Here is a 72,089-nt window from a genome sequence, read left to right on the forward strand (position 1 = left end):
ACACGTGTTGATGTAGAAGAGACATGAAGAAGAGGGGACACATGTTGATGTAGAAGAGACATGAAGAAGAGGGGACACATGTTGATGTAGAAGAGACATGGAGAAGAGGGGACACATGTTGATGTAAAGAGACATGAAGAAGAGGGGACACATGTTGATGTAGAAGAGACATGAAGAAGAGGGGACACATGTTGATGTGGAAGAGACATGAGGAAGAGGGGACACATGTTGACGAAGAAGAGACGTGAAGAAGAGGGGACACATGTTGATGTAGAAGAGACATGAAGAAGAGGGGACACATGTTGATATAGAAGAGACATGAAGAAGAGGGGACACATGTTGATATAGAAGAGACATGAAGAAGAGAGGACACATGTTGATGTAGAAGAGACATGAAGAAGAGGGGACACGTGTTGGTGTAGAAGAGACATGAAGAAGTGCATGTTGCATAATAGGTGACCTTTAACGCTTGGGAATAGGTTTTTAATAAAAAAAGCTACCTGCTGATGGCCATGGCGATGATGACGGGCTCCCAGCCGGAGTACAGCAGCTCTCTGGTGGACGGGATCCTCCGAGCGATCAGCACCCAGAGAGGGCACAGAGCCACGAACACAGCACACACCAGAGGGTTGGCGTAGTTGTTATCTGAGGGGAGGAGGAGGAGGAGGAGGAGGAGGAGGAGGAGGAGGAGGAGGAGGAGGAGTAATACAAATATAGTAAAATATAGCAGTATTTACATAGAAATAGAATGGAATAAAATGGAATAAAATATGGAATACAATTCGGCAGTAATACAAAAATAAAACAGATATAATAATAGTAATAATCTATTTGATTTATAAGCACACTTTTCATTCGAGTAAACAAAACTCAAAGTTAAAAGGGGTAAACAAAACAACAACAACAATTAAAACAACAGAATAAAAGCAGTGACATTTATGCCGGCATGGCAAAATGTGGGGGTTTTAAAAATCTAGTAAAAGGCTATTCTAAAAAGATGCGTTTTCTGGTCTTTTTTAAAAGCATCCACAGTCTGTGGCTCGGTCTCCCATGGTTTTCAGTTTGGTCCTGGGGGGAAGGAGGAGGTTTGCCTTTTCTGATCGTAGGTTCCTCGTGGAGGTTTGTGGGGCGAGATATTGTTGTACATTGTGTGCATTAATGTAATGCACACTGTAGAGTCTATGATGTAAAGCAGGGGTGGGGAACCTTTTTCCTCTCAAGGGCCATTTCAATTTTTACAATATCCTCCGAGGGCCGTATACAAGTTATTGACCTCTGCTTAAAATCACTAAAATCACAGATTCATTTCGCCTTTCTTTCATGCTGTGCAAAGAAAAAACAACCTCTTAAACCAGATATTTTACTTTGACTCTAGCATGCATGCATGCACGTGCACGGTTGTGGCATGACCACCAAAACAGAAAGATATGGACACAATGTGTGCAAAAGTATTTACCTAGTTTCCTATCCATGTGGACTGGACATGATTTAAGTGGGGGGGGGGGGGGGAGCTAAACTCCTCTAGGGGGGGCATGCTCCCCCGGGAAGATTTTTTTTTAAATGTTGAAGCAGATTTATTTTTCTTTATGGATATTTTACAAATCACTCCCCTTTCAAACTGTGTTCTTGTTTATTAATAACAACTTTGTTTTACTGTCATATAGTATTTTATACCCGTTTACTTTATTCTCTTATTTTTTTATAACTATAATGATCATATAAAGATGTGCCTTTACCTCATGGTTGGAGAAAAAGCTTCTTATATTCGTTAGCATAGCGAGCTAACCAGATGCTAATAACAACAAAGTTATTGACTGTATGATCAGTATGACAGATGAACAGATCGCCACTGGGCTTTCAGCTAAAGACACAGCCACGCAAAAACTGCGGGACATATACCACGTGATGACACGTTAGGCTCATGTTGTGTTCAAGGACCCTGACCGTGGCTAGGAAAAACAGGCACTCGCTTGTTTAATTTTTTTGCGGTCTAGCTTTTTCTTTTTTGCTTGTGTTTATAAATTACCTCGAGGGCCGTACCAAATTGTCTCGCGGGCCGTATACGGCCCGGGGGCCGGAGGTTCCCCACCCCTGATGTAAAGTGTCACTGTCACGGCCTGTCTACACAGCAGCGTTAAAATAATCTTCCAACGCTTCCAACGCTTCTCTGCCCATTGACTTTGAATGGGGTGACGTCACTTTGCCTCGCTTTTCGCCGAACTGCATTGTGGGGAAGTGTTACGTGCCAGGCAGGCTGTACATGTGTGGTTTTCCTTCCCTCCTGTGTTTCTCTCTTCTCCCTGTCTTCTGCACAGCTAATCAGCAGCTGATCGGTATCTGCCTGTGCACCTGAGTCTGATGGCTGATTGGATCCTCTCACCCTCAGCTGGCCTATCAGCAACCAGGGCCGACCATAAAGGAGGCACCCAGGAAGTCTTCTCTCTCTCACTCTGGGCCTGTTGCTGAGGAAGGAACACGGCTGTGTTTAGCAACTAAAGCTCTTTGAATAATCTGAACTTTGCTAATGTGTGTGTGTTGAGAGGTGGAGGAGTTAGGTAAGTCTGGGGTACCCTGTACATTTCTCACCACCGAGCTAACTATTGTTTAGACACACTAGGTAAGCGGATTGTTGCCACCCCTGTATATTGTTTTGTCAAATTCTTTGTAGTTAGTTAGTGAGGGTTTTTGTTTGAGTTTGGATTCAAAGGATAGTTGTAGAGATAGGCCTGGTTTTGTTATGCTTGTTTCTTTTGTTTGGCACAATCCTTTGACTCCTCCTCCTCACAAACAGAGTTTCTGTTTAATTGTATTATCTGATAGGTTACAAGGAATAAACCTTTTGTCAACCTTTACTCTGACTCTCTCATAATTATTGGTTGTACGTTATTGTCTCCAGGTCCCCTAGACCTTAGTGGGGACGTAACAAATGGGGGCTCGTCCGGGATATCTATTTTCCTGAAATAAAAACAACCAATAATTGAGAAGTCATTGTAGGTGTTGTACATTGGCTGAAAAATGGGTTTTGACTTACAGGACTTTATTGAAAGTCCAAGTGTTGATACGTTGTATTCCTGTCGCAAAGATGACATGTTATGTATCGCAGCTCACTTTAACAGTACAGTAGACAAGTATAAAGTAAAAAAAGAGATGAGAGAGAAAATCCTGCAAAAACTAGAGGAGTTAAAGATTCTTGTAATCCCAAGCATGTCAACTCAGCCTAGGGCTGAGGTGTCTATTGAAGATGATAGGGAAAGAGTATTAGCTACACCTAGAGTTGACAAGTTTAGTCCTCAAGCTCCTCCTGCAACGCTTCCTAGGTTTGAGGCTTTCTCTCCGGGTAGCTTAGGTGCAAGTAGTGATGCCAAACTAAAAGTTCGTCTTGTCCGTCTTCAGATGGAGGGCCAGGAAAAGGAGCGTAGAGCGGACTATGAACACAGGCTGCAGATTCGCAAGTTAGAGATAGAAGCTGAGAAAGAAATCACGTTAAAGCGGCTTGAAGTTGATGCCCTGAGAATCTCTTCAGAGCAGACATTTGAGAGGTCAAGACCTTCACATACAGTCTCTCATACAAAGAGTTTTGATGTTAGTAAAAATATTGCTTTAGTGCCAACTTTTAGAGAGTCAGAGGTTGACTCATATTTTTGTGCTTTTGAGAGAATTGCTACCGCACTGGTCTGGCCTAAAGACATGTGGCCAATCCTACTTCAGTGCAAATTAGTAGGTAAGGCTCAGGAAGTGGTATCTTCACTTTCTTTGGAAGAAAGCTTGCAGTACGAAGTGCTTAAAGAGTCGATATTGCGTGCTTATGAGCTTGTGCCGGAGGCCTACAGACAAAAGTTCAGAAACCATAAAAAGTCTGCTACGCAGACATTTGTTGAGTTTGCGCGAGAGAAGGGCATTCTCTTTGATAAATGGTGTGCGGCTAATGAAGTGAAGGATCATTTTGAGAGTCTTCGTCAGTTACTTCTCTTGGAAGATTTTAAGAATTCTTTGCCTGAAAGGATGGTGATATTCTTAAATGAACAGAAGGTTACTTCACTGGCTAAGGCAGCTGTTTTAGCAGATGAATTTATGCTCACTCACAAGACTGTGTTTTCTTCACCCTTGCGCCCAGATAGAGTTTCAATATCACAAACCGGAAGACCTGATCTTGGCCCAACAACTTTTGAAAGGTCTAGAGGACCACCATCACCTCCACGGGGGACCCGTGAGTGTAACTACTGCCATAAAACAGGACACCTTATTTCAGGGTGTCATTTCTTAAAGCGTAAACAACAATTTTCGCAACGCTTTCAAACGCCAAAAGGCATGGGACTCATTAAAGGAGTTTCCCTATCAGACATAGAAATGTCCCAGGAAGATGATGTACCTGATCCCTGTTTCAAACCCTTTATTTCCAAGGGCTTTGTTTCTTTAACAGGGGATCCTAAAGACCAGCTGCCAGTACAGGTACTTAGGGACACAGGAGGTTCTCAGTCCATTATTAGGGAAGGCATCTTACCTTTAACCTCCAGATCATCATGTGGATCAAGTGCTGTTGTTCAAGGGGTAGGCATGACACTAGTTGCGGCTCCTTTGCACAATGTTTATATTCACTCATCTCTTGTCAAAGGATTCTTTAAAGTAGCTGTCCTCCCTGCCTTGCCCATCAAAGGTGTTGATTTCATCCTCAGTAATGACTTGGCTGGGGGCAAAGTTAAGCCAGTACCTGAGGTCATTGATTCTCCTGATCTAAGTTTAGACGCAGAGAAATCAGCTGAAGTACCTCCCGAAATCTTTCCTGCTTGTGTTGTTACAAGGGCACAGTCAAAGAAATACGGAGAGGACTTGTCTGATTCTTTTCTTGCTACAGGGCAGTTTCTTGAAGACATGACAGTGTCGGACCGACTGCCAGAGGAGGCCCGGTCTGCTGGTGCTGGATCACCCAGTAACAGCTCAGAGCTTGTACAACTGCCTGCCACTCGGGAAGAATTCATGGCAGCCCAGTTAAGTGATGAAACACTTTCTAAATGTCTCTCTTCTGTTATCAGTCAGGAAGAGGCCAGGTCAAAGAAGATGGCCTACATTATGGAAGATCACCTATTAATGCGTCGCTGGATTAGTGATGCCTGTGAGGAGTCAGACTCCTTAGCAAATTATCAAGTTGTCGTGCCAACAACCTATCGTTCTCAGGTGATGTCCTTGGCTCATGATCATCCATGGTCAGGTCACATGGGGGTAACAAAAACATATCAAAGAGTTTTAAAACACTTATTTTGGCCAGGACTTAAGTCTGATGTAGTTCTTTATTGTCGAACATGTCATGTGTGCCAAGTTGTTGGTAAACCCTGCTCCTCTCATTCCTATTCCGGTAATGGGAGAGCCATTTGAAAGGGTGATTGTGGATTGTGTGGGACCCTTACCTAAAACTAAAACTGGAAACCAGTTTCTCTTAACTGTCATGTGTGCTTCCACTAGGTTCCCAGAAGCCATCCCACTACGGAAAATTACTGCCCCGGTCATCACCAAGGCACTTCTGAAGTTTTTCTCCATGTTTGGTCTACCGAAGGTAGTTCAAACAGACCAAGGTACCAACTTCATGTCTAAAGTGTTTGCCCGGGTACTTGACACCTTAGGTATCAAGCATGTGACATCCAGCCCATATCATCCTGAAAGTCAGGGGGCATTAGAGAGGTTTCACCAGACTATGAAATGCATGTTAAGAAAACATTGCCATGAGTCTCATAAAGATTGGGATGACGGTGTTCCTTTAGTGTTATTTGCTGCCCGTGAAGCTGTTCAGGAGTCTCTAGGTTTTAGTCCTGCTGAGCTAGTGTTTGGACATGAGGTCAGAGGTCCTTTAAGGGTTCTTAAAGAGCATTTGATCATGCCCACGAAAACAGTTTGCAGTATCCCAGGGTACTATCGCCGTTTCTGCAGAAACTTCTCATCGGTGGCGGACCCACTCACTACGTTGACCAGTCCCTCAAAGTCTTTCGTTTGGTCCGGTGAGTGTCAGCAGTCATTTGAGAGCCTAAAAGGTATTCTGTGTTGTACTCCTGTTCTTTCTGCACCAGACTTTTCGAAGCCATTCAAGCTCGAGGTCGATGCCAGTGGAGTTGGGACAGGGGCTGTTCTTCTACAAGAAGATGCACAGGCTATCGATCACCCCGTGAGCTACTTCTCCCGAAAGTTCAACAAACATCAGTTGAAGTACTCTACTATTGAGAAAGAAGCTTTAGCTCTATTGTTTGCCTTGCAGCACTTTGAGGTGTATCTTGGCTCCAGTGTAAAACCTATTAAGGTATACACTGATCACAATCCGCTGGTTTTTCTTTCAAGGATGTACAACCACAATCAACGCCTTATGCGTTGGTCGTTGATTGTCCAGAACTACAACCTTGACATAAGCCATAAAAAGGGGTCCGATAATGTTCTTGCCGATGCACTATCTCGTGCTATGTAAATAGAAGGTTCATTGTAAGGGCCAAACATACTGTTTGGATTTATATGTGTGGGGGTGTTACGTGCCAGGCAGGCTGTACATGTGTGGTTTTCCTTCCCTCCTGTGTTTCTCTCTTCTCCCTGTCTTCTGCACAGCTAATCAGCAGCTGATCGGTATCTGCCTGTGCACCTGAGTCTGAGGGCTGATTGGATCCTCTCACCCTCAGCTGGCCTATCAGCAACCAGGGCCGACCATAAAGGAGGCACCCAGGAAGTCTTCTCTCTCTCACTCTGGGCCTGTTGCTGAGGAAGGAACACGGCTGTGTTTAGCAACTAAAGCTATTTGAATAATCTGAACTTTGCTAATGTGTGTGTGTTGAGAGGTGGAGGAGTTAGGTAAGTCTGGGGTACCCTGTACATTTCTCACCACCGAGCTAACTATTGTTTAGACACACTAGGTAAGCGGATTGTTGTCACCCCTGTATATTGTTTTGTCAAATTCTTTGTAGTTAGTTAGTGAGGGTTTTTGTTTGAGTTTGGTTTCAAAGGATAGTTGTAGAGATAGGCCTGGTTTTGTTATGCTTGTTTCTTTTGTTTGGCACAATCCTTTGACTCCTCCTCCTCCTCACAAACAGAGTTTCTGTTTAATTGTATTATCTGATAGGTTACAAGGAATAAACCTTTTGTCAACCTTTACTCTGACTCTCTCATACTTATTGGTTGTACGTTATTGTCTCCAGGTCCCCTAGACCTTAGTGGGGACGTAACAGGAAGCAAAGCGAAGATTTCCAAGATTTCCAGGATTTCCAGGATTCAAAAGTTGAGCAATGTTCAACTTTTGAAGCTGAGCTGGAAGCGCCAGCCAATCAAACACGTTTATGCAAATCTGACAGTAGAAGCGCTAGCCAATCAAACCGCGTGTAAGCAGGGAGAACCAGACCGCAGTTCATTTCCTCATATTCCAAACGAGAAATTATGGTAGCAAATCACCCGGTTCTTTACGACCAGAACTATTAACGGGATACAAACCGGAGGAACCAGGCATGGAGGGAAGTGGCAGAGGCAGTGGGGGAAACTGGTAGGTTTTCGCCTGTTTGGGGAGTTTATATATTTATATATATATATAATATATATATATATATATTGCTCGCATAAAATCCCCGGGGTTTTTTGCTTTGTATGCTTTGTATGTCGGGGGCGGGAGATTCAAAACTTTGTCACCATCAGTGACTGCAGCTCCCCTCCCGCCCCAGTCAACCAAGGTGTACCTCAAGGCTCTGTGCTTGGACCCCTCCTATTCAATATCTACATGCTCCCACTTGGTCAAATCATCCGCCAACATGGTCTCAGCTTTCACTCTTATGCTGATGACACACAGCTCTATCTCTCCACCAAACTGTCCACTCAGCTCCTCCCCTCAATCCCTTGTCAACTGCCTACAGGACATAAACAACTGGATGTCATCAAACCTGCTCAAAATCAACAGCAATAAAACAGAGCTCATGATTGTGGCTCCCAAGGCGCAGCTCCAGAAGGTTGGAGACCTGCTTCTCTCCATTGACGGCTGCTCCATCTCCCCGTCTACTGAAGTCCGCAACCTGGGAGTCATCCTGGACACCACCCTCTCTTTCCAGACGCACGTCAAATCTGTCACCAAATCTGCCTTCTACCACCTAAAAAACATTGCCAGAATCCGGCCTTCACTCTCTGACTCTGCGGCAGAAACCCTTGTACACGCCTTCATTACATCCCGTCTGGACTATTGCAATGGAGTCCTGTCCGGGTTTCCCAGCAAAACCCTGGATAGGCTCCAATACGTCCAGAACTCTGCCGCCAGGCTTCTCACCCACACCAAGCCATGGCACCATATCACCCCCACCCTCATCCACCTACATTGGCTGCCGGTCAAGTCCCGGGTTCAATACAAAACACTCATCCTCAAGTCCCTCCATTCCCTCGCCCCTCAGTACTTATCGGACCTCCTCCATCCCTACACCCCTTCTCGGAGTCTGCGGTCCTCGGACACGGGCCTGCTCTCCATCCCCCGCTCTCGCCTCCGAACTGTTGGTGACAGGGCGTTCAGTGCTGCGGCCCCCACCCTCTGGAATGCACTTCCTGCTGAGATCCGTAATGCTGCCTCCCTGGACATCTTCAAATCATCACTAAAAACACACCTGTTCACCCTGGTCTTCGGGCCCTAGCCCTTTTCTGGTCCCCCGGCTTCCTTTATTTATTTATTTGGTTTGCCCGTTGATTGTCTGTTTGTTTTGTTTGTCCACCATGTACAGCGACCTTGGGTCCCTTGAAAGGCGCTATATATAATTTATTATTATTATTCATGTGATTGGTTGTTGGTCGCGTTGCTCGCAAAAAATCCCCAAGCTTTCAGACACGCCCACCTCCAAGATTTTCAAGATTTTTCCAAAGCCGCTGTGTGGACGGGCCGTGACTGTTGGAGGAGCCTGTGACCTAAGATGTTCATAGACATATCTACACTGTAGCTGTGTACAAATGACAATAAAGGGTCTAAGGACAGAGGGTGTCGTATTGTCATACTGATATTCTGTACACACTGTGAAGACCACTGAGACAAATGTAACATTTGTGATATTGGGCTATATAAATAAACATTGATTGATTGATTGATTGATAGATAAAAGCCTTGAATCTAATCTGTGGGTCGTTTCTTTAGGCAAGATGATGTCCTTGAACACGGAGAACCTCTCTCCCGATAGGCTTCTTTTATCCTCACAACAATTGCTTTTATACATAGCTTTGGATATACCTTCCTCTTTTGATCCGATCTTTCCCCCTAACCGAGACATTTAGGACAACATTTAACAGGTTTTCTTTTCAACTGGTTTAGTGGATATTAGGAGTATTTTAAGTGTTTTAATTAATTACACATTTGACTTTGTGTCTGGTTTGTATTTTGTGCATATAATACGATATTGACATTCTTCTTCCCAATAAATTATTTTGATCCTTTTGTTTTTTTTCTTCACTTTTTCTGGACTTTCTCTGCTGTTACAAGCGAACGTCCACGTGTGCGAAGTTCTTTATTTTATTTTATAAGAAAGTTGTTTTTACAGTTTTTGAAAGAGTGCTTCAAATTGCATGCTATCCATTTTTTTTTATGGAATATTGAATCACCAAGTAATGCTTCAAACCTTTCGGAAATTCAATAAAAATGGACTTTTAACATTTAGGACTTAAGCAGGACTGTATGTGTGGGGACAGTAATTCCCTGTGTTGCCTCCAGGGGGCAGTGTTACACCTGAATAAACACGACCAGTACCATTTAAAGGGAGCACATTTGCAGAGCAATAAATAAAATGTGGATTTCCCGTTATAAAACACAGCGAGGTGATGTGTGGGCGGGTTCTGTTTTTATTTCCTGCGCGCCGCTTGACGCTCAGTCGACTTCTACACATGCTGCTCCCTTTCATCAAAACATCTTCAAAGGCAACAGAGGAGTTTGTGGTTGTCTCACATGTTCTTCTATCGTTATTATATTTCACTGGATACGATTCCTCTCTCTATTGTTGTGATACAACAACTGGTTTTTTTCTTTCTCCTGCCATGAGGAAACAAATTAATCTGACGTCCGAACAAAGCTGTAACGACAACAGTACTTCAGTACGCGTGTGCTTTGACTAAATGAAATACAAGTTTTTACATTCCATCTCCTCCATACAAGTGTTTCCGACACTGTTTTAAAATTAAACTATGTTTATTATGCAGAAGGTTTTAAGCTAATCACTTTTTTATATTTCCAAATTGCATGTTTGATGGTTAATGTGGCTAGTTATTAAATTAAAGAGGCCCTATTATGCTTTTTGTAAGTTTTCCCTTTCCTGTTATATAGGTTTTAGTGCATGTCAATGGTCTGCAAAGGCTAAAATCCCTGTGTGAGTTTCTCTCCCACTGCCTGAAACGCCTCCATTGGATTCCTTTGTTTGCTTCTTGAACGTAGTGACATCACGATGTAACACTAGCACTTCTATTGGCTAGCGCTCCAACACATTGTTCGTGATAGGCTAAGGGGCGGGACATCTCAACGCGGTTGACCAGCCGGCCAGCTGACCAATCAGAGCAGACAGGGCTCTGGTTTCAGACAGAGGGTGAAAAGAGGTGCTGCAGCACAGGCAGTGTGAGAGAAATAAAGAGCTTTTTGAACATTAAAGCCTGGAGACATGTAGAGACACTACATACTGATATACACCTGAACATCAGCAGGAGAGGACTCTTTAAAGTAGACACACTACATACTGATATACACCTGAACATCAGCAGGAGAGGACTCTTTAAAGTAGAGACACTACATACTGATATACACCTGAACATCAGCAGGAGAGGACTCTTTAAAGTAGAGACACTACATACTGATATACACCTGAACATCAGCAGGAGAGGACTCTTTAAAGTAGAGACACTACATACTGATATGAACCAGAACATTAGCAGGAGAGGACTCTTTAAAGTAGAGACACTACGTACTGATATACACCTGAACATCAGCAGGAGAGGACTCTTTAAAGTAGAGACACTACGTACTGATATACACCCGAACATCAGCAGGAGAGGACTCTTTAAAGTAGAGACACTACATACTGATATACACCTGAACATCAGCAGGAGAGGACTCTTTAAAGTAGAGAAACTACATACTGATATACACCTTAACATCAGCAGGAGAGGACTCTTTAAAGTAGAGACACTACATACTGATATACACCTGAACATCAGCAGGAGAGGACTCTTTAAAGTAGAGACACTACATACTGATATACACCTGAACATCAGCAGGAGAGGACTCTTTAAAGTAGAGACACTACATACTGATATACACCTGAACATCAGCAGGAGAGGACTCTTTAAAGTAGAGGCACTACATACTGATATACACCTGAGCATCAGCAGGACAGGACTCTTTAAAGTAGAGACATTACATACTGATATACACCTGAGCATCAGCAGGAGAGGACTCTTTAAAGTAGAGACACTACCTACTGATATACACCTGAACATCAGCAGGAGAGGACTCTTTAAAGTAGAGACACTACATACTGATATACACCTGAACATCAGCAGGAGAGGACTCTTTAAAGTAGAGACACTACATACTGATATACACCTGAACATCAGCAGGAGAGGACTCTTTAAAGTAGAGACACTACATACTGATATACACCTGAACATCAGCAGGAGAGCACTCTTTAAAGTAGAGACAAAACATACTGATATACACCTGAACATCAGCAGGAGAGGACTCTTTAAAGTAGAGACACTACATACTGATATACACCTGAACATCAGCAGGAGAGGACTCTTTAAAGTAGAGACACTACATACTGATATACACCTGAACATCAGCAGGAGAGGACTCTTTAAAGTAGAGACACTACGTACTGATATACACCTGAACATCAGCAGGAGAGGACTCTTTAAAGTAGAGACACTACATACTGATATACACCTGAACATCAGCAGGAGAGGACTCTTTAAAGTAGAGACACTACGTACTGATATACACCTGAACATCAGCAGGAGAGGACTCTTTAAAGTAGAGACACTACGTACTGATATACACCTGAACATCAGCAGGAGAGGACTCTTTAAAGTAGAGACACTACATACTGATATACACCTGAACATCAGCAGGAGAGGACTCTTTAAAGTAGAGACACTACGTACTGATATACACCTGAACATCAGCAGGAGAGGACTCTTTAAAGTAGAGACACTACGTACTGATATACACCTGAACATCAGCAGGAGAGGACTCTTTAAAGTAGAGACACTACATACTGATATACACCTGAACATCAGCAAGAGAGGACTCTTTAAAGTAGAGGCACTACATACTGATATACACCTGAACATCAGCAGGAGAGGACTCTTTAAAGTAGAGACACTACATACTGATATACACCTGAACATCAGCAGGAGAGGACTCTTTAAAGTAGAGACACTACATACTGATATTTAGCAGAATATGTCCCCTTTAATTAAAGGATCTGCGTTCTCTGCCTTCAGAACATCTTGCTCTTGTTGTTGTACTTCGCCGTCGTACGTGTTTTTGACAGAGGGTGAATAGGAAATGTTTCCCATTTATTATGAAACTTGTGAGTGTGAGTGTGTGTGTGTGTGTGTGTGTGTGTGTGTGTGTGTGTGTGTGTGTGTGTGTGTGTGTGTGTGTGTACCTAGCTCCTTGTACAGTCCCGTGGAGATGCCTGCCAGCAGCGACAGAGTGATCAGATCTCCCAGCGACGCAGCGATGGGCGTGGCCACGTTGTCGGGGTTTATGCCGACCTTCCTGGCCGCGATGATCACACCTATCATGATGAGCCCTGTGGGATTATGGGTCAGAGATTACAGAACACGGAAGACACCTGAGAGACTGTCACACATGTCAGTATTTCATAGTCTATGTAAGTAAGTAAGTATGTAAGTACAATGTATTTATAAAGCGCTTTTCCCAGGCATAGTCACAAAGTGCGTAACAAAGCATTAAAACAGTAATACATTGTGAAAAACACAATGCACAATAAAAAAGCACGTGATGTTCTGAGTAACCTTCCATCACCAGGGGGCGCATTGACTTCAAACAAGTGTGGTGAGCAAAAACACAGAGGAGAACATGTCGTCTTTAAGGGCGTAACACAAAAGGATTGGGATTCTCTTGTTTTCCACGAGGAAAGTTGGCAAGAACAAAACGGTGTGGAGGTTTTAGTGTTAAAGTGAGATGACCAGGACAACAACAGGGCAGGTGACCAGAGAGGAGGCTGAAGGCTTCAAGATATTTCAAAAGGAAAAGACCTGTTTAAAGTAATGTTTTGTACTTTCACTCCAGGAACAGGAACATTTCAGTTTCCAATACTAATCCACTCAATTATGGCTGTCTCCAAGAAGCTACTCAGCTAACGGACGCCGCTAATGTTTACATCTCGCGCTGTCAATGCTGCTTGTTAATAGGAAGATGGACTCCTGCGTATTGGTGGGTGTAGTTTGGTCGAAAGAAATAGTTCCTACATGAAACTGCTCTCAACAAGGTCTTATTTAACAGGATTTAACAGGATACGTTAAGGGATTTTTAATTTCTGAGTTAGCCAAGAAGCGTCTCTTTTTCATCATCATCCATAGTGGTTAGATGTTGATGTTCCAGAGCCTCCATAAAAGCATACTAAAGTATTTTAAAGAATGTTAACATAATCATTAATGAGGCCCTATTAAGCCTTTTGAGGTTTTCCCAGTCCTGTAGTATCTTATAGGACACGCCTCCAATTGTCTCCTCTGCTTACTTCCAGATCATAGTGACATCACTGTGGATCACTCGCGCTTCTATTGGCTAGGGCTCCAACACATTGTACGTGATAGGCCAACGTGACGGGACATCTATAAGCAGTTGACCAATCACAACAGAGAGAGAAAGATAAAGAGCTTTTTGAACTTTAAAGCAGGTACACATGTCCCAGTAGAGACACTAAATACACATACGAACCTTAACATGAGCAACACATGTCCTCTTTAAACTAGGGTTGCCAGAAAGTGACCATGATCAAAATCGATTATTCGACCGACCCCCCGAAATAATATTCGATTATGGAGACTGTAGCGAATATTCAAATAATCGAATAATCGCTGGCATCCCTACTTTAAACAGGCTGTTATCGAGAATGTTTGCAACTGATGGACTAAAGGATTGCTTGCACTTGTTCGATTGATAAATACGGCTAAGTACCTAGAATGAGCGAGGCGATGAAGGCGGTGGCCACGCTGGAGGCACACAGCAGCACGGCGTGGTCCAGCCTGAAGTGGCCCTCTGGGATCCAGCCGAAGATCACAGCCGCGATGGAGGCCAGGAAGCCCACCACTGTGGCCTGGACCTGAACACACACACACACACACACACACACACACACACACACACACACACACACACACACACACACACACACACACACACACACACACACACACACACACACACACACACACACACACACACACACACACACACACACACACACACACACACACACACACACACACACACACACACACACACACACACACACACACACACACACACACACACACACACACACCAAGGATTCAAGATTCAGGGCTGTCGTCATAGCTACCTGTACTGACTTCATTCTCTTATGGTGCAAATCAATTGATATTAAGCAACCAGTCATGCCAACATTAATCACACTGTAATCTGAATTGTAAAATTATATTTGAACTGTCCTCTGTATTACTTTAATGACCTGTACTCAAATCATGTGTTATAACAGTTTGTGTGATAGAGATGATGCAATGTGTGTAGTGTTGATTGCTACCTGGACTGCAGATGGAAATTAGCTATTAGCTCAGATCTGGCATAATCCATCTCTTCTCGTTGCTGAGATTAATGTGTGCGTGGTCCTTGTTGAAATAAATCATGTAACAGCTACAGTGTAGTTATGTCGATGAAAATCTTAGGTCCCAGGCTCCTCCAACAGTGCAACACAATAACACAGATCACATAGTGCAAGTACATACACATACAGTAGAATCGAATAGAAATAGTGCAATGAGAGTCTGTATACAAGCAATTGGAATATGATATATTAGAGCAGGGGTGTCAAACTCAAGGCCCGGGGGCCAAATCCGGCCCGCGACTTCATTTTATGTGGCCCGCAAGAGCTTGCAAAGAATATAATACGGTTACATGCTACTTTACAGAAGCTGGTTGCCCATAAACTACATGTCCCACAATGCATCTTGTTTTGTGACATCCGCACTGAAAAGAGACTTGCAATTATTTGCCCTGGACTTCTGCTTTCAAATGTAGTAATTGTAATCCAATTCAGAGGCAATAATGTAATATAATACATTATTTTTTATATATATATGTATATTTATATAGTTACAACCGGCCCTTTGAGTGCAACCATAATGCTAATGTGGCCCGCGATGAAATTGAGTTTGACACCCCTGTATTAGAGGGATCATTTGTAAGTTGCAAACAGGTGAATGTTCACCAGCACCAACGGGCTCTCCATTACGGCAACATGTAAACTCCAGATGCATGTTGGGCTATCTCGTTACCGTGGAGCAGCTTTTAGAAACGGACACACTGTACGAGCGCACCCAGCACGTATACACATGCTTTTATTAATAGACATTTGATAGCACCTTATTCCATCACATACAGACTATCCCTTACCCTTACACATACAGACTATCCCTTACCCTTATACCACTGTTAAAATAGACAGCATCTCCATGTGTGGAGCAGCAGCGACCCAGTGCACCCTGGCCCTCTTTGCAGGAGGTTGTGTCAGCACCGGATTCAAGTGTTCCAGGAATTCTGGGATCACCAAACATTACATAACCACCACTTCAAATGGCAGCCCCTATAGGAGAGGTCGGAGGAGAGGCCATGTTTTGGTAGAAGCCTGTTTATGGCAGGCTTGGGAAGGAGCAGGTTACATGTAACAGGATTACGTAATTAGGGTACAATAAAAACTGTGTTCCCGTACAGTTACATTAACACAGACTGCCGGTGGATCACGAGCAGGAGACAGTGTTAGTAAGACCGCTAAGAAGAGCAGATCGTGTGTGTGGTGAAGGATCAGCTGTTCTCTCTTCTCCGTGAGCTGGTCTGTTCTGTAGGATAATACCTTCAGTGTGAATACTTCCACCGCCTGAATCTGCTTCATGGTTTCCACTTTCTTTGCTTCATCTGTTCTGTTTTTGATTCAGCAGGTGAAACTGTTCATAAAATAGTGTGTGTGAGCTTAACTGTGTATTCAACAGTTTTATTTCTGCGTGTTTGTGCTCATGTGTTTCACTGTTGGTGCGTAGGGAATACAGACATTTCGTTTGTTGTATCCTGATTAGGTCATTTTGCCATATTAAGCAATAATTGTACATGTTCCTGGTCCACTTTGGCCCCTTAGGGTTGGTTAGTTGGTATTGTTGTAATGTCCTTTCCTCCGGATGCACTTTTGTCTCAGCAACATACTACTCCATGATCTTTATCATGCACACAAACATTTAAAAACGAATTTCTGTCCATTTGTGTCAAAAATAATCAGGATTCTCTTGATGCCCTGACCTGAACCCAGTTTATCCGGTAACACTTTACGGTAAGGGTATGAATCATCATGAGTTCGTGCATGACTTACAGTAATGCATGAAAAAGCATGAATTCATTCATGTAGTACTCATGAACTATCAGTAATGTACAGGTATTAATGGTATCTCATGCATGACTTAATGCAGGAACAATACCTTAATCAATGCATCTACTAAGGTACCTCAATCATCATGACTTCTGAGTTAGTAATGATGTCTTCTTCATAGATCTGCAGTTAAAGTGTCAGGCCAAACAACGGACCAGTCACAGCAAGGCAAGGCGAGGCAAGGCGAGGCGAGGCGAGGCAAGGCGAGGCGAGGCAAGGCGAGGCGAGGCAAGGCGAGGCGAGGCAAGGCGAGGCGAGGCAAGGCGAGGCAAGGCGAGGTGAGGCAAGGCGAGGCAAGGCGAGGCAAGGCGAGGCGAGGTGAGGCGAGGCGAGGCGAGGCAAGGCGAGGCAAGGCGAGGCGAGGCAAGGCGAGGCAAGGCGAGGCGAGGCAAGGCGAGGCAAGGCGAGGCGAGGTGAGGTGAGGCGAGGCGAGGCAAGGCGAGGCGAGGTGAGGTGAGGCGAGGCGAGGCGAGGCGAGGCGAGGCAAGTTTATTTATCTAGCACTTTTCAACACAAGGCAATTCAAAGTGCTTTACAAAAAATGAAAGACATTAAGAATAAAAAAGAAAAGCTAATAAAAGAAACATTAAAAGAAAAAATACATGGATAAAAGTTACAGTGCAGTCTAAGATGTGAATAGTTCAATTAAAAGCAGCGACAACAAGAAAAGTCTTCTTGCTGGATGTAAAGGTAGTCAGAGTCGCAGCGGACCTGCAGGTCTGTAATCATTCAAAGTGCTGACCCCACCCCCGTCCAGCGTGTTGACCATTACTCAGTTATCAGTGTAAACGACGGAACAGGTCACCACCAACATGATGAAGCAATGACCAAGTCATGCTTAGTTACTCGTGATTACAACACTTTGCTGTGACTGGTCCGTTGCTTGGCCTGACACTTTAACTGCAGATCTATGAAGAAGACATCATTACTAACTCAGAAGTCATGACGATTGAGGTACCTTCGTAGATGCATTAAGTCATGCATGAGATACCATTAATACCTGCACATGACGGCATGCAGGAAGTCATGATGATTCATAGCCGCCCCGTAAAGTGTACCCTATGACTGAACACACCAGTAACTCCAGTGCGACAGCTGCTGAACACACAACACGTGACGCACCATGAGGTTGAAAGCACCCAGATGGCGTCCATGTATCGTCTGGTCCGACCACGCCTTCAGGATCTGAGAGGTTACAGTTGTTCCTCCCTCACAGGTTCCACTTAATTGTGGGGAGAGGCTTATTATCAGTTACTGTTCGTCACAGAGGAAATACACAACAGCTGTGCCAGAATGAAAGATCTGATTTCTCTATTTTCTTTTGACCCTCGATGGTGAAGCACTTTGTGTGAAGACCACATCCACAGTGCACTATGAATGCTGCCACGGGCCATTACAGTGCTTTGAGATTACACGAGTGAGCGTTGATGCACTAAATAAACATGATGGGACTTATAATGAAAAATCGATGTCTTATGATTTGCTTTTAGCGAGTTCTGAAGAAAAGGTGGACTCAGATGACTTCTTCACTTTCCTTTCATGTATTTATTAATTGTACATGGATACCTTTTAAAGTAACGCTCCTAACCCTGACTCATACCACCCCACAACAAGGACAGACTAACTCTTCGGACTGAATGAAATGCTTGCATGGGAATCTCAGAGCAAGTTCACGGTCGAATTGAACGGCACGTAAACTCATTATCTGACTTCTCAGCTGAACCCGATTTCTCCCGGTAACTTGGTTGGTTTAGGGCAGGGGTGCCCGCGATCGACTGGTTGGGCACCCCTGGTTTAGGGGATGTACGAGATGCTCCATGACACATGACAAGTGTTAAAGTTACCTGGATGAGAGCCAAGTTCCCTATTATCATCTCCCACATGTTCTTGGCGTTGTCCATCAGACCAATATTAGCCTGAAAGAGAGCAGAGAAACACACAATGTCAACACATTAGTATCTGTGTGTGTGTGTGTGTGTGTGTGTGTGTGTGTGTGTGTGTGTGTGTGTGTGTGCGCGTGTACAGTACATGCTGTTGCCTCTTGGTCCCGACAACACAATCAGATGCCAGTTCTCTAGACAAAGACACTCTGATCTGATCCCCCACCCTGTGGCCGACTCCATTTATCTCATCTCCGCTTTATGGCTCTCTCACACACACACACACACACACACACACACACACACACACACACACACACACACACACACACACACACACACACACACACACACACACACACACACACACACGGTCTCAAGTAGGACAGTGTGTGAGCCTGATGCCCATCCACGGTGAGAGACGCTGACAGAGGATCTCCTCTTCCTTCCTCTCCTCTCACACTCACATATGCAGAGGGAAACATCTGGAGGCAGGAAAACACATACAGATGTGCAGGGAGAAGTCAAATCAATCTATCAATATTAGTATTGACCGGCTTTGAATGTTTTGAGGATATTTACATTTGGAAAGACGATAGCTCGCTGTGTCTTTAGATGAAGCTACTTTGAAGTCAATTTCTTATTTTATTAAGTCAATATATTCTATGTTTGTTAAAGTTGGCTCGGCTTACGGCTTTGCCAGAAGCTTGAACCGGATTTGTTTGATACAAACGGGCTAAACTGAGTCAATATGCTCTTGTGAACGTTGCCTCAGTCGTCATGGGAAACATTCTCCCTGAGAAGCTTGCTGTAGCGGGTTGTAGCCGTTTTATAACTTTGCCAGGTTTTTATATTTCTTTATATGTCTTTTGACAGATTTAAGGCATTATGTCACGTGTCCGTTTGTCTGCCTGTGTGTGTGCGTGTGTGTGTGTGTGTGTGTGTGTGTGAGTGTGTGTGTGTGTGTGTGTGTGTGTGTGTGTGTGTGTGTGTGTGTGTGTGTGTGTGTGTGTGTGTGTGTGTGTGTGTGTGTGTGTGTGTGTGTGTGTGTGTGTGTGTGTGTGTGTGTGTGTGTGTGTGTGTGTGAGTGTGTGTCCCTCTTCCCCCTCAGGTGATCCAATCCCTAATCAAGGCCTGAGGAAGTCTGTGTGTGCCCGAGTCTTCTTATCAAAATAATAATTAATACTGAAACTTGTTGTGGCTATTCATCAAGATGACTGAATGTTTAAAGCCTGACATTATGACTTCCAGGTAGCGTTACAGTCAAACATACTCCTCTCCCATGAATAGGTGTGCCTCGCCCCCCTACCAGATAGATGCTGAGAGACCAGAGGGGGGCGCACATGTTAGATAAGAGAGGGACAAACGTCATACGCTCACACTGAAGTGAGACGGTGTGTGATGGTGATGCTCAGTTCTCTGTGTGTGTGTGTGTGTGTGTGTGCGCGCGTGTGTGTGGGGGATCATCACAGAGATGTCGCAGGGTGTATGCTGTAAAAAAGTGATTCACAGATTTTATGAAAAAAAACGAGAGGCTAAAAAACACTTCCATTCGAAAGCATCACGATGTTTTTCAGTTGAATAATACAGAAAAACAATTCCACTGAAAGCTGCTGTTTACGAGGTCGGATCACGCGTGAACGGAGTGAAACTTCAAATGCACAGAACGAGGGTACATCAGGATTATGAAGTGGTGGTAATCCCTGATTATAGTGTGGAAGCATTTGCAATGGAGCCACTGCTAAACTCGAGTAATCTCCCAAATATTATTGCTATCCAAATAAGTACAACATCTAACATAATAGACACATTTTCTTTTAAAGGAACACACAAATAAACCATAATCGACTAGATTAGGTGAAACATAAAAGGTAAGTCATGCTATTATGCTAAAGGAACATGACAAAATTACAATTCACTAAAACCTATATCACACTGTACAGGAAGGGGAACACGCTGAATGGAGCCTCTGTAAGGCTTGAATGGGACATTTGAACTAACTTAACACTTTAATTACTACATTAGGAGACTTCATGTTGAAAGCCTGACTGAATACAAAATAGAATGTGGTTAAAAAGACCAAAGGAGAAAAGGAACCAGGGTCATGTGATGTGAAGACTCTTGCAGACAGCCAGTGCGGGGCATTACATAATTTCTTCACTAATAAGCGCATTAGGGAATTTACAGTGGTCTTAATCTGCCCATAATTAGCGACGGCATGGAAAGAGACGAGGTCCTGCTGGGGCCGGCCAGCCAGGGCTGACAGTGATGTCTCAGGACAGAGTCACGAAGCTCGGCAAACGGGGCTGAAAACAGTTTGTAAAAATGGCTAAAAATGAAGTTGAAATCCCATTTCTTTCAAAGACAAGTTACGGGAAAAATGTCATTCAAATCTTAATAGAACGGCGGCTACTTCTTAGTTTTACTGTTTAATACTCGAACAAACATGTATAAAACAATGTAACTTGTACTGTTATCTGAATGCTACCACACTACATCTTATTTTGTTATAATACTGCAACTTGAATGTGGACTTTTGTAATTTGAAACACACTCCGGATTTAATATCAAAGCCAGGAAACGACAAACATTTACAATTGATTTAATCGGCTCGGACACATTGGTGAAATCTGATTCACTTTTACTGCACTATGAATGAACATGGAAAGTCAAACAACCACCACAAACACACTTTGTTTACAGGAACTAGTAATTGTAACAGAATATACATTTTTGAAGTAACCCTCCAAACCCTGTACTTGAGTTACACGTCTATAAAACCAAACGTATAGCAACAGGCATGCTAATTGACATGATGACTTATCAATGGCATATTATTGGTTTTAAAGTGTAAATGTGGACAATGCCAACTTGCTAATAATCATGCAACAATACGACCGGGACAACAAATATAATGTCGGTTGTATTTCTGCTACTCAATATAGTTGATACCAAAATGATTTGGACATTCGGTAGCACATTGCTCGTAGCTTTCAGCTATGAGCACTCTATAGAGGGAACACATAAGGCTTTCAAAAACTGTCCCACTAACAGAGGTGATGGGAAGTTGCTTTTTACTACATTTACTCAAGAACTGTACTAAAGTACAATTTGGAGGTACTTGTACTTTACTTGAGTAGTTCCATGTTATTCTACTTTGTACTTTTACTCCACTACATGTATTTAATCCCTTTAGTTACTTCTCAGATCTGGATGAAGGATGTGAAATCTAACCAAGTGTTGAATCAGACTTTAGTTCCACCTGGAGTGAATCCACCAGCTACCCTGCAGTCTACAAAGTACTTCAGACTAGCTGCTCCTTCACCAGCTCTGAGAACACTTTCATGATCAATCATTATAAAACATATCATATATATTATTCTGAGATGGACCAATCTGCACAACGACTACTTTTACTGTCTTTCACTATATTTAGATGACAATACTTTTCTACTTTCACTTGAGGAACATTTTGAATGCAGGACTTTTACTGAAACAGAGTATTCCTACACTCTGGTACTTGTACTTTTACTCAAGTACAAGATCTGAGTACTTCTACTTTTACTCAAGTACAAGATCTGAGTACTTCTACTTTTACTCAAGTACAAGATCTGAGTACTTCTAATTTTACTCAAGTACAAGATCTGAGTACTTCTACTTGTACTCAAGTACAATATCTGAGTACTTCTACTTTTACTCAAGTTCAAGACCTCAGTACTTCTACTTTTACTCAAGTACAAGATCTGAGTACTTCTACTTTTACTCAAGTACAAGATCTGAGTACTTCTAATTTTACTCAAGTACAAGATCTGAGTACTTCTACTTGTACTCAAGTACAATATCTGAGTACTTCTACTTTTACTCAAGTTCAAGACCTCAGTACTTCTACTTTTACTCAAGTACAAGATCTGGGTACTTCTACTTTTACTCAAGTTCAAGATCTGAGTACTTCTACTTTTACTCTAGTACAAGATCTGAGTACTTCTACTTGTACTCAAGTTCAAGATCTGAGTACTTCTACTTTTACTCAAGTACAAGATCTGAGTACTTCTACTTGTACTCAAGTACAATATCTGAGTACTTCTACTTTTACTCAGGTACAAGATCTGAGTACTTCTTCTTTTACTCAAGTACAAGACCTCAGTACTTCTACTTTTACTTGAGTACAAGAGCTGAGTACTTCTACTTTTACTCAAGTACAATATCTGAGTACTTCTACTTTTACTCAAGTACAAGACCTGAGTACTTCTACTTGTACTCAAGTACAAGATCTGATCACTTCTACTTTTACTCAAGTTCAAGATCTGAGTACTTCTACTTTTACTCAAGTTCAAGATCTGAGTACTTCCACTTTTACTCAAGTACAAGATCTGAGTACTTCTACTTGTACTCAAGTACAATATCTGAGTACTTCTACTTTTACTCAAGTTCAAGACCTCAGTACTTCTACTTTTACTCAAGTACAAGATCTGGGTACTTCTACTTTTACTCAAGTTCAAGATCTGAGTACTTCTACTTTTACTCAAGTACAAGATCTGAGTACTTCTACTTGTACTCAAGTACAAGATCTGAGTACTTCTACTTTTACTCAGGTACAAGATCTGAGTACTTCTACTTTTACTCAAGTACAAGATCTGAGTACTTCTACTTTTAATCAAGTACAATATCTGAGTACTTCTACTTTTACTCAAGTACAATATCTGAGTACTTCTACTTTTAATCAAGTACAATATCTGAGTACTTCTACTTTTACTCAGGTACAAGATCTGAGTACTTCTTCTTTTACTCAAGTACAAGACCTCAGTACTTCTACTTTTACTTGAGTACAAGAGCTGAGTACTTCTACTTTTACTCAAGTACAATATCTGAGTACTTCTACTTTTACTCAAGTACAAGACCTGAGTACTTCTACTTGTACTCAAGTACAAGATCTGATCACTTCTACTTTTACTCAAGTTCAAGATCTGAGTACTTCTACTTTTACTCAAGTTCAAGATCTGAGTACTTCTACTTTTACTTGAGTACAAGAGCTGAGTACTTCTACTTTTACTCAAGTACAAGATCTGAGTACTTCCACTTTTACTCAAGTACAAGATCTGAGTACTTCTACTTTTACTCAGGTACAAGATCTGAGTACTTCTACTTTTACTCAAGTACAAGATCTGAGTACTTCTACTTTTAATCAAGTACAATATCTGAGTACTTCTACTTTTACTCAGGTACAAGATCTGAGTACTTCTTCTTTTACTCAAGTACAAGACCTCAGTACTTCTACTTTTACTTGAGTACAAGAGCTGAGTACTTCTACTTTTACTCAAGTACAATATCTGAGTACTTCTACTTTTACTCAAGTACAAGACCTGAGTACTTCTACTTGTACTCAAGTACAAGATCTGATCACTTCTACTTTTACTCAAGTACAAGATCTGAGTACTTCTACTTTTACTCAAGTACAAGATCTGAGTACTTCTACTTGTACTCAAGTACAATATCTGAGTACTTCTACTTTTACTCAAGTTCAAGACCTCAGTACTTCTACTTTTACTCAAGTACAAGATCTGGGTACTTCTACTTTTACTCAAGTTCAAGATCTGAGTACTTCTACTTGTACTCAAGTACAAGATCTGAGTACTTCTACTTTTACTCAGGTACAAGATCTGAGTACTTCTACTTTTACTCAAGTACAATATCTGAGTACTTCTACTTTTAATCAAGTACAATATCTGAGTACTTCTACTTTTACTCAGGTACAAGATCTGAGTACTTCTTCTTTTACTCAAGTACAAGACCTCAGTACTTCTACTTTTACTTGAGTACAAGAGCTGAGTACTTCTACTTTTACTCAAGTACAATATCTGAGTACTTCTACTTTTACTCAAGTACAAGACCTGAGTACTTCTACTTGTACTCAAGTACAAGATCTGATCACTTCTACTTTTACTCAAGTTCAAGATCTGAGTACTTCTACTTTTACTCAAGTTCAAGATCTGAGTACTTCTACTTTTACTTGAGTACAAGAGCTGAGTACTTCTACTTTTACTCAAGTTCAAGATCTGGGTACTTCTACTTTTACTCAAGTACAAGATCTGAGTACTTCTACTTTTACTCAAGTACAAGATCTGGGTACTTCTACTTTTACTCAAGTACAAGATCTGAGTACTTCTACTTTTACTCAAGTTCAAGATCTGGGTACTTCTACTTTTACTCAAGTACAAGATCTGAGTGCTTCTACTTTTACTCAAGTTCAAGATCCGAGTACTTCTACTTTTACTTGAGTACAAGATCTGAGCACTTCTACTTTTACTCAAGTACAAGATCTGATCACTTCTACTTTTACTCAAGTACAAGATCCGAGTACTTCTACTTTTACTCAAGTTCAAGATCTGAGTACTTCTACTTTTACTCAAGTTCAAGATCTGAGTACTTCTACTTTTACTTGAGTACAAGAGCTGAGTACTTCTACTTTTACTCAAGTTCAAGATCTGGGTACTTCTACTTTTACTCAAGTACAAGATCTGAGTACTTCTACTTTTACTCAAGTTCAAGATCTGGGTACTTCTACTTTTACTCAAGTACAAGATCTGAGTACTTCTACTTTTACTCAAGTTCAAGATCTGAGTACTTCTACTTTTACTCAAGTTCAAGATCTGAGTACTTCTACTTTACTTGAGTACAAGAGCTGAGTACTTCTACTTTTACTCAAGTTCAAGATCTGGGTACTTCTACTTTTACTCAAGTACAAGATCTGAGTACTTCTACTTTTACTCAAGTACAAGATCTGGGTACTTCTACTTTTACTCAAGTACAAGATCTGAGTACTTCTACTTTTACTCAAGTTCAAGATCTGGGTACTTCTACTTTTACTCAAGTACAAGATCTGAGTGCTTCTACTTTTACTCAAGTTCAAGATCCGAGTACTTCTACCTTTACTTGAGTACAAGATCTGAGCACTTCTACTTTTACTCAAGTACAAGATCTGATCACTTCTACTTTTACTCAAGTACAAGATCCGAGTACTTCTACTTTTACTCAAGTTCAAGATCTGAGTACTTCTACTTTTACTCAAGTTCAAGATCTGAGTACTTCTACTTTTACTTGAGTACAAGAGCTGAGTACTTCTACTTTTACTCAAGTTCAAGATCTGGGTACTTCTACTTTTACTCAAGTACAAGATCTGAGTACTTCTACTTTTACTCAAGTACAAGATCTGAGTGCTTCTACTTTTACTCAAGTTCAAGATCCGAGTACTTCTACTTTTACTTGAGTACAAGATCTGAGCACTTCTACTTTTACTCAAGTACAAGATCTGATCACTTCTACTTTTACTCAAGTACAAGATCCGAGTACTTCTACTTTTACTCAAGTTCAAGATCCGAGTACTTCTACCACCTCTGCACACTAATTTGAAATCTTGTTATTGTGTCTGACTCTCCGTGCTAGGTGGCCGCTGTTAGCAATGCTAATCATCCCCGTCACCAGTGGAAAGAATGTGAGGATTGGTGAGGCTAATTCCTTTTTGCCTCCACAACTGTAGAGAGTGCTGCTAACCTCTGATGGACGCTGCTGGGTCAATGACCCGTCAGCTAACAATGGAGCGTGTCAGTGGAGCCTCAGACAATAGACGTAGCGTTAGCAAACCCTTTCAGTTGTACTCCTTTTACTGTTGATGTTGTTCATGAAGCCTTATCTAAGCTAGATCCTAGCAAAACGGAGAACCTTTCTATTTAAAGATAGTTGCAGATTGTATTGCTCCACCTCTTACTTCTCTTTTTAACCTCTCCCTCAGCAAAAATACAATTCCAAAAGTATGGAAGTCTGCTTATGTCTTGCCTTTACTGAAAGGAGGGGAGGCAACTATTTTAAATAACTATAGGCCAATCTCTAAATTGTCAGTTCTGGCGAAGGTGCTTGAACGCCTAGTGAGTGAACAGGTAAAGGAGTTTTTATGTATAAATGACATCCTGTCTAAACATCAGTCAGGATTCAGAAAGCAGCGCAGCACCATCACTGCCACAATGAAAGTGGTGAATGACATTACTAGTATTTTAGATAATAAGCAGAGTTGTGCAGCTCTGTTTGTTGACCTTTCCAAAGCGTTTGATACCGTTGATCATCGCATCTTAAAGCAGAGGCTACTCAGTATTGGCCTATCCAGCCATGCAGTGGGGTGGTTTGTGAACTACCTCTCTGAAACGTCCCAATGTGTTCACTTTGATGGACTGTCTTCTGAGTGGTTAAACATTTCTAATGGTGTACCACAAGGTTCTGTTTTAGGACCACTTTTATTCTCCATATATATTAACAGCGTAGGTGATAATGTGGATGAAGCTACTTTACATTTGTATGCGGATGATACTGTGATGTTCTGTGCAGGTCCCTCCATTAAAGAGGCTGTTGTTAAATTACAGGCTGTTTTTAACACTATTCAGACTCAGCTCTCTGAACTAAAGCTTCTTTTAAATGTGGATCAAACCAAGGTCATGCTCTTTTCAAAAGCTAAAAAGACACCAGAGCCTGTTTTAGATATTGTAACTACGCAAGGAACAAAACTTGAAGTTGTTGCCTGTTACAAATACCTTGGTATCTGGCTTGATGATTGTCTCTCTTTTAAACTTAGGCTAGGTTAGGCTTAGGCTAGGGTTAGGCTAGGTTTCTTCTCCAGGAGCAAGTCCTGTTTTTCGCTTGAAGCCAGGAAAAGGCTCTGTGACCTTTTGCCTGTTCTGGACTCTGGGGATCTGGTCTATATGAATGCACCTGCCCATTGCCTGGTCAAGTTAGATGCTGCGTATCACAGCGCTCTGAGATTTGTTACTAACTGTAAAGCACTGACTCATCACTGTACCCTGTATGCCAGGGCAGGTCTGCCTTCACTCTCTGTACGGAGGCTCAGTCATTGGTACACGTTCATCTATAAAGCCATGTTGGGTAAATTACCTTTTTATATCTGCTCTCTGATCTCTCGACGAATTGAAAGTACGTATTGCCTGAGATCTCATGATGTGGTTTTATTAAATGTGCGAAGTGCTCGGACTGTCTCAGGGAAGAAAGCTTTTAGTGCAGCTCCACTAACTTGGAACAGTCTGCAAACCTGTTTAAAACTGAGCACTTTGGTTCCCCTGCATCACTCTGAAACTCGGCTGGGTGACATGCTGTCTATAAAACACCACAGAATACTACAGAAACACACATATTGGGATTATATCTCGGACATGTTCTAATAACTTCATACTGTGAATCTTTGCACATTACTTGGACAATGGTTTTAGTTGTTTAAATGTAAATGCAAACCATGATGCCTTCTCCTTCAGGCCTTCTTCGACCGTCAGTGTCTCAAATCAACCACAGAAAACGTCTGCCAGAATGAAAGTGACAAAGCTACTTCCCACTGTACATTTTATTTTATTTAATATGCCATTCGTGCACACAACATGTAAATCATATCCTACTTTTATATTGTGTTAGCTGTAATTTAGCACTTCAATAGTGTTTTATTTGTCAGATAATTTACAGATTTGTACTCATGTTCAACTTCAACTATTTTCATTTTTTAGTTTTCTATTTAGAGACGTTTATATTGTATATTTGTTTATTTTCTACCCTTCTAATTATGTGCAATACTTTGTTTTACATGTTGCTGCAACGAAAATGTTTCCCATTTTGCGACCAATAAAGTTTATCTTATCTTATATTTACCTATTTGAATGACTAGTTCAGATCAATACAAACAACATATATATTGGTTTAATGATTTCTTGCTACTCAGCGGATAAAAACTGTGTTGATGTTTTGCAAGGCCGTTGAAAAGGTAAAACCAAATAAAGGGACAGGAATGTTGCTATCAGTTCGTCCGAAACTCAACTTTAACACTATGACCTTCCACCCAAAGACAATGAGCTTTGAAGGGTCATCAAAAGGGGAAGGGGTCAACGAGAGACAGGTACAAAACATTCCCAAATGCTTAAATTGGACAATAAGACCAGGACAAGAGAGCAAAAACATGTCGAGGCATAGCTAATGATTTGTTATATTGTATAGAAAAATGCACATGGTCAATCAGACTTTCACTAGAGGCTTAACATGGTCAAGATAAGGAACATTTTGGGGGGGGGAATAAGTCAAGTTGACAGTCACTAACCGCTACTTTAAAGATTGAATACAAAATAAAATGTCTCACCGCTGTTGAAAGTCTGGAGGCCAGCGTCATCTCCAGGTTTCCTTTGAGTCCCAGCAGTGCAGGAACCAGGATGAACACCTCGTTCACCTCCTTGAACACCGTCCAGTGCTGCAACGGCCAAAAACGCATATGAGTAACAAGACATCAACATAAAGACCACACTGCCATATTAAAACAGGACCTATCAGATTTACAACGGGACACTGTCACCTAGAAAGGAATCCTATTTGGGATGTGACCTTGTTTTGAACCCTCCTGTTGTCTTCGGGTGTTTTACATTCGATTGCATTCAGGCTTCATGGTATCCTTCACAGGAGACATTTGAACATGTGAAATGGCTGATCACCTCTTTCATTGCATTCTGGATGATTTAGTGAACTTTGTACCACCATGGTGTTCCTGGTGACATGACCGCCATGAAGAAAAGGAATTAGTAACCATCCGGATCGGATAAAACACACACACACACACACACACACACACACACACACACACACACACACACACACACACACACACACACACACACACACACACACACACACACACACACACACACACACACACACACACACACACACACACACACACACACACACACACACACACACACACACACACACACACACACACACACACACACACACACACACACTCTAGATGTGTTTCCCGCTCTTATGTGCCCCTCCCCCCACATGAATAAAACCTAGCACACCAATACATGTTCAGTGTCTGTTCTTTGTATATGTACTGCAGTGTTTCATGTACACCAGTACTCTGATACAATATGTACAGTTTGAAAGGGTGTTAAATTACATGTGGTGATGATTAATGGTTTTTGTGTTTATGTAATAGCAGTTAAAACAGGACCGGTCACATTTGGCCGTGAACACGAAAGTAAGGGGGAAACGAAGACAACAGGAGGGTTAAAGAAGCCCTAATGTGCTTCGCCCCCCCTTGCTGTAGTGTATGATATAGGTTGTTGTGCATGTAAATGGTCTGTAAAGGCTACAATACCAAAGTTCCCTCCAGAAGGAGTTTCTCCAGCAAATTCTACAATACATAAATAGACAAAGCCACTAATATAAACACTAAAATGTGTATTTGAGATATTTTCCTCGCACTTTTCTGAAAGAAGACGTGTTTTAGAAGCAACATAGCCTAAACCTTGCCTTGTATTGTCTCTCCTATACTAACGTTTCTGTCAATGCACATGGTTGATCCTCACAATATCTTGGCATTCCCTGTGCAAACTAAAAAGTGAATGAGTGTGAGCAGTTTGGCGGGGAGGACCCTTAGTGATGCTACCCGTGAGTGTTGCACTTTTATCGCCATGTTGTACTTTTATCGCCATGCGCAGATCGTCCTTCTCTCTCTGCTACTGGCTGTCAGATTGATGGTGACGAGCTCAATCAGACTCACGGCCCGTCTACACTACAGCGTCGAAAGCTCCAAGCAGCTCCAAGCTGCCCATTCACTTTCAATGGGGTGACGTCACGTAGCCGCGCTTTTTCGCCGAACTGAATTGTGGGTAGCAGAGCGAGGCGTCTCAGGCGTCCCAGGCGACCAGAAGTTGAACATTGTTCAACTTCTGGTCGCCTGGACGCCGGAGTAGCCAGCGCCAGCCAATCAAATCCCGTTTCCCAAAATCTGACAGCTGAAGCCGTAGCCAATCAAACCGCGTCTAAGCTGGGAGAGATATCCCGCCGTTCATTTCTATATTTAAAAAAAAGTCGGAGGAGAAACTAACTATCGCCGTAGCGAATCTCCCGGTTTTGTATGACCAGCCCCTCTTCACCTACCGGGACACAAACCGGAGGAACCAGGCATGGAGGGAGGTGGCAGAGACAGTGGGGAAACTGGTTTTCGCCGGTTTGGGGAGTTTATATATATATTGCTCGCATAAAATCCCCGGGGGTTTTTGCTTTGTATGTCGGGGGCGGGAGATTCATGTGATTGGTTGTTGGCCGTGTTGCTTGAATAAAATCCCCAAGCTCCAGACACGCCCAGCTCCAAGCTATTTTTGGAGCTGTAGTGTGGACGCTCCGTCAGTGTGAGAGCAAGAATCTTCCAGTTGGCATTCAATAATACATTTTCTTACAAAAGTCGTAGTTTGTTGTCGAGATATTGTTATGAAAGTGGGAGCGAATAAGACGATATGTGGAAATGAGTGCTTTAGACCTGACCCTCGGTAACCCCTGAGCGTCTGGGCTTGTCACTGTAGTGAAGGTTCTCCCTCTGCTGTGCCTCCATTAGAGTTTGAGCAGTAGGTTGAGGCCCGACTGTGGTCAGATTTAAGCTTTTGCCGAAGACGAGGCCATTGATCTATCCTCAGTAAAAGTGCTTATCTATGGGTACAATCCCAAAGGCTCCCAGCACTTACAGTCCATTCTGCGCAGATCTGATCAATACTCGCCGAGGCTAACTCAGAAAGAGAACAGAGACGGGGAGAAGAAAGACGAGGGGAATAGAGGAGTAGCCGACATCAAGGCTACATACAAACACAGTTGGCTACATTTCTGTTTTACTACGCTGCTCCCACTGTGCATCCAGCTGTACGGGACAGACACGGGGGTGTCAGTGGGTGTGGCAGAAACACTCAAAGAAAAACTGTGGGTTAAACTCCCTCAAACTGGAGACAATGCTGCTCCAGAAACAAGTTAAATAATAATGAAAACACGCTGTTTTCACTTTAAATGTGCTTGGTAAGATTCCTTGAAGATGGGATATCGAGATAAATCAGATCTTGTTGTTGAAAACTTACAAAATAAGCCGCAAATGCTCAAAAGTGTTCTGTTTCCTGATGTCAGTTGGTGATTTTCCAATTAATATGTAAAACAATATGTGTTTCATCTGAGATACAACTCAAAATAAGATTATTTGACTCAAAGGTGCCATGTCATGCTTTTCCGGTTATTACCCGTCCCCTTGTGTTATGTAGCTTTCTGCATGTGAACGGTCTGCAGAGCCACAAACCCTCAAAGTGCACCCTGTAGAACACAGAGAAGACCCGTCTGCTGCCCCAGAACGCCTCGTTGGACATTTCGCTTTTTTTTTTTCTGGGTATGATGACGTGCCCATATCCAAATGGACCCATTGGTCCAAATGGCTCCTCACACACACACACACACACACACACACACACACACACACACACACACACACACACACACACACACACACACACACACACACACACACACACACACACACACACACACACACACACACACACACACACACACACACACTCTCTCTCTGCAGCGAAACTGTGACGCGCTGGGTGCAGGTGCTAGTGGAGCCTCGCAGATGGGGGTGCTGCAGCCCCCTCAGCACCCACCCCCCCCCCTTCCCGCGTCCATTCGCAATGTCTCGCTGTCTCGCTGACCCCACGCAGCAAGCAGGAAATGAACCCAGCTCACACTGTCCGCTCCTCGCAGCAGCGAGCCGCGCAACGTCCCGCCAACACGGCACCCAGACCCCACGCAGCATTCTCATCTGTTTCTCATTACTGGTGTCATTTCCTGGTTGCTAACAAACGCCATTGTAAAACATAAACACTGATGTTCAGCTGTAATGTGATGGACTCATCAGAACAGAGTGGGCGAGCTGACCAATCAGAGCACAGTGGGCTCACAGGGAGGGGGGCAGGAGCTCCAACAAGCTGTGTAGGACAGAGAGTGAAGACACAGACTCTACAGAGATGCTGTGAGAAACCAATGTGAGTTTGGAACATTGAACAATGGAAATCTATTCTAGTCGACCTCAACGATGGAATTATGATCGGTATGGCCATGACATGGGACCTTTAACAAGATGATGCATTGTCTAAAACCACCACCCGACATCTCACTGCACTGAAATGATTATGTCTTATAGTGTAAAGACATATTCTGACTAGATAATAGACACATATACTGGGGAAGATGGTGAGTGTTTGCAGCGCAGTCTTTCCCCTCGCTGTCACCAAGCCAAGCAGAACTCCTTTCCAACAGCAAGTCCCTTTAGCTTGGCGCACTGCCTTCTGCCAACCCTTGCTAGCTCCTCCGAGAGCAACCCCTCTCTTATTTCACAGCCGCATGTTTTCAAGCTTGTCCCCCTCTCTCTGTACTTCTGTCTCAATCCCCTTAACCCCCTCTTTACCTCCCCTGTGGTGATATATGTTGTTGTCTCCATGGAACGCTGGCTCGAAGCCAAGCGAGCCCCCCGGTTCTAAGAACTCTACTGGACAGCCCCAGAACCTCTGTGTACAGACCTATAGGAGCTCTGGTATGCAAACCTCACAAGGGGTCGCGTTGCCCAGTTGAGTCACATGCCCCCCCGATTTGATCTGCGACCACTGTACTCTCTGTACTCTGAGCAGGAGGCTGAACATCGCAAGCAGTGTCAATGCAACACCGGCAGCGTCACAGAAACGACATCAGGTGGTGTCTGTTTCCATGAGGGTAGACAGGTCGTATGCAAACACACACCGTGAAGGGTAAAATTAACATTGCTGTGGCTACAAATATAGGCCACACTGGAGTCGCACCTGCAGGTTGAATGTCAGCAATGCGGCAAGAAGCCAATGGCGAAAAAAGAGTTCTTGAATTCGTAACGAAAACTTTGTCAACATCCGTTTTGAAACCCTCCCAATATGTGTGCACTCTTACGCTAATCTGATCCCCAACACACACATTATGTCCTACAACTTTACCAATTATGACCCTCCAAAGTGTACTACATGCAAAGCACTGCGCATGTTAAACACCATTAACCTCCATTAACTTCACTTCGTCAAGACTTTTCTTGTTCGTTGAATCTTCGTTGTCAGACAAAGAACATGTGCTCCAAGTATCCAAGGTAACCCAGGGTGATACGTTCAACACTAATGGCCAATTTGTGAATGAAAAATTAAGAAATGTACCAGTGACACACATACTTACGTACTACACAGTTGTCATAAGAATCACTAAATCACAGTTCAAGCTGAGTCCTATAGAAACCTGACATGTGGACAGTTCAGATTCATGCGGTCTTAAGTTAATTAATTCCCCAACAGAATGTCTCTAAAGCAAAGTACTGAGCATGTTAAGTAGACATTAACCCCTATCAGCTTCAGTTCATCAAGACTTTTCGTGTGTTTTGATTCTTTGATCACCGTTGTCGGACAACAAAACGTATTCCAGGTAACCCAGGGAGAGTACTCCAAACACAATTGGTCAATTTGTGTTTGAACAAAAAGGAAGTGTACTAGTGACGCACATACTAATGAGTTTTCAGGCACACAGTTGTCATAACAAGCACTAAATCACAACCAAGCTAAGTCCTAAGGCAGGGATGTCAAACTCAATTTCATCACGGGCCACATCAGCATTATGGTTGCACTCAAAGGGCCGGTTGTAACTTTAAGACCATATAAAAATACATATATAAATATTTTATATATTTAAAATAATGTATTATATTACTTTATTGCCTCTGCTTTGGATTATTATCGGATAGGGTAAAAGCTTCATAGATAATTACGTCTGAAAGAAGAAGTCTAGGGCAAATAAGTGCAAGTCTCTTCAGTGAGAATGTCACAAAATTATTTTAAAAGAAAATCCAAATTCTGAAGAAAAGTTACAGTTAAATAAAAAAAAAAAATCTAATGTAAGATGCATTGTGGGACATGTAGTTTATGTTCATCGTGCATCTGTAAATCGTCCTGTAACCGTATAATAAACATATTACATTCTTTCAGAGCTCTTGCGGGCCACATGAAATGAAGTCGCGGGCCGGATTTGGCCCCCGGGCCTTGAGTTTGACACCCCTGTCCTATAGGAACCTGACATGTGGACAGTTGACGTCCAGATGGAGGTTGGTGCAGGGTGAAGCCTAAACATATCTGACTAGGGGGAGTGCAAATAAGCAACATGGGACCCTCCAAGGACCCCCGGTGGATCCTGGACAGAGTGAAAGATTAGCCAGGCTTTGGTGCAACACAAAAGCTTTCTAACCTTCAGTCTTCATCACTCGGATCCTCACCAAGTAGCTGCCTGGGATGTTGTCAAGCAAATAGCTGAGAGCTGATATGTTGTTAATGATCATCAGGACATTAAGTCTTTGGCAGACAGGAAACGACTGAGCAATATGAGAACAAGCAGTTGCAATATTAAATGCAAATGGTCGGACGCCATTTCGGGAATGTTTCCTGACTGATTCAAGAGCCTTTAGAAATACATTTGAATCCTTATATCTTAGATTGTGGAGGTGTTGTTAACGATGTTTAATTGTCAAATCATAACGACGCATAGGCTGCATTTAAGCATACACTTTACACATTGTACGGAGCCAGGGTTGGAAGGCAGAATGATGATTCCGTTTCCTGGGTGAAAACCAGGAAAGTGGATGTGGTCGGAACAAAATGGTGTCTCGTGGGCAGCAAGGGCTTGGCTGTTATTAAACCATTGAGACAACTCTAATTTCCTGTTTACTGGTGCCTGTATTTCTACACTCTTTGTTTTTCACACCGAAGCAGTGTCCACATGTTTCATTTATTTCGGAGTCAGAGGACAGACAGCAGGACACTGAGGCACACACACACACTGAACAATCTTTAAAATGTTGTCTTGTGACTGATAGCAAATCACCTGCTTGACCTTTGAGAAAGGCATGGCTACCAAAACTATCTCTACGTGACCTTTACGAAGGAGATCAAGATAAGAGATCAACTCAAGTCACATCGCGGCTCTACGAAACCCACTTCAGACAGCCAGGACAGACTGTGTATCTCTGCCCATCAACAGAATGATCGGACTATAATAACTTAAGCTTACTTAAATATCTTATAACGACTCCAGACATAAGTGACATACGCAAAGTAATTCAGAGCATGCGAACAGTCTGTTTCACTTATTCATGAAGTATCACATCATGTATTCACTTATCTGTGTCAGCTCCTTGAGCCTGGTCTGCTGCACATCAGGTTACATACTTTATGTTTCCACTAAGTTGTATTAAGATATGAAAAACACTTTACCAGAGCTCACACATCCAGACATCAGGTGCTGGACGGGCTAACAAGTACAAAGGGAACATGTAATCTTCACTTTCAACTATGCTTAGAGGACCTTTAAATAAACCAACATCGTCTTTAAGATATAAAAGTTAATAAAGTAGCCTATATCTTCTACTAGTTGATTAAACACATACATAACACATACATAATAATAATACATTACATTTATAAAGCGCTTTTCCTGGTGCTCAAAGCGCTTAGGGTTAGATATATAATATAACTCAAGTCAGATCCACTCATGAGGGGCAGTGGTATCATTAATCTGTTCATTCAGGACCAGTTCCACTTCTTCCTGCACTTGGCATGTTGCTTGCAGCCCGGATGATGTGGTTAACTCATGGATGTCTAGGGTTTAACTTCTTCGTATTTGTTTGATATTTAAGTTCATTCTTCATTTGTGTCACTACGATGAAAGTATGTCTTGCAATTGGTAAAATGTTGCTAACTCGGCCTGCCCTTTGTATGTGAACGAGCTCATAGGCAAACTGAGAAACCTGGGTTGACTTAGAGATTTGATAGCCAGCATCGTAGGACAGTTTAGCAGAATTGTGTTTCTTTCTTAACACAAAAAGATATGCAGGGTTGGTTGAACTCGTAGTACAGGCCTCAGAGTCCTAAGCTTTCAGCCCTGGCAAAGAACCTGGAGGTGATTCTGCTGCCAGGTCACTAAGCAGAACTATGCAGACGACTCCCTCCTCTATACCAGCCTGCACCGTCCTTTCTGAGAGTCCAACTCGAGTGGGAATGAGGCCATGAGCTCTGTGTGTGTGCTGTACATACTCAAAGCGACCAACTTTAAAGAGGCCACATTTCAAAGAAGCCTGATTTTGCGTTGAGAGCGATGCAAAGCGCCAAGTCATGCTCCGATCCGAGCCAAAACCACTCAACTCGGGCCAGGCAGACACATCAAATAAAGGCTCTAGTATGTTCTGGTTTTCAAGCTGGTGCCTTCGGACTGAACCAGAGAGAGAGAGAGGCTGAGAGAGAGTTAGACAATTACCTTCCTGCAAGGACAGGAGGGATTAGCTGAGTTAGCGTTCAACAGCTTCAAGGACTGGGAATTCGGCACCTGTTAGATGCCGAGCCTTGCAAGTATATTCTTCCGCCAGAGGCACAATCATGCCTTATAATAAATGAACAATAGTCACTGTACCATCTACAATAAGTCTCCTCTCTCCCAGCCTCAGCTCCGAAGGAATGGTGCTCTGAGTGTTTTGGAAACTAGAGAGACTGCAGCAGCATGGTGCAGGCAGCATGAAAACTGTTTTGACCTAAGGCAGCATGAAAACTTTTCTGACCTCAAACCTCTGCATTCCTGGTTCCAGCGAGAATACCTAACGACACGGTAATAGAGGCTGTCACACCGCATTGTGTTTTTTGTTTTCCCTCGAGCTCGACTGAAGTGTGCTGCCATTGCAGGTGCTCAAAGAAACTCGTATTTCCTTGCTTCTTCCCCTCCTCTCTGTGCCGAGTTCCTGGGGACCCCAGCCACCATGTTGGCATCAGTATGCGTGTACACAATGTGCCGGACTGGTCTCCTGGCAGCCTGACCCCTCAGTTTTATCTGCATCACAGGCTGACTTTAAAGAAATATATGACCAGCATGACGTTGGCCTGTAATTCTTCACTGAGAAAAAATAGAGAATGCTCCCAGTAAGATATGTTTATTACTGTTGTGTTCATGGGAGCATTGTCTGGTAGACTTTTTACAGTTTTTTACTTTCTGTTCTGTCTATAACCGAGTATTTAACATTGTGTGAATGCTATGTTGCATTTCTACAGTGCATGTAAACACAGATTCTCTAGGAGCTGTACTTCCTGTACTGCCTTGTGAACTGAACACTGTGAATGTTGACTGGATAACATTGTCTCAAATCGTACACAATGCCTTCACTGGAAGTCAAACAAGCACGGTGTTAGCTAGCTAGCTACATTATGGTTCACAATAGAGTGAACAAAAAAGCTCTGGGATTTCTCCATTGGATTTCGGAAATATACGCTTTGTTGGAAACCCTTTTTAATGATACTAGCTACCGCTAGCCGCTAGGTTATAAACCAACTACATAACAGTCGCATGGCTGCACGTCACCACTGCTAAGCTAAAGGTGGCTAATGTTCACGTGATGATGTTTAGCAGCCTATTTGGACACTTCGCTGTTTTTATGATACAAGATTCAGACATTCATGAGTGGGATTCTTACTGATGTATTTTATGTCATAGAACAAAACGTGAAAATGTCTTCAGCTTATTTTAAACAGAGACCTTATTTCAGCAACCACCAACACACAACAACAAAAACATTGACATTGAGACGAGGGAACCAGAAGTCTTTTCCAGGTCTTAGGACTCATTCCTGCACCACTCTACACCAACCACTTAGAGACTGCTAAACTACCCCAATGAAATAACGGTGGCTTATTTTCGAAACCAATATATTTGGTAAATATATTAAATAATGAATAGGGAGGCGTGTGGTGCAGTGGGTTGTGCGTTGGTGTTCGGATCAGGGGATGGTCAAAGAGTCAGCATGTCGTCGTGTCCCTGGGACGCTTCACCCCAAAGTGCTCCCGTGGGGATTGCCCACAGTATTGAGTATGTAAGTCGCTTTGGATAAAAGCGTCTAACATGTGACATGTGATGTAATGTAATGAATATAAGTGTACACATTGTTTTATATCGTGCTGCTGTGTTCCAGAGAGCACACACATTTGTGGCTTGTCCCATTAGTTGAAAAAGTTGGCGGTCGTTGAGAGCGAGCACTGAATTGTTTTACTGTTATGTTGACCGTTCTTGGCAGCAGTTCATAAAGCCATACTAACGCACGTATACTCAAAGAAGCAACTGTAATTACAGTACGCCACTTCAGACACAGATTGAGACTGTTGGGAGGCCCTGGCTACACACGGCACTACAATTAGCACCTTCTATTTGTGTTTCTATTCGTGTATGAGAGTGTTTCAGTCTGTGGCTATAAGTATGGTTTCATTGTCTCGTGCTTTTACATTTGTACATCGGTTTTTTCTCTAAATGTATTTATGCTATGTGAGGTACAACACTTTGGTCAACTCTGTTGTTTTAAAATGTGCTATATCGGATATGGATTGGATTAAGAGTGTAACAGTATGAGCCGGCACTAAGATCAGACTGAGAGTGAGACAGGTTATTTAATCACCCCTCTGGTGTTTGATGACTAGGGAGGCGTGTGGCGCAGTGGATAGAGCCTTGGTTCAAACCCCACTGCAGTCAGCATGTCGTTGTGTCACTGGGACTCTTCACCCCGAATCGCTCCTGTGGAGATTGTCCACAGTATTGAGTATGGAAGTCGCTTTGGATAAAAGCATCTAACATGTAATGTAATGTGATGCCACACCCGTCCCCAAACAGAGGCCACCAGACAGCACGATGACAGACACATTCCAAGGTGAGCTAGGCCAGCTAAACCAGCTAACTCAAATGCTCCGGGGGCCGACTCATAGTATGACTCTGCAAACACGCCTGGAAACATCAGAAACATTACAATGATGCATTATTAGGGGTGTAACCGTATCCGTATTCGTCCCGTACCGTCTCGGTTCGGACGTCACGGTTCGGACGTCACGGTTCGGACGTCACGGTTCGGCACATGCAGTCACACGGCGAATACGCCTTTTTTTACGAGTGGGAAAAAAGTCTGTCACTCAGGGCAGTATTACACTATATATAATCCAGGGGGCGGTATTGCGCCTAAAAGCCAGCCGCCCGTAAATAACAAATGAAGAACAAGAACAAAACACAACAAAACGAACACAATACATGAAGAAGAAAAGTTAGTAGCTACGGCGAGTTCACACAACACGAGGAGCTAGAACCCACCTGCTTCTTTTAAATCAGTGTGTGGGAACATTTGGGGTTCCCTGTGGACGACAACAATGATGGGGTGCGAGTTGTGGATCGGACGAGGACGGTGTGTCGGCGTTGTTCGACAGTGGTGTGGTATGCTAGTGGTAACACGTCAAACATGCTCAATCACATCCGAGTCAGTCTCAGTCCCCAGCGAGAGGGTTTTCTCGACGGCAGGTGACATAGTTACCGCCAACAGATCTGCCCTCACTGCTGACAACGTAGACTCACTCATCTTTCTGAAGAACAACTTGAACATAGAGTAAAGCTTGAGTACCTTTATTTAGGCATAATGGCCTCACACACTCACGAGTTAATTACACAAAGGTACAGATTTTATTTTGTTTTATATTTATCATTGTATTTATTTTATATTTTGACATCAGGAGATGTTATACAGTTCTGTATTGCCTTTTATTGATTGTGATTCAAACACTTTCTTATTATTTATTTTTTTCCCACATCACTCCGCTCCTCCGCTCCCTCCACTGGCTTCCGGTAACTGCTAGAATCCACTTCAAGACAATGGTGCTTGCGTACCATGCTGCGAATGGATCTGGCCCTTCCTACATCCAGGATATGGTTAAACCGTACACCCCAGCACGTGCACTCCGCTCTGCATCAGCCAAACGACTCGCTGCACCCTCGCTGCGAAGGGGACCCAAGTTCCCATCAGCAAAAACACGTGGGTTTGCTATCCTGGCTCCAAGATGGTGGAATGAGCTCCCCATTGAAATCAGGACAGCAGAAAGCTCACACACCTTCCAGACTGAACACTCATCTCTTTCGACTCCACCTCGAGCGATAGAACTATTAACAAAGCACTTATATACTAATAAAGGACTGGCTTATCTACAGCCAGTTGAGTAGCACTTGAAATACTTGGCTCAATGAAACCTGATGTACTTTATGATTCTGTTTTCTTCAAGGTTGTGTCTTCCTGGTCGAATGTACTTATTGTAAGTCGCTTTGGATAAAAGCGTCAGCTAAATGCAATGTAATGTGATGTAATGTAATATGTTCGAGACATTCTTTTTAGTTGTACAGCTTATTTAACCTTTTAGTTTGACATCAGCCATTATAAATAATATGGCCATCTGAGTGTTTGTGGTACTGTTTGTTACAGTTAATGATTCCAAATGTTTGAGTTCCTTATTTTCATACCAAAACTTGCACGACTGTTAAAAATAAATAACAGCAAAAAAAAAATTATGCAGTTGGGACTTTTCTTTGCTTTTCCTTGTTGTACCGAACCCGTACCGAACCGTGACCCCCAAACCGAGGTACGAACCGAACCGTGACTTGTGTGCACCGTTACACCCCTACGCATTATACAAACTTAAATATAGCTCATGATGTCGATCCCAGGTAACTGGATCGTGAGAATGGGACTGAACAAGGATCCTGTGATGCTGTATGAAAAAAAGTGCTTTACTGGGTGAGGAAACTGTGTGTTGGTGGTGATGCAATAACTTCTGATCATTTGGAGGATATGGCAGTGGTTGGCAGTCCTAGGAAACAAGGCTAATCGAATTGTAAATGAAAATCCTTTATTTAAAAATGTTTTAGTCAAGTATTGTATTGTATGTACACTTTTCCATTGCTTTTGTCCTTATTGCTCTCTTTTGTTGCCATAATGTGTGAATATTATAGAATATGATTTTGTCCTTTAACATTTGATATGTCTTTTTAGATATGCCAATTCATATATTCTATCTATCGTAGGTGTCAATTGGGGCGCATTTGTGTGCAATGTGACACATGTTTTATTTTGAGCACATGTCCTCAACACTTTGTATCACCTTATGAAGACGTGTTAAATTGAAAAGCATCAGTCATCCATGGATTAATAAACTTGCAATCAGCTTATATGCTTTTCAGACTGACAACGAATACCAAGGACTTACTTTATAAAGATGTTCCCCACTTCCACTTTCTCACAGTCCCCGACATATTGCCATTAGATCTTTAAGCTTGGACAATATTCTCCAGTTGGATGGACCAGTTTCTCTCTTCTGAATAAATGCTGCATTCTCGCTGTGCGCCGTATAGTTACCAGTTATTAGTATCTCTAATCTGTGTGAATCTGTGCTGTCCTGTTTTTCACTCTCACCCTGTTGCTGTTTAACTACTGCATTTCCCCACGGGGATTACTAAAGGTTATCTTAGAATAGGTCTAGATTTCCTCGCACTAGTAGCACACAGTATGTCGAGTAGCTTAATGCCTTAGAATGTCTTGTATATGTTTCTTTTGTTGTTATTATTATTATTTATTTTATTGTACTTCAATGTTGTTTTTTGTGGTTACGGTCTGTTTGTGGTATTGTTGACCCTGGGAGAATGGTCTCTTCTACTCCCTTTATTGTACTGTAAGGGTCTGTGTTTGACAATGTCACAAATAAATGATATATATATATATATATAAATAAATAAAAGAATAGGTCTGGATCTCTCACCTGGACGAGGTCCAGCACCATCCCGGCTGCTACGGTCCCGAACCCGGCCAGCAGGAAGGGGAAGACCACCTGCAGGCCGATGGTGAAGGAGGTCTCTTTGAGGGGCACCGGTGGTTCAGGGCTCTGGTCGGTGCTCGTTTCGTCGCTCTCGTTGCTTTGGCTGCCGTTCTCCAGCAGAGCGTCTTCCTCTCGCTGACCTTTGGCGTTCGCCCGGCAGTCCGTCGCCGCCACGATCTCTGACCTCTCCACATCGTCCACAGCGTCTCCGTTCGGGACCTCTGTGAGCTCGAGGTTGTTGCCGCTCCCCAGGCTCTCCTCCTCGGGGCCCTTTGAGAGGATCACTGGGGGGACCAAGCAGTTGGAGTTGACTAGGGCCGGGGTCAGGGGGCCGCCCTCCTTCGTCCCCTCAATGTCCCCGGAGGACATGTCGATGTCGGGGAGTTTGTCTTGTTCTTTCGACCAAAGTACCATGCGGAAGCCTTTTGAAAACACTGGGCTTGACAAGAAAAAAAGGTCAGCTTGCCTCGGCCTGTCAGTTCTTTGCGGGGGAAGTGCAAATGGAATCGGCCACCTGATCTGGTCTCGAACCTGATCAGTCCAATTGATTTATCCCATTAAAGAGGCTTAAAGTGAGTTGGGGTCGCTACTAAAGACCAGGAGAAAACCTGCAGCAAGGCACATGCAGTCGTGCGCCTGCAGAGCCCGTGTTCCTGTCGGTGCTTCGGGAGCAGAACCAGTATGTTCTCCATTCACTGCAAGGTCCTCAGGGTGCACAGTCCAAAAGAAGAAGAGAGCGTACTGGACTAAAACAGAAGAGGAAGGAAAACAATAGACGTGGGGGCTCAAAACAGAAATCCCCTGCAGTCACTCGTAAACAGTCCTTTTAGAGTTCAGTATAAGCTAAAGAAAGTGATGAAGGGTCTGAAGTGGCAATGATGGGTCCGGCTCGCCCACTGATCACCAGACTGGTGGGTGAATGTATCACCTTACACCACGTGGCTGCTGGGAGAGAGATATTTAAAGGTCTGCAGTATGAAGATTGAATTACCGTCTGCAGAGAAGCACCTCTCCTCGAGAGCGGACAGTCACCTGGGAAAAAAGAAACACAGTCATTAATTATTCAGTAAATGAATATAAACATCTTCAGCCACATTCCAGATTTGCTAAGGAATATCAAAAGCTGTTTCCGGACTATTGATTAATATAAATAAAAATACCATCATAAAACAACAACATACAGCCTTAATACAGGGTTTATAAAACTTCAACCTTAAAAAATACAAGTTAAGAGCAATTTGAATATCACAGAATAGAAAACCATGACCAATGTGCACACTGACAAATGAATGTAACAGGAATGTTATATAAATAGAAAAAACCCAAAACTCACCAAAATCAAATACTTCTAGAGCCTTGATAACAAATATTAAGACTTAATAGAGAAAGATGAAAACTTCTGAAGTACCACATTCACTTGTTAACTACACTTGTTGTCTAATCCCTTGAAACAGACACTAGTATATTAACCCGAACATAAGGAGCCTCACTCTCAGCTGACGGACATCACAGCAGATGTGAGGAAAGACCAGCAGCTACAAAAAAAAGTTTCATTCAGGGCCAAACTTCCTCCCGGCATCTAAAAATATTCTGGCGTTAACAGAGGAGCTGCGTATCCCACATCCACTGAAACACAGTCAATTGCTGTCAACGATAACACACCACTTCCGGTTCTTCAAAATAAAATAAAAAAGCAGCAGTGGAATAAGAGGTTTAGTCAATCAAACTGGTATTCTGACTTCTTCCTTTATGTTGTATTCTATGCATGTTTTACTTTATTTGATTTATTTATGATATGTGTTGACATAAGGAAAGTCAGATACTTCTTACTTTGTTTGTTAAAGATGTAATTTTATCTTCAAATTGTACATGCGTCTTTCAAGTCTGTCATTAGTGTTACTCATATAGCCCTAGGGGTGAACATTTGAATGGGAAAATGTATTGTATTGAAGAGTTAAACGATTTTGATATTGACTGAAGCCATTCGGTCTGACACATTGCAGCCATTTTGTTAAAATGGTAGTGTTTTCTCCAAATTGTCACTGGTGTTACTCTTCTTCCTGGTAACACGTAACACCAGTGACATTCCTATACATATAAGCTTTGTATAAAGTATAAAAATAATACAAATTAAAAAAATACTTTAAGCTCTACTTGTTGTGGATTCATCAAGTTAAGAGTTAGTTATTGCTATTTAACAGGTTTTAGATGTTTTTAGAAGGAATATATCTCAGCAGATTTGTATCACCCAGATTCCACCTTTTCTGTAGAATGAAGTCTTTCAAAGACGGCGAAGTTGTGAAAGAAGCATTCCTGGAGGCTGCCGGCGCGCTTTTGGGGGACAGTAAAAATAACAGTAGCATTTCAACAGGTTTTTGATATAATAAAAACTCAAGTTAGATACCGTTATTAATCAGCTGTAAGTTTTAGTTTGTTTGAACGTATTCATTATAATTATTATACAATAAGAATGCAAACATTAAGATCTGTTCTGTTTAAATTGATTATAGTCTATTATCAATTCAGGTTAAGAAACTAGTGTTGCTTGCTTCCTATTTTAAAGGCATTTATTTTTATACTCTACTAAAATGCAAGATTCCTGTGTAGCTTCAGATCTGAGTTGTCTTATTAGTAAGCCTCATTTGTACTTTTGTAGCAACACTATTTTTATATAATGGCAAAGAAAGGGTTCAGAGTCTTTTATTTTTTCTTGTGTCATATGTGGCAGCACTGTTCAATGTTTCTTGAAAACATTACCCACTGTAGTGACGTGTGAATAAACTCCAACTCTGTATCAACAACACTGTTGTGTAACTTCAGTTAAATACTTGTATGTGTGTAGATTAGAAAGAGGTCAGATAAAGGATCTGCAGTATTTTATGAAGTATTAATCGTACGAAGGTCAGTTTTATACGAAGTAGAAGTGTGTATTTACCTGGTGGTAGGCTGTCAGTAATGGCTCTCTATTTGGACTGGTAGATCTCTGCAGACTGGCAACTTTAAAAGTAGCTCTGGGTCTATTGTATTAGTCAAAGAAGGAGTCTCACATAGTGGTGCTAAATCTGACTCACATGTTCTTCCTGTTTCCACTCTCAATGGATAGACAGGTAACCACACAAACTCCCACATTTTACGTCAGCAATTAACGACAAAAATCCTGCTTAGAGAATAATAGTCTGGTGATTTCTGGAGCTACATTACATGATATAATACCGTAAAGCAAATTATGTAATAACACACAACTTAAGCACACGACCGAATACACTCATACTCTTATTTTGAAGGCCCTGTTTCCTGTTTCCCCTCGTTTTGCTGCTGTCTTGTTGCGACATCACAGTCTTTGGCTTTGAAACAATCCTGTTTAGTAGTCAGGACCTACACCACCCGAACCCAACATGGCAAAAGTGTAAATTAGTGCTCCCCTGGTCAGCAATGAATAGCAGAGCCTCCTATTCTCTTCCACTGCTCATTTAACAGGGGGGAGTAGGGGGGGGGGGGGCGATCTGCTCCAAAACCGAGTGTAAAACTCATTAAAATGAATCTACCATTTCCCATTCTTCATCCCCACTACATAAACGCGTACATAATTTCACAAGCTGCGATTTGGAGCTCTCCAAAATGGCACATTCCTTTGGATAAAGCTGTGAGGACCTGCAGCTGAAATGTCCAGCAGGTGGTCTCGGTATTATAAAAAGTTGCTTACCTTTCAGTGCAGTGATGATCAGATACTCGCAGTGTGTGGATGCATCCTCCAGCTTGTGGTTATGCGCTCTGGCTGAGGCGTGGACGCCGGTGCGCACGCCTTATGTACCGCACAGCTGGTTAATGCGGGTTAATGGTTAAACCCTCCCTCCCTCCCTCCCTCCAGTGTGGCCCAGTCTTCACCCGTCACTTTGCACCCCGTCCTATGGCCCCCGCCGCCCGGCTGCTCGGATGAGCATCCATAATACATCCAAAATACATTCAAAATACACCCGTCCGCTGCGGGGGGCCAGGAAGCGACAAGGCGGGACACGCTCTGAGACATGGGCGGTTCTAGGGGGGGTAACAGGGGACAAGGGCCGTTTTATACTATGCTTGGACCCCCTGTGGCCCCTCTCAAAAAAGACTTGGAGTTGGAAGAAGTACTGAGATCTTGTACTTGAGTAAAAGTAGAAGTACTCAGATCTTGTTATTGAGTAAAAATTGAAGTACTCAGATCTTGTACTTGAGTAAAAGTAGAACTGCTCAGATCCTGTACTTGAGTAAAAGTAGAAGTACTAAGATATTGTACTTGAGTAAAAGTAGAAGTGCTCAGATCTTGAACTTGAGTAAAAGTATAAATATTCAGATCTTGTACTTAAGTAAAAGTAGAAGTACTCAGATCTTGTACTTGAGTAAAAGTAGAAGTACTCAGATCTGGTACTTGAGTAAAAGTAAGAGTACTCAGATATTGTACTTGAGTAAAAGTAGAAGTGCTCAGATCTTGAACTTGAATAAAAGTATAAATATTCAGATCGTGTACTTGAGTAAAAGTAGAAGTATTGAGATATTGTACTTCAAATCAATTAAATCAAATCAAGTTTTATTTATACAGCACATTTTTAAAACGATTTTTGGTCGAGCCAAAGTGCTGTACATACAATAAAAATACTTTACAATAAAGACACTTTTACAACAAATATCACAGTACAGTTTGTACAGAATATCAGTATGAGAAAACGACACCCTCTGTCCTTAGACCCTCACATCGTACAAGGAAAAACTTGAGTGCAGCTAGTTTGAATGACTTTGTATACTGCAGGGTAGCTTGTGAATTTACTCCACGTGTAACTAAAGTCTGATTTAAGACTTGATTATATTTCACATCATTCATCCAGATCTCTTATTTAATTGAATGTATTAAATACATGTAAAGTATAAGTACCTCAAAATTGTGCTTAAGTGCAGCACTTGAGTAACCACCATTATCTTTGTCTGTAATGTAATAAATTGAAACTAAGTTATTGAAAAAATTCTGTTACTAAAATAAACACTAAAAAATATTAAGAAATAAAATAAAAACAAGGTTTGGCTGCATAAATAATGTTTGTATACCCCAAACTGCATTTATGTTAATAGTAAAGTAAGTTACTAGAATACAATTGTAACTAAGTCATTGATGCAAAACTCTAATTAAAACAAAACCCAATCATGGTATTTAAGGGTTTTTTGTCTACTGAAATGAAAAAGTGTCCTTGTCCCCCTTGTCCTGCATTCAATTGGTCTTGAACCCTTCACTCCCCCCCAACCCCACTGAGTGGAAAGTTGTGCCCATGCGATGCCAGTTTCCTCCACAAGTCTTACTAATTTACTACCAGATAGAAGTTTACATTTAACAATAGGCCTGCCTGAATGAATACTCTCACGCAAACTAACTGAGTGGGAAGACTTTTGTCAATGATCCATCGAGACGGAAAATTAATACACGCAAGTCTTACATAAGGAATGGCAGCAAAGTGACCCGAAACTACACCAGATGAACTCCTCAGACTGATTTTGATCTACAAATATTATATAATTCATAGACAGAGAACGAGAGAAGCCCACTTGAATAAAAACACTTTATTCTAAAAAATACTCATTCTTTTTTTTGATGATTATCCCTTACAGTTACTTCACATAAAAAATAGAAAATAAGAGAAACATCAAACAACAAGATAATGGCTATGCGTTTTTCTTCTCTCCCACCAAGTCCTATGATCTCAACACCTTTAAAAAAAAATCCAAGAGACTCATAAGCCGCGTTCACACTGCGGTACTTTTCCCACAAAGGTTCATGCGAACTTAGTTCATGCGAACTCTTTAGTTCGCATGAACTAAGTACAGATCGCGTTCACACCAGAATAAGTCCCTGGGGGAGGATTAGGCAAATGAAGCCGCTGACGTCACTTCTTCTTCTTCTGCTTTGGGTTTACTGGCAGGCCGCAAACCACTTCACGGCGTATACTGCCGCCCAAAGTCCCCGGCCGGAAGTCCCCGGAGTTGGGGAAGGCTTCAGTAGAAGCTGCTGGGATTCCCAGCAGCTTCTACTGAAGCCTTCCGAGTAAATCGCCAGAACGCCGACACCTCCTCATCTCCACCGCTCCCATGTTTTATTTTGTGTTGCCATAAGTTAGTCTCTCTCCGTTGGTGCGCGGGGCTAATGCTAATGCTAATAATGCTAATGCGAGGATAATAAAATGGCGGCTTCACAAAACTTTTTGGGAGTTTTACGGGGCGTGGTTTGCAATTCGCCAGCCAATCAGAAATATAGCTATTTTCTCAAAAAAGAGCCGCTCGAAAGTCCCTGCTCTAGCAGGGACTTTCGAGGGGGTAAAAAGGTTTGCATGAACTACTTTTAGTACCGGCTCTTTTTGGTGTGAACGCGATCATGAACTAAGTTCGCATGAACCTTTGTGGGAAAAGTACCGCAGTGTGAACGCGGCTATAGAGACCAACTTACCCGACTACAATCCTCTTGTATGGTATTTTATTTCTATTTTCTAGAGTATGTGTGTGTGTGTGTGTGTGTGTGTGTGTGTGTGTGTGTGTGTGTGTGTGTGTGTGTGTGTGTGTGTGTGTGTGTGTGTGTGTGTGTGTGTGTGTGTGTGTGTGTGTGTGTGTGTGTGTGTGTGTGTGTATGTATGTGTTTGTATATATGTGTGTGTGTGTGTGTGTGTGTGTGTGTTATCTAACAGTATGTAGCACCGTGCCTCAGCCTCTTAACACTGTTCCCGAGGACCTGCAGCTTTGTTGTGCCGTATTCCTGTTGCTATCGAACACTTTGTACTCAGCATCATCTCACAGTGATTGAAGGTTTAAAGGTCCCATGTCATGCGTTTCCGGTTATTACCCGTCCCCTTGTGTTATGAAGGTTTTTCTGCATGTAAACGGTCTGCAAAGTCAAAAACCCTCAAAGTACACCCTGTAGCGAGTAAAACTCTAACACAGAGAAGACCTGTCTGTGCTGCCCCAGAACGCCTCGTTGGGGATTTTTCTTTTTCCATTTGTTTCTTCCGGGAACCAAATGGACCAATCCGTGGAGCCCCTCACACACCAGGATCCCTTGGCTAACTAACAGGGAGTCCCATTGACTTGCATAGAGCTCCCTGGTTGGTAATAGACGAGTTGGGATCGCGGAGAAATGCTCTCCGCAGACCCATTCTCACAGCGTTATAAACCTTTTTCTTACTCAATAGGCTAGATGCACGGGATGACGTATTTCCATTTCCGGTTCATTGAGTGTGTGGTTGTAAACTTCCGGTCTGCGGTAGAGGGAAGATCGATAGATAGCGTATAGATAGCAATAGATAGCAATAGATAGCGTATAGATAACGAGAGAGATAGCGAGAGATATAGCGAGAGAGATAGCGAGAGAGATAGCGAGAGAGATAGCGAGAGAGATAGCGTATAGATATTATATAGGCACTATTTTACACTCGATGCCTCCAAGACCTACAGAAGGTTAACATCAGTGATGTACATCGGCTGGTACGAGCGGCAGGCTCAGCCCCGAGGAGCAAAAGAGGAAAGGGGTTCAAGATGTAGCTACATATCCAGCTACATCGACAATTATGAAGGTAAGTGACAAACAAAGCTGTAGTTACTGGCTAACTTTGACAACTTGACAGTCTTGATACAGTGTAAAGCGTTTTAATGATGTACTATTACGTTTTTTTGGATAACATGAATGATATCCAATTCCCCACAGTTTCAAACAAAGATCTACCTTCAGGGAGAGTGAGCATCAGGGCTAGCTGTTACAGGTCCATGAGAAAGCATGAAAAGCCTCACGATCTCAGAGTAGGGAGGAACATAAAAAGTGTTCATCGGTTCAAAGCCTCGATCAGGTTCATGTTCGGGGTCTTTGATGTGGCAAGAGTAGGTAACCTGTGATTTAGGATTCAAATAAGCCCAGCTAGCTGACGTGTTGCAACAGATTACATAGTGACAATACATTTGCTCACATCAACTAGTAGCTAGCTATGTGTGTGTAGCATGAAGGGGCTACAGATTTATTTTCGTTTTGTAACCCTCTCCTGTAAAATGATGAATACATTAGCTAAACCCAAACTTAGCTTTCATCACAGATTCTTAATGAGGTTGAAACCCGTCTCTGCTTTCATGGAAACCCCAGGTGTGACGGCTGCTGTTCTTTACTGAATGGTTAGTATAATCCATGTAGGGTCCAATTATTTGTATTGGCCAGTGTTAGGTAAGTGCTGGTTTTGTACCCTACATCTATGGTAAGCTGTTCAACGTTCTACTAACACTATTTTATGTAGTTATAATATAAGATAATAAATTGAGAGAGCTGAGACAGGCTATACAAGCGTATCTGTTTGAATGTCCTTAAATTACAGTATTCCAAACAGCAGAACTTCTGTGTATGTGATGTGACTGATATCCTGACATGGTTTAGCCTTTTTGTGACGACCCCTCCACACCACTTGGGGTGCCGTCTGGTTGTGTGTGTGGTTTTGTGTGTGATTGCAGGTTCCAGCTGCAGCTGTCTGATGAGGCGCACCTGCCGGATGAGTTACACCTGGAAAGGAAGAGGATATAGGAGGAGCCCAGCCGTTACGTCGCTCTGTCTTCTCTGGGCACTTGTCCTGTGCAGCGTCAGGGACCTGTTGCCGGTTCTTGTTGCCGGTTCTTGTTGTTTGTTTGCTTGTTTGTTTTGGAATAAATGAACATTATTTATCATACCCCTCGTCTCGCCTCCCTGCTTTATGTTGCAGCCCAGGAGCCGGGTTGTAACATATGGGGGCTCGTCCGGGATGTGTAGTGGGCGTTGGACGCGGGGGTACGCCGTACCCCCACTTATTTGGAGCATGATCTTTTTTTTAATAGTCTAATAAATATAAAATCATTGCCAGTGTTATCAGTTGCAAGAGTGTATTTGTTGTAATAATGACAAAAACATAATACATTTCACAATAATTATAATACGAAATAAAAAAGATTTCCTTAAAGAATTATGATTCGTCATCAGGCTCGGGACCCCGCGGCGAGCTGGGGGTGTGTCAGTGACACACCCACGGCAAACCAGCTCGCCGCCCGCCGATTTTGCGGCAGCTCTTTCCCTCAAGAACGCTAATGAAAAAGCTCTGTAATGGCAGGCAAACATTAAGCCTAAAGACGTGGATAATGCTAGCACTAACGTTAACGTTAGCTGCGCTAGCAACATTCCCCTGGCTAGCTCAAGCTCACCTTTCCCAGAGGTGTGGACGGAGGAGATGTGGCGGAGGAAACAAGAGTCATTCTTTCATACACAGTGACGTCACGAGCTACCCACAATGCAACGCGCACCATATATATATAAATACGCCATTTTCCTGGAGGTGCAAATATCCTGGAGGTGCAAATATCCTAGAGGTGAAAATATAAATAGCTAGCTAACGTAGCCAGGCAGAGCGCACTAGGTTTTTTTTATGAATTAACGACCGAAGAAATCGCTGCATGTCTTCGGATTACATCTCTGGACTTGAGGGGTGTGCTCTAGGTCGTTATCAGCGTAAACTAGAGCTGTGTGGGTTGTCGGATTGCCCTTACAGACTGCCTGCAGATGTATGGAAAAACGACCCTCGAAAGTGGCCTTCGTCGATTTTGGCTGCATCTACGTCTAATTTCTGGAAACAACAGGTGAATACCCCACTTGTCACAATAATATTATCATGCCATTGCATATATGTGGTATTTTAGAGTTGACTAGATATTTATTAAGGCAATAGACTATGATATTCAGTACAGGAAGCTTAGCAACACCTAGACGCTGTACGGCTAAACCCTCGGCCTGCTTTCACCTCGCGTAAAATGGCGGATACCGGAAGTAAGGTGTCGCCCTCGGCCCAATACCCGTATGTGTGTGTGAAAGAATACCCGTGGATAGACTGCAAAGCTGGGAAACTGGGCTGCAAAGTTTGTTCATCCATTTCGGATTTATCAGTCTTCAAAATGCAAGGTGTGTGTGTATGTGTGTGTGTGTGTGTGTGTGTGTGTGTGTGTGTGTGTGTGTGTGTGTGTGTGTGTGTGTGTGTGTGTGTGTGTGTGTGTGTGTGTGTGTGTGTGTGTGTGTGTGTGTGTGTGTGTGTGTGTGTGTGTGGGTGTGTGTGTGTGTGTGTGTGTGAAAAGCAGCGCTGTTATTTGCAATATAGGCTAGGCCTAATCAGAATAATTTCAAGTCCAGATTCAATGTTGTTTGCATAAGTAGGCTATATTTTTCGTTTCATTTATTTAATAAGTTCATTTTAGGACAACTTTGGGAATTGTGTTTGTTTGTTAAGAGTTTTAAATAGATTGAGAGAGAGAGAGGTCTGCTTAGTTGCAATACTGTAGTTTATGCAATTTAGGCCTATACATTGTTTATGTAATTTATGTGCCAGTGTGTCCATGGTTTTGAGTCTGTGTGTGTGTTGAGCGCAGCGCCGTCTGCTTTTTGCAGTACAGTAACTAAATTAGGACTAAGCATACCGGTAGTTTCTGTGGACCTGTCTGCCCGCGCGTGCGCACTTGTGTGGCATTGTTTGGGATTACCTAATTAAAATAGCGTCCCCCCAGTAAAAAAATCCCCACTACACCACTGGCCTTTTCCCACACCTACTACTTGCCTGATCAACCTGCTCTCAGCTTTCTCATTTGTCTGTGTTGTAATGAAGCAGTGTCCTAAATGTAAAATGACTGACATTTTGTTTTAATGTGTAGATTGTCTTTAAGAACTGCTCACCTGTGGAGATTGCAGTGGCAACGTGTTCCTGTGTAGCTGGAACAGCACTCTGCAACCACAATGTTGCACTGCTGTTCCAGACCGCACACTACTCCACACTCAACTTCTCAGCAGACATCGCACCATGAAAAAAATAAACGAATGGCTCACTACTCAACTTACTCAATAGTTATCCATTAACAAAAGTTGTGGATGCTAACTTATCTTGAATTTATATAACTCTCTTTCAGAGGAAATGTTGGAAATGCACACATTATATATCTTTTTTGCATCTACTTTCTGGATATTGTACATCTGTTCATCTGTTATATAAACTAGCATTACTTAAATATGCAGAGACTAATTGAAATGTTTAAAGCTCCAACAAGCTGTTTACACATCCTTTACAGCAGGGGTGGGGAACCTTTTTCCTCTCAAGGGCCATTTCAATTTTTTCAACATCCTCCGAGGGCCGTACAAATTATTGACCTCTGCTTAAAAAAACTAAAATCACAGCCCATTCATTTGGCTTTTCTTTCATGCTGTGCAAAGAAAAAGCAACCTCTTAATCCAGATATCTTACCATGATGATGCATGCACGTGCACTGTTGTGGCATGAACACCAAAACAGAAAGATATGGACACAAGATGTGTGCAAATGTATTTAGTTTCCTATCCATGTGGACATGATTTAAGTGGGGGGGGACCTAACCTCTTCTAGGGGGGTTCGGGGGGTATGCTCCCCCGGGAAGATTTTTTTTTAAATGTTGAAGTTAAAAGCATCAATCTGGTACACTTTGAGAGCAAAATTAGGAGCTCTATGGAAACATCTCTCAACACCCAGATGAAACAGAACTGTAAACAGATTTACTTTTTCTTTATGGACATTTTACAAATCACTCCCCTTTCAAACTGTAGGCTATTCTTGTTTATTAATAACAACTTTTTTTACTGTTATATAGTATTTTATACCTGTTTACTTTATTATCTTACTTTTTTCTAATAATGATCATATAAATATGTGCCTTTACCTCACTGGTTGGAGAAAAAGCTTCTTATATTCGTTAGCATAGCTAGCTAACCAGATGCTAATAACAACAAAGTTATTGACTGTATGATCAGTATGACAGATGAACAGATCGCCACTGGGCTTTCAACTGAAGACACAGCCACGCAGAAACTGCGGCATGTGTACGGCTCCTTAAGGGTTCTACTGCTATTGTTCTATTGGCTACTGCAATTTTTGGAAGTGCCGGAGCGTGTTCTGGTGCTCTCCGTCAGATTTGCACCCCTGTCAGACGAGACATATACCACGTGATGACACGCTCGTGTTGTGTTCAAGGACCCTGACCTTGGCCAGGAAAAACAGGCACTCGCTTGTTTAATTTGTTTGCGGTCTAGATTTTTTTCATTTTTTTCTTTTTTGCGTGTGTTTATAAATTACCTCGAGGGCCGTACCAAATGGTCTCGCGGGCCGTATACGGCCCGGGGGCCGGAGGTTCCCCACCCCTGCTTTACAGAGATGCTGTTTGAGAGACCAATGTGAGTTTGGAAAATTGCACAATTTAAATCTATTTTAATAGACCTCAACAATGGAATTATGATCAGTAGAAATTGCCGTGACATGGGACCTTTAAAATACATTCAGCACTGTAAAAAGTGAAATATGTGCCTCTCAAAAGTAATGGAGTAGAAATACACTCAAGTAAAGTACCTCACATTTGTACAGTACAGTATTTGAGTCCAGTAAATGTACTCCATGTTGATATTTTAGAGCTTATTCTTTTTAAACTGTAACCCTCACATCTTGGATTAAAACGTGAGATTATGCCCTGTGATAAATCACTAACTTTTACAGTTACAAAGCTGGATTCAAGCCCTTTATTGATTCATTGTATATGCATCACTTGATTATTTATTATTGTTCCGATCTCCAAAAGGCCGAAAGGAACTGTGAGTGTGAATTTCCCATCGTTGAATCTTCTCTAGCTGTTTTAGCGGCTTTTCCAGAGAAGTAGGTTACTCGTGGCTCTCTGAAAAAAGCTTAAGTTCCCCCTCTAAAACCTTTTAAAGATTTGAGGGTTTCTTTTCTCGGTTTAACTCATCAAAGATTTCCAGAGAGCTGCTTCCTGGAACTGATCTACATACGGTTAACACAACAGGAAATAAACTCATCACAGGGCGAACACGATGAGTATCTTAAAGGAACATTTCTGTGACCTTAAAGGGAAATGGAAACACTTTTCAAACTGCTTTCCATGCGACAATATTACCATTAGGAAATGTATTTATCTAGTCTATTTCCAATGTAAACGATCGAGATACGCGAATTTACTTTTTGAAATACGTGCCTAATGACCATGGGCGCTTCCATTGCTCCGGGACTTTTCCAGTGACGTCACTGATTGGGTACGGCTTCCTGGGCCAAAGCTCAATAACAAACAACATGGCGTGCAATGCACCAGTAGTTTACATTACAAGAAAACGGTCGTCGTCAGGAGTTTATTGTATTGCCCCAGGCTGCACAAATGGATTTTATACAAAGAAGGAAGAAGTACATTTCCATAGGATGCCACTAAAGGATGAGAAGCTGCTCAAAGTCCAGTCTGGATGCCTGGTTCAATACAAAACATTGGATTTGAAGCCAGGATCTGTTCCCACAATATTCGATTTCTCAACGTATGCAGTCGGGAACACCGACCGTCCCAGCACGTTGGCCGCGCAAGACAATGACAGTGTCAACAAACGTGAAGTTCGAGCCACCAAACGAGTTGCTTCAGCTGCCGAGAGAGAGGTAAATATTGCAGCACTACCAGATTACTAGCTCACACATGTATTTACTGACACAGTGTGACCTTATTAATTAACGCAATCGCGTCCAAACTAAATGGTAGCTATTATTATGACGCACAATAGAGAATTGGGGGTGTTCTATAGCTCAACTAATTAAACTGGCATACACAAGCTCATCTGTCGAAAACAGCCCTAAAAAGGCTAGTATTGCTATTGATGGATGGTATTGCAGGACCCAGAGCGCACGGAGCACAGAGCGGACAGCAGATAACGGAATTGCAGTTGTATTGCTTATAGATTATCAGAACATTTCAAAGGGGACACAGCCCCATTGGATATTAACCTATGGATTAACTACATCATCGTTTTTATCGTTGTAATGCCATTGAAGACCAGACAATGAGGAAGGTAAGCCGTTAGCCTGGCGTATGTTAGTACCTAGCGCCACTTGTTTTGATGTACGTTTTTGTGGATAACCTCGCGAGTTTGTATCTTCCAGTGTTGAGGTGGGCACCGTTAGATTCTGTGTCTCCTTGCGATCATAAACGATGTGTTGGATGTGCGGCTAGGATAAGTAATAAGGGAGCTATCGGTGCAGTAATAGGTTAGCATTTTCGCTCGGGGCTAATTCAGAGGCTCACTGTTAGCATTGTGTTTTTTTAATTTTTTTATTCCGGATCGTATGCCACTCTATTCGACCGAATCGGTTCATAAGCATAGGCCATGGGATGCCTGGTAACTGTAGATGCTTCCACATCAATGTCATCTCCCGACGAATAGTCAAATTCATCGTTCAAAACGTCGATCTCATTGCAAAATTCCTCCATCGCTGCCATATCTGCTACGTTGTGTTGACTTCCGGTGGAGCGAAAACACAGCCAGTGACGTCACCATTTGGGACTCCCCTAATGGCGGCGGCCTGGTCCCGGAATTCCCCACCCGGCCGGCGGATAATTAATTTTCTTTTGGCGAGTAATATCATATACAATAAATATTACGATCAATATCCATTGTAAAATGAATAAACTACCGGAATATTATAACTGTAATTGGTGTTTCCTTTCCCCTTTAAAGATGGCATTTTTTACATACATGCTCCATAAAGAAATATAATGATTAAAATGTTGTAATGTCCATTAATTTCCATTTAATTTAAAATCATGTAAAAGCAATCTATCACAGTCGAGGAGTTTAATTTTGAACATGATCCATAAGGTTTGTGTTTCAAAATAAAAGCATGCCAAATTACACTTAAGACATACAACTGCAACGAAAGTAACAAACACAATGCAATATCCTTTTCAATTTCAAAGAACACAAATTGGGTTATCTACAGGTGTTGTTTTGTGTGGTAGAGGGTCGCTTTTCATTGATACGCCCCACACTTTAAGAAACGCTGCTGTAAGGGAATATTTCAGTTTTACTCCTAAGTGTCAAAGAATAATTATTCCTTACTCCTAAAATATTTAACCTTATTCTGTGTGTTGACATTTACGACCATCCCTGCTTCTAATCTCCCGTAAGGAATGTGTTAATGCAGTCGTATGTTGATACTAGGTTTTATGGCCTGACCTGGTGGGCACAGGGGGGGTTTTACGACTGTGAGAACGCTGGCTTTCTAAGCTCCACAGATGTGAGAGACATCTCCTGTGTCTGCAGATGTTTACGCCCATCCCCAATATGTGGATTTGACTCTCTGTAAACTAATTAAAGGGTCTACCAAGATGCGAGGCGGATCAGAATTGACATGACATGACAACCCACCCGTGCAGTCAGACTCCCTGTTCCCAGATGCAGCTCCACGCTAGGGGTGATGGACATCTCATCCAAGGTGAGCACACATTTCTTCTCCATCTCACTCATGCCATTTGCCTTCAGCCTCAGCATATCAAACACCTCCCCCAACACTCCTGGCTCCAGTTTGACGTGCTGCATCCTCCTCTGAATGGTCCTGATGTCAGGCAGAGGCATATTCATGGCTTGGAGCGTTTTATATCCTGTAGTACCACAACAGAACCTTAGTTGTATTGCTTTTTTCATGGTTTCTTTCCCCCACCGTATCCCACCTTTTTTTGATTGCCCAAGTGCTCTAATTTGGTCTGTGTTGAAGATTTTTTTTAAACTTTAGATTAATCAAATTGTGTTTTTTTTTAATGCCGAATTAATCCTTTTCCGGTTTACCAGAGCCCTCTCTGCTCTCTTTCTTAGTAACCTCTCCCTTCTCAGTTGCCTCATTTAGATCCTCCACGTGAGCCCGGTCACAACTGGCCCTTGGCAGTCTGGTCCCTGGAGCACCTGACCCTGGCAAACTGGCCTCTTCATAGCTGACCCCTGACTGACTGGTTCCTGGCAAACTGATCTCTGGTAAGGTGGCCTCTTGATTGTCGGCCCCTGATATACTGGCCCCTGGCAGTCTGCTGACATCTGTCTCACTCTCTCTTTCTGTGATGTCCCTTTCATTCCCTTGGAACTCCACCTCAATATCTCCCTGAATCTCTGTAACAATAACAAGGCAATCTTGCTGTTATATGTGTATGCAGCCTTTACATGTGCACCTATTGTCATTTAAGGGTACACTACACTCCTATAGTGACATTCATCTAAGTTCGTCTATTGGCAATGTTACAGTATGAAGAAATCTGTAGATTATCTACATGTGGTATATGAGTCTTCAGAGAATCCCTGAACTCTGGTAGTTTTGAAGCTGTATAATCTGAAGGTTGCATTAGGAGTGTAATAATAATAATTCCTTACATTTATTATAGCGCTTTTCCAGTGCTCAAAGCGCTTTGCAGATACACATTACACATATTTTTTTTTATACATGCAATGGTCACTGTGGACAATACCCACAGGAGCAAGTTCAGGTGAAGTGTCTCGCCCAAGGACACAACGGCTTTACAGACGCAGCAGCGGCGGGTTTCACCCCTTGATCTGATGATCATTGCACAGCGCACTGCGCCACACCGTCCATCTTCACGCCTCGAAGTCATCGAGGCGCTTTTACAAGTACACATTGATATCATACATGTACTGTGGACAATACCCACAGGAGTAAATCCGGGTGAAGTGTCTTGCCCAAGGACACAACGGCCTGACGCAGTGGGGGCGGGAGCGGGTTTCAAACTGGAGTTCCCCAGCACCCCCTTGATCTGATGATCAGATGCACAGACCACTGCGAGTGTAGTCTATCCTTGAATTATATAACATGGGAAACATTGTTAGCTTCATATATCATACCAATGTTTGATGTGCCATAATAGGTGTGGTCATCATTCCTGACATTAACAGCTGGAGGCATACTCCTTGATGTGGATGTCCTCCTTTTCGGCTTAGGCCGATGTATAAATACTGTTGGAACAGCATCTGGCCTCAACCTCAAATGTTCTCCTGATTTGTTGTCAATATATTGGTCGTCTTCAAAGTGTACCTGTGGGTAGGTAGGTTTGATCAGTTTCCACTGCACACTTCAAATGTCATTGAAGAGTCATAATTCTCTACACTTGGAAATATGATGCCCTTTAAAATGTTAACAAGTCATGTCACCTCTGTGAACATTACTTACATGACAGAGTTTTCTGCTGTTGTTGTCCTCTGTCAGACACAGGTGTTGTCTGTTGACCATTGCCATCCATCTCTTCCTTCGCTCTACGTCCTTAGGGAAGCCTTACATCCGGAACCCCTTCTCGGATCGATTAGAGCATCCAAATGCTGCACATCCAACCATGGTATGACAACTGATCTATTAAAATGCAATATAAACGTAAGTGATATATAAGTGATAAGTGACAATTGATATATGTGTTTGAACAAGAACAACAGGAAGAACAAAGTAAAAGGGACGAACAGATGTGTGAACAAGTATTAAGAACAGTGTATGGAAAAAGTGATGTGTGTTAGAACAAAACAAAGTAAAATGAATGAGAAGGAGAACAAAGAGGGCTAGGGTTAAACAGAAAAAGATTAATTCAGCCAAAAAACACAATTTGATTAATCTAAAGTGTAAAACAATCTTCAACACAAACCAAATGAGTGTCCTTGGACAACAAAACATAGGGTGGGGCAAAGAAACGATACATTAAATTGAGACAGAGTGGGAGACTGAAAATGATTACTTTGATAAATATTCAAACTATTTACAAAACTAAAAACAGTAAAACAGTAAAATAAAAAGGACCCTGACTCGGACAATACACAATCCAACATGTTCAACAGAAGAGAATCAGTTATATTGTTTGTACACATGGTACTTTACATATATATCTGTTTGTTTGAGGTGTCCAGGTGATGCAGACAGGCTGGACCAGAGAGTGAGAGACAGAACTGGACTCCTCACAGCAGTGAACTTCAGCACAGGTACAAAGACTCTTTTTTCATACTGTACAAAGAATCAAGAAAGATATTGGTTTAAATGAATGAAGTATTGACTTGAATACACTGATATACATTCCATTAAACAATACTAAATACTAGATCACCTACACATCAGTTAAGTTGAGGGGTTTTTCCATGCAAAAAGTTACATTTAGATGTTAACACGCAATATGACTTTGTCAGCTTTCTAATTTAATGTATTGAAGGCAAAGATATTTAACACATAGTGAGAACTGCTACTATTTATCTCTCAATATTGTCTGTAAAAAACGTGGTAAAAGTGATTCTTTCAGTGAGACAACAGAGCAAGCTTCTACAGTTGCACTACGTTTTGTAACAGTTCAATATTATTTTGATAATAACATATATTTCAATGTTGACGAACTTCATACTGTTCATTCATAATCTGATTGTCTTTATAGCTCACTGTTGAAATAAAAAAGAAACAGTATAATTACAAAATAATGATATCTACAGCCCCTAAACACACAAACACACCGCTTTCATAAATAACACACTTGTTCTGCAATAATATGTTTTATGTTTCCTGTAATTTTTGTTAGGAAAGGACATGCCTGAAAGACGTAGGCGCCGCCGTAGGCGCCGCCATTTGTTACAACGGAGGTCTATGGGAGTGTCGTAACTCTTAGTATCTCTAGGGCTCTGCACATACCAACACATGAACAAATAAGGAGTGAGAGTGACGCGTGGCCAAAACAGGAAGCTGCATACACTCTGGTGGCTACCATTAGCAGCTAACTTTTGTGCTCCGATTTTTACATAAAAATGGAATTATGGATTATAAACAATTGCTTCAAAGCCACAGATACATTATTAACCTATGGATCAACCGATTCAGCCGCGTTTTTTCTCGTTTTAATGCCATTGAACACGTCTTTGATCAGATTGACAGCTGGCTGCTACGGTGAGACGATCTCCTGTAAAAGCTCCTTAAAGGTACGTGTTGTGATGTCTGTGTTTGCTTCCCCTGTCGCGAGATCGGATCGCTTAGTGATGATACTATACTTAAATAATCTGTGGAGTCTCAGCTTTAATCGGATATATTGTATGTGCAGTTTCGATAAGTAATAAGGGTATCTTTACTTTGAATTCTGTGCTAAAGTGCGTTAGCATTTTTTTTTTTTAAATGAATAAAACCGCACGTCCCTGCGGTGTGAATATCGCGCATGCGCATATCGCGGTTATCGCCATGACACGATATATCGTTCAGCCCTAATATACATTTAATCCAACGTTACTGTTTCAACAGCGCTGTGAGAGTATACATTAAATATGACTGTAGAAAAAGAAAGGCGCTTTTATATTTATTAAACAATTTGTATTTCTTTCGGCAATGACTTGGGGGATGTGCCCAGTGTTCAGTTGCTGAACCAGATGAAGGAGGACCTGCACCAGCTTCACCATCGGCACCCTGGCATGAAGATCATGCTCTCCCAGATGAACCAGAGGCGCCGGTGGAGGGCTGGTGCAAATCCTGTCAAAATTGACAAGGCCCGGAAGTTTGTTAACAGTGTTATGGCTACTTTTGTTCATAGCCTAAATGGTGCCATTGTTGACCACTCCAACATTAGAAATGACAGTCCTGGGCTGTTTTTGCGAGTTAGAGTTCATTTCACCCCTTGGGGAAATGATATTTTTTTAATGTCACTAGCCAATTGCCTGAAAGACCATCTCCAAAGACTGTGAACTGCTAAAATGTCAGTATCACTGTTTTTGGATTTGGCCTTTAGAGTAGGGTGACCAGACGTCCCCGTTTTCCGGGGACAGTCCCCGTTTGAAACTGTCCCCGGAAATGTCCCCGTTTTTTAATATACATTAAAAACACATAGCAAGGTGAAACAAAACGTTTCATGTCAGGAAACACTGGGTAAACAGACTGTGGTCGAGCCAGCCCCCACTTCGGAAAACACAGCCAAGCCAGCCCGCACGTTGTATTGCGGTGCGCGAATATCCTACGCATTACGGTAGAGGCCTGTAAAAACTGCCTTCAAAATAAAAGCGTTTACTCGGTCAATAACAAATATACCTAAAAAACACACCAAACATATTCATATATACTGGAGCTTAAATTAAGAAATATACTATATAATGTGATCAATAATAATTTAAAACAAACTACGTATAACTACTACATTATATATGAGTGAATATAAAATGTAAGGATACAGTTATGAAGACATATCTGACATTTCCACTGGGTGACTAATTTCAATTGATGTTGACACCATCTCATAACACTCCTAACATAATATTACTTTCTGAAGCACAATTTAAAATGTATGCTGTTTAAAATCTAGATCTATTGTCCATCTTTGATTATTATTTAATGGAAATCGTCCATAATCAAAGAGTCATTCGAAGTCAATTAAATACTTATTTCACTTCAGGGTGATAGCAGGAGACCCCATCTAGTCAATCAGAGAAAATCAGGACAATCTGATGTAGAGTTTCAAAATAAAAGACCTTTGAAGTCTCATATATGAGCTATCATTCCTCTGTTTTTAGATAAGAATAAAACAAACTATCCAGTATCAAAGACTTATTTCACTCCAGGGTGATAGCAGGACACCCCATCCAGCGCCATATAGATAGAAGAGTTACGACAACGGAAGTCCAAAAACGGTTATCGTCACGTGGTTCATGTAGACGAGGATCGTTCCCCGGAAGTTCATGGCGGGCGATGTGAATGCATTGATAACAGAAGATAGAACTACGATTTTTGTTAATTATTAGTGAATAAAGGTTTTGATTTGCAATATTTATACAACAAATCGATATGTGTATGTATTTACATCAATATGTTTTAAAAAATAAATTAGAATTTGCTAATATTAAGTGATAATATTAGGATTAGTGTGAACAACTAGTTTACATGTTAGACTAACAGTGCCTTGGTTAAAGAGCCTGTTGCTGTTTATTTACAGCTTTGAATTCTTTGAAACCAATATTATCTTCTTAAACTTGGATGGTAGTCAGGAGCATCACTTTCTAATGTTTATTGATACATTTAGAGGGAGGGGATCTAAAGTAATCCTTTAAAATTCAGATTCGATTCATTTCTACCATTTTCTTAAATTCATGGTAGTTTCAGTAATCCCCATGGTAACTGAGGACACAAGTTCTCTAAATGACTAATGTCATCTTTATGGCTTTCAGAAAGGACAGGAGACCCACAGGTGACTATCAAAGCAGCAGCAGCAGCAGCAGCAGCAGCAGCAGCATGATGATGATGATGATGATGATGATGATGATGATGATGATGATGATGATGATGATGATGATGATGATGATGATGATGTTGATGTTAAATGTGTTGCTTTAGGAACATCCATTGCAAATACATGGGATTCAATAAACATAGAAGAGCATATCATGCAGTTTGTCGGTGCCTTTTCCTCCGTGTTGTCCTGGTTTGCTGTGCTGCCTCCTAGTCGCCACCATGGTTTGCTGTGCTGCCTGGGGATGAACAAAACACTCCGAGAAAGGAGTACGAATGTACGGCTTCCCCACTGACACAGAGCGGAGGAAAAAATGGCTGGCTCAAGTCAGCAGGAGCAATTTCACGACCAACAGCAACACAATATGTGATTTATATACAAACACTGCATTTGCACTTTTTCACAAAACGAAAACCACACCATTGGGAAAGCTTCATGTTTTGTTTAATACAAAACAACAGGGAAAGGCTTGAAAAACACAGAGTTGAGACTCAGGGTGCAGGGTGAGGGTCTCAGTGCAGGCATTCAGGCTCCATTGAACCCCCCTCTGGTTCTTGTGCTGAGAGAGGGAGCAACAGACAGGAGAAAGGGTTATACACACACAGCACACCTATTGGATGGGAAATGCCTTGGGGAGACAAGGTGTTTACTTATATAAAACAGTATTAAACTTACCTTGTGTTTTCACTCTCACTTAAGTCCCTCTCCCTTTGCCATCCATCCAGAATCAGCTGAGCTGCAACATTATACAGACAGGTAATAATCAACAGAATCACAAGGACACAATATGGCTCTGCTAAAAACACTCACTCTTACACGCACCAAAGTTATATCTAATATTGAACTCCCTCCACCCCCGCATACAATCCCGTTTAGAAGCCCCTCTTCTCTAATTCAACATGTTGGACGAAATGACATTAAGAGAACGGAATTTACAATTGAAAGGCTGTTCAACGTGTGTTGCTAACTTGCTTCGGTATGCTAGCTTAATCTGTTATCTGTAAACGTTCCCTAAATCTACTAATTTAGGGATAATCCACTGACCTCCTTTAATACGCATGTTCATTTGAATCAGATGTACTGATAATATCCGCAATATAAATCTTTAAACTTCTTCTTACCTTTAAAAGTCCGTCACGAACGGTGTATTATGCTGCAACTCCACAGCTCTGCCAGCCTTGGCGCTAACTTCCGGGGAACGATTGAGAGGCTCCACGATCCGCCATTGCTGTAAAAAAGTGGTCCATTGGAGTGAACGGAGATGTCGTAACTCTTCTATTAAATGGCTCTGACCCCATCTAATCACTCAGAGAGAATCAGGACAATCTGATATAGTGTTTCTAAATAAAAGACCTTTGAAGTCTCATATATGAGCTATCGTCCTTCTGTTTGTATCCAACAGTTAAAATGTTCGAATTACATTGAACCAGAATTGTCCCCCTTTTTTCTTGAACAGTGAAGAATGTGGCATCTGGCACTATATCGGACAGGGCCACCATGTTAAATTGCTTTAATAAGAATGTTGTGTCCTGTGGTTCTCTGTTTGATTCTGTGTCTAACTCTGCTTCTGTGAACACCCCAATCCGTGACTCTGAACAATGTGGTCTGGAAAACCCTTTCAGTTTTACTCCTTTTACTGTTAATGTTGTTCATGAAGCCTTAACAAAGCTAGATCCTAGGAAACCGACTGGCCCGGACAACTTAGAACCTTTCTTTTTAAAGATAGCTGCAGACTTTATTGCTCCACCTCTTACTTCTCTTTTTAGCCTCTCCCTCAGCACAAATACAATTCCAAAAGTATGGAAGTCAGCTTATGTCTTGCCTTTACTGAAAGGAGGGGAGGCAACTATTTTAAATAACTATAGGCCAATCTCTAAATTGTCAGTTCTGGCGAAGGTGCTCGAACGCCTAGTGAGTGAACAAGTAAAGGAGTTTTTATGTACCAATGACATCCTGTCTAAACATCAGTCAGGATTCAGAAAGAAACACAGCACCATCACTGCCACAATGAAAGTGGTAAATGACATTACGAGTATTTTAGATAATAAGCAGAGTTGTGCAGCTCTATTTATTGACCTTTCCAAAGCGTTTGATTCCGTCGATCATCGCATTTTGAAGCAGAGGCTACTCAGTATTGCCATATCCAGCCATGCAGTGGGTGGTTTGTGAACTACCTCTCTGAAAGGTCCCAATGTGTTCACATTTTTGTCCACGAGTGGCTAATGTGTGACTTTTTTGTTTAATCTGATTCTGTGCAAAAACTAATTATCCACCAAAATCAATATTGTTGCTAATCTTTGACATATCCAAGACTGTGATAAAAAAAAAAAAAAGCCGACCCTCCCAACATTCATTATATGGAAAATAACTGCCTTTTTGTGCATGTTTTTCATAGAAAACGCAAATTCATGTTTTCAAACTGGCAGTTCAAGGGTTAAAATCCTGAACATAATTTAACATTTGGTATTTTTGATCAGGACTGAAGTTGATTGTAAGATTTAACCCCAAAAGGTTTTAAAAAATATTAATCTGTCATTTTAGAGCAGTTTTTGGAAGTGGACATTTTTGTCTCGAATGACTAATTTGTAACTTTTTTGTTCGATCTGATTTTGTGCATAAACTAATAATGCAAAACAATCTATTTTGTTGCTAATATTTGACATATCCAAGACTGTTATAAAAAAAAGAGCCAGTCCCCAGATATGTATTTTTTTGAAAATAACTCATTTTCTCTGTTTTCATCATGAAAAAAAACAGCGGTTTCATGTATTCAAAATGGCATTTAAAGGGTTAAAATCCAGAAAATGATTATACTTTTGGTATTTTCTATTAGGGCGGAAGTTGCTTTAAAGATTAAACCCAAAAAAGTTGTGAAAAAAATCTTTTAATATAATGTTTTTATCAAAGCATTTTGCAGTGGACATTTTGCAGTGGACATTTTTGTCTCGAATGACTAATTTGCGTAGTCCAATCGAATGATACCGGAGGGTTAAGAACACTGTAATAAAAATATAGTAAGATAGAAATAAAATAAAGCGGTAATTTACATCGAAATAGAATGCAATACATTATAGAATATAAAATATGTGCAGTAAGAAATATTTAAACATTGCATTATTTACCATCCTGTGATCTCCATTATGTAATGCTTAGAGTCTGCGTTGTGGCTGAGGTAAAGTGTCAGTGGGGGGGGAGGTTTTGGTCCTGATGGAGAGAGGTTCTGGTCCTGATGGAGAGAGGTTCTGGTCCTGATGGAGAGGTTCTGGTCCTGATGGAGAGGTTTTGGTCCTGATGGAGAGAGGTTCTGGTCCTTATGGAGAGGTTCTGGTCCTGATGGAGAGAGGTTCTGGTCCTTATGGAGAGGTTCTGGTCCTGATGGAGAGAGGTTCTGGTCCTTATGGAGAGGTTCTGGTCCTGATGGAGAGAGGTTCTGGTCCTGATGGAGAGAGGTTCTGGTCCTGATGGAGAGGTTTTGGTCCTGATGGAGAGAGGTTTTGGTCCTGATGGAGCGCAGCCTCCTGCCAGAGGGTTGTGTTGAAGGCAGAGCTGAAGTCCACAAACAGGATCCTGGCGTAGGTTCCTGTCAGAGATGGGGACTCGAGTCTGCGACTCGGACTCGCACTTAAGTCGCACACACAGAGACTTCAGACTTGACTTGGACTCGTGACCAAAAGACTTCAGACTCGACTTGGACTCGTGTGTTGGGACTCGTGAACAATCATTGTGTTTTCTATGTTTGGCGTATTAAAGGTGGGGTAGGTACATTTGAGAGAAACCGGCTCGAGATCGCTACAATTTGAAAATACACAACCGGAGATAATCTGCTAGAGGCTGCTACTTCCTTATAGAGCCCACCTCCTCCAACACACACGAACGCGCACATGACCAATGAGGGCACGAGATAAGTTTGTGCCCAGATGGAAGGCTGACAGGCAGGTAGGCCATCCAGCTACTTTAGCCGGGCTCATTACTAGTGATGGGAATTCCGATTCCCTTCGGGGACACGAATCTTTTGATTCAGTTCACTTGAAAGATTCGTTCACTGATTCGTTCACCGGTTCGCGAACGACTTCTGGTGATTTGCACGTTCGCGAACGATTCGTCTTTGTACTTAATTCGTTCAGTGAGTCTTCACTACTGCCGAAGTCCGTACAAGAAGTTTGCTGGCGTAACATTTATGATATTAAAACACATTTTCCACCTCACCTTGTTGCCCCATGAATTATGCACTGGGAATAGGCTACATATTATTTAAGAAATATAATTGGCCATTGTTAAATCTCTCATAAATGTGTGCCTGACTATACGATGTATTACAGCAGGCTAGCACGTTATACTTTCAAACCCATGCATGGACTATGTGCTTAAATCCCAAAGCATTAAACTCCATTTGGCCGAGTTCAAAGTGAATACAAAGATATATCCTCTACATCGGTGACGATTTATTCATATTCTATAGTATGTACCCATCTATGTTTACCTTTAGCTAGCGGCTAAGCTAGTGGGACGCTACGGAGCCCAGCTATCCGCTCTCTGAAGCTTTTAGGGCCGACAGGGAGAGGAGAATGTCCCGCTAACGCTGTGTGAGTGTTTCACATGAGCGGGACGCTATGGAGCTCAGGTATCCGCCATCTGAAGCTTTTAGGGCCGACAGGGGGAGGAGAATACAACGATGTGTGTATTTATTGCTAAGCTAGCGGCTAAGCTAGCTGGACGCTACGGAGCCCAGCTATCCGCCCTCTGAAGCTTTTAGTGCCGACAGGGGGAGGAGAATCTCCCGCTAACGCTGTGTGTGTGTGTGTTTCACATTAGCGGGACGCTATGGAGCTCAGGTATCCGCCATCTGAAGCTTTTAGGGCCGACAGGGGGAGGAGAATACAACGATGTGTGTATTTATTGCTAAGCTAGCTGGACGCTACGGTTCAGGTATCCGTCCTCTTTATTGCGGACAGGTTGAGGAGGATGTCCCGCTCCTCTGTGTGTGTGTGTGTGTGTGTGTGTGTGTGTGTGTGTGTGTGTGTGTGTGTGTGTGTGTGTGTGTGTGTGTGTGTGTGTGTGTGTGTGTGTGTGTGTGTGTGTGTGTGTGTGTGTGTGTGTGTGTGTGTGTGTGTGCGTGTGTGTCAGAGCTCAGGTTCTGATTACAGTAGCTACACTGTAGGAAACAGTTCTGTTTCCGCCAGTTCTTTAAGTTCGTCGTTCGCGAACAGCTTCTCCTTAGCGGCGACTCAAACAAACGAATCGTTTTGTGGGAGGAATCAGTTCATCTCGTTCACTTCAAAGATTCGTTCAAAAAGAACGAATCGTTCGCGAACGACCCATCACTACTCATTACGCAGACGTGCGCGCCTCTGTTACTACCTCGTAGTAACACAATAGCGACCGGCGGCACACCTGCGGCACACCTGCGGCACACCTGCGGCTGTACCGCTTGTAATTAGGTTCAACTACAAAAACTTCTAACAAAACGCCGGCGGCACCAACAAAAGGAGCGCACACTGCAAAGTCTGCAATATCAAAATCAAGGATGCTGGCGCAACAACGTCGAATTTCATCAGGCACTTGAAAAGTCACCCGGAGAGGTCAGTCACATTAACGCATGGACGGTTAGCAAACATGTTTAGCTCAGCATCAGCTGTGTCATGTTAACTTAGCTTGCTACTAGCTTTGTATTTGTGATACTGATTTCTGATTCTGTGTGTTTTGCTTAGAAGTTGTTTGCATTTAGCTAAAGTGTGATGTTTGTCCTCATACATTGCATTGCAATAGCCTGTTTAAAGTGATCATATAACAAACAACTAGTCAGTACTGATACTGTATGCTAATAGATATAGGAGTGATAATAACACAGTAAATGCTTTGAATTTCTTAGATATAGCTGTGCAGTATTCTTAACAGACTGGATAGCAGCAGACAATAGAAGGCTTATTACAACCAGAAGAGACATGAGACTTTTATTTTCTTAGAGACTTGAGACTTGACTTGGACTCGTGACCAAAGACTTGAGACTTGATCAAGTCTCACCCCACAAAGACTTGAGACTTGACTTGGACTCGTGACCAAAGACTTGAGACTTGACTTGGACTTGCAAAAAAAGACTTGTGAACATCTCTGGTTCCTGCTGTGTCCAGGTGCTGGAGGAGGAAGTGAAGTGATAACTATTAGTAAACCATAATGATGGAACACACACACACACACACACACACACACACACACACACACACACACACACACACACACACACACACACACACACACACACACACACACACACACACACACACACACACACACACACACACACACACACACACACACACACACACACGTTATTGAGAGCATCCCAAGGGCATTGATTATTTCATAAGTTTAGACGGAGGGAACATAGTCTAACAACAGTTAGCTTTTGTTAATTTTACCTCGAGCCAAACTTGTGAGACTTGTTTCTGAAATCCCTTTCTCTTAAAGTGAATAAAAACAATGGAGCTTACCCTAAAACTAACCACTGGATTGCTTGTCTAACATGACCTAGTCCATAAGTGAGGTAAGTGCCCTCCCAGGCACTGCGTATTAGCGAGAGACTTTTTTCCAGAGCAGGGGATATTGTAAATGTCCGAACATCCCAGCTTATAAATACCTGGAAATGTGGACATTCTCATATTCCTAAAAACCTGTCTGATGATGCTGAGTGAGTGACTAGTGAGTTTGTTACATATAGTCAAAAGTGAACCGAATTAGTTTTAATTGTAAATATCTTTGCAATAAATTACTTTATCCATTTAGGATTCCAGGTATTCCTCAATTAACCTGTTTTGGATCAACACCAAATCTAATTTTTATTTTTCCCTTTCTTACTTTTTGAATAAAAATCATGTTTTTATCACTACACTTCTAAGGCACAACATGGGTCAAACATTTTAAATTAAAAAATAGCTGACGAAATTAACACTAGGACTCATTCATGCACCACCACACCTCTACAGTATGTCACTTTTAAATATTCTTGCTTTCATAGAGAACAACAACACGAGTTAGGACATTATTGGTGACTTATTATGATTGTTTTACGGTTTGACACAACATATTCAAATAGAGCTAATTGTATGAAATCAGCTCAAACCAATAGACAATCAAGTATAAGACGGTTCCAATGTCTCTTTATCCATGGATTTGAATTTCCAGCATCACTTTTTCCATTTTCCATATTTTATCATAACCAATACCCAGGTAGAAATATCGATATCCCAGTGTAAGGACCTAAGAATAGCAGATAATTTTGTTAAAGATGATCACTGAAGCTAAGGTAATCATCTACACATACTGTATGAACTCTGTTTCTCTGTAACACACACACATGCATGAAAATATGAATGAAAAGTCAACGACACAATAATGAACAACTCTGTCGTTTATTGATCGGACAGGATATCTTTTTGGCAGCAGCATATCAGCTAACATGTATTATTTACCCACAAATGTTACAACATACATTGACTGGCAGTGATTCAAAGTCTAACTGCAGTTTAATGTCTTCTCCGTTTCTTTTCAAACCGCAGTAGCAGAGCGAAGAAACACGTCAGTTCAACTTCGAGTCCTTTTCTGATAGCTATGAAATCTACAGGATGATTGGGAAAGGTTTTTTGAGAAATCACACAATGCATTTTATAAACAATAATTGGTATGCTGTTGTGACTCCACTTCTGTAGGAATGCCAGCAGGAATGGAAACTCAGAGGTTTAAAGGCCCTGACACACCAAACTGACACCAAAGAAGACGGACCCGATTGTTGTGTCGCCTCACGTCTCCTGCGTCCTGGCCAAAAAATCGCACTGGAACACACCGCAAAGACTTCAGCCGACCGCCAAGTAGCATTGCGCATGCGTGAGTGGCAATAACTCTCCTTACCAGCAAGCGGCGGGAGTGTGTATTCTTAATTCATTACATTACATTACATCAGTGGCGAACCGTCAGGGCCTTCAAGGTATTCAGAGAATACCCTGATAACTCAGATAAAAAAAATACATTTATCGATTTAATTATATAAATACAATTTAATAAAATGTAAATACATTTTATAAATGAGAATCGTATCTGTGTTGTTGATCTGTAATAAACAGTGTTACGTGGTTTTGTTTGTCCTTCTCGGACCTTGCACTACGCATTTTTTAGAAAAGAAATGCAACCAATCAGATCTGTTTCTGCGTCTGTGGGTATTCTGTATCCTTGATAGAAGGCCCTGGTCGTTGCACTGAATGAGAGCGAACACTCTGATTGACAGTTTGATCAACCAATCATATATTGATTTGTAGCCAATGGGCGTATTCTTTCGGAGTTTCCCACGGGACGTAATAATTCATTTTCTGTTTTATTCAGTTTAACGTTGACATGGCAACAGGTGAAGAAGATGTTGTTGCGGAATTATTGTCGGTTCCTTTTTCAAGACGACAATTCACTGAAAAGACGGACATTGTAAAAAAAGGGCGCCCAACGCCTGACAATCTAGAGCTGAATCAAGTTGCTAAAGGCTATGTTCGCCATTTCCAGGCTAGCAACTGGGAAAGATACCCGTGGCTTACAGGCTCAGTTAGTCACAAAAGGCTCTACTGCTGGGAGTGCTTGCTTTTTGGGACCGAAAAGGGGGCATGGAATTGGAAAGGCTACGACAATCTGAGCTGTTTAACCAAGGCTGCACAAAAACACCAAAACACAGCAGGGCATCTTAAGTGAGGACCATGGGTGAGTGAGACTACTTTTTATTTGCTGGTTAATGGTTATGCATCTCGTTGAGCTGGTTGCATTTTGTTTCCACACACTTTTTGATGAATGGTTCG

The 72,089-nt window shown here is 42.0% G+C and overlaps 1 protein-coding gene across 1 annotated transcript; it reads right to left on the bottom strand.

Annotated features, from left to right (window-relative positions):
* Nucleotides 1-496: 496 nt before the first annotated feature.
* Nucleotides 497-45,951, bottom strand: slc41a1 (solute carrier family 41 member 1). The gene is made up of 7 exons (XM_034084134.2): nt 45,854-45,951; nt 42,094-43,182; nt 28,716-28,823; nt 18,506-18,577; nt 14,168-14,312; nt 12,630-12,776; nt 497-645 (listed from the first exon to the last, which is right to left on the bottom strand). Exons 2-7 carry the CDS (start codon nt 42,562-42,564, stop codon nt 497-499), a joined length of 1,092 nt encoding a protein of 363 aa, XP_033940025.1. The 5' UTR covers nt 42,565-43,182; nt 45,854-45,951.
* Between the last annotated feature and the right edge of the window lie 26,138 nt (nt 45,952-72,089).

This window comes from Pseudochaenichthys georgianus, chromosome 5 (assembly GCF_902827115.2).
Source record: "Pseudochaenichthys georgianus chromosome 5, fPseGeo1.2, whole genome shotgun sequence".
Lineage (NCBI taxonomy): Eukaryota > Metazoa > Chordata > Actinopteri > Perciformes > Channichthyidae > Pseudochaenichthys > Pseudochaenichthys georgianus.

What these genes read in the sequence shown, in the direction of transcription:
- slc41a1 (XM_034084134.2), bottom strand. Translation starts at nt 42,564, where the DNA reads ATGGTACTTTGGTCGAAAGAACAAGACAAACTCCCCGACATCGACATG. An exon ending in TGGTGCTGGACCTCGTCCAG is followed by an intron (nt 28,824 to 42,093) that starts GTGAGAGATCCA and finishes TGGCCGTTGCAG; the next exon opens with CACTGGACGGTGTTCAAGGA. An exon ending in CCTCCAGACTTTCAACAGCG is followed by an intron (nt 18,578 to 28,715) that starts GTGAGACATTTT and finishes GCTCTCTTTCAG; the next exon opens with GCTAATATTGGTCTGATGGA.